The sequence below is a fragment of the Ovis canadensis genome, chromosome 1 (assembly GCF_042477335.2).
Source record: "Ovis canadensis isolate MfBH-ARS-UI-01 breed Bighorn chromosome 1, ARS-UI_OviCan_v2, whole genome shotgun sequence".
Taxonomy (NCBI): Eukaryota; Metazoa; Chordata; class Mammalia; order Artiodactyla; family Bovidae; genus Ovis; species Ovis canadensis.
The window spans coordinates 55,999,739-56,071,827 of record NC_091245.1 but is presented as its reverse complement, the minus strand read 5'-3'; the positions used below and the strand labels follow the sequence as shown (position 1 = coordinate 56,071,827).

Sequence of the window (72,089 nt, the reverse complement as noted above, 5' to 3'; positions counted from 1 at the left end):
CACTTCAGTGTTCTTGCCTGGAGAATCTCAGGGATGGTGGAGCCTGATGGGCTGCAGTCTATGGGGTCGCACAGTCGGACATGACTGAAGCGACTTAGCAGCAGCAGCAGCAGCTGCAGCATGTAACTTTATATCCCTGGTAGCTCAGCTCGTAAAGAATCTGCCTGCAATACAAAAGATCCCGGTTTGATTCCTGGGTCAGGAAGATCCCCTGGAGAAGGGATGGGCCACCCACTCTATCTTGAGCTTCCTTGGTGGCTCAGATGGTAAAAAATCCGCCTGCAATGCTGGAGACCTGGGTTTGAACCCTGGGTTAGGAAGATCCCTGGAGGAGGGCATGGCACCCCACTCCAATATTGATAATTCCTATGGACAGAGGAGACTGGGGGGTTGCAGTCCATGGGGTTGCAAAGAGTCGTACACGACTGAGTGACTCAGCACAGCACATTAGCTTTATAAAAGCAGAAATGAAAATTAAATGAGGGAAAGAAGAATACAGGCAAGATAGCAAATGGTTCCAGTTTCATGTTGAAAGGTCTTTGTCAGTTCCGTTCAGCTCAGCATCTCAGTTATGTCCAACTCTTTGTAACCCCATGGACCTCAGCACACCAGGCCTCCCTGTCTATCACCAACTCCCAGAGTTTACCCAAACTCATGTCCATTGAGTTGGTGATGCCATCCAGCCATCTCATCCTCTGTCATCCCCTTCTCCTCCTGCCTTCAATCTTTCCCAGTATCAGGGTCTTTTCAAATGAGTCACCTCTTCACATCAGGTGGCCAAAGTATTGGAGTTTCAGCTTCAACATCAGTCCTTCCAATGAACAACCAGGACTGATCTCCTTTAGGATGGACTGGTTGGATCTCCTTGCAGTCCAAGGGACTCTCAAGAGTCTTTTCCAACACCACAGTTCAAAAGCATCAATTCTTTGGCGCTCAGCTTTCTTTATAGTCCAACTCTCACTTCCATACATGACTAGAAAAACCATAGCCTTGACTTGATGGACCTTTTTTGGCAAAGTAATTTCTCTGCTTTTGAATATGCTGTCTAGGTTGGTCATAACTTGCCTTCCAAGGAGTAAGCATCCTTTAATTTCATGCATAAGTCTTAAAATCTTGGGAAAATGACAGTACTCACAATCTCGAAAAAAGTGAGACACTCCAGGGAATGAGGTTTTCCACTGAACAGATCTACAGAAGAAATGGTGCTTTCTGGGGATACCAGTTTTCCTTATGGTTCCCAGAAATGATAGTCCTTTAAAAATAACATATAGATCATATGCATAAACTTCTATAATATAACATATTCCATAATATAATATACTATTTGTAGTTCTCAAAATATGGTTTCTAGTCATAGGTAATTAAACATGATAGACCCTGATATAATACTTATTGACTTAGGAGTTAGTATTGAATCATGCTTAATTATACTAACTAAACGTTAATTGCATTAATTTAATCACATTAACGTTTGCCTTTTTTTTATTCCCCTCTCTGTCTAATTGAGACATTTGTTACGTGAACTAATTTTTGATGTAGTATGTTTCTTGACATTAGGCCTTTTCAGACAACTATGCCTCTGTTGTCCATCACATTTTTACATTTGGATTCAAAATGTACATTAGTGTGATAAAATGTTTTCCCTATCATTTTCCCATGAGCTGCTTCTCATTTAGTTAAATACCTCTTCAGGGGGCTGAGACTCCATTGATTTCAAAGCGGGATCAGCATGCAGATGAGATTTTTAGACCATATTGAATAATGAAAAATTGGACCCCTCATCACTCTTCCCCAAGAGGGAAAGGCTGCATTCAGCAGAGCCAAGGAAAGAGAACACAAATGAAAAAATATAGAAACCAAGGGAACAGCAGGTAGAAGAATTAGTCATGGTTGCTCTGGAGTATAAAACTTTACCTCCAATATACTGCCAAAAATACTGAATGATTTCATACAACATGTTATTTGAGCTTTTACAGAAAACAGTTTTCTGAGATTTTCTTTTTTTATGCCCTTGTGTTTTCTTGACTTTTTTTTTTTACCCAGTTTCAGTTTCCTTAGATATGTTCAGAGGATAACATTTTTAGAGCACATTGCCAAAACTACTTACCCACAGGAGTCCTACTGACCTTGATCAAGGCCACAAGGCAAAATCCCCCTTCCCTAACTTTGAAAATTAGCTTGATATTTCCAGTCATATTTTCATCTGGTTTTGCTATTCCACATATGAGAATTATTTCTCTGAGAGATTTGATTTACTTCTATTAATTATTATTCAAAAATATATGCTGTAAAACAATTGCAAGCAAATACCAAATGAATGAAAACAGATGGCAGTGTAATCTGGAGAAAGAATTTTGCTCAGAGGTGGGAGGAGGAATGAGCAGAAAGATATAATATAGATAGAATTTTCTTAAATTGCCCTCAGAAAGTTAGCATTAAAAGTGACTAAAATAAGTTTTGCTGGTATCCCTTTTAGTTTTAAAAATGTTTATATTTCTAAGGTAAAAATCTATAAAAAATAATCCAGAATTTAAAGAGCAAAAATAAATTATTTTCTTTTATGGTCTCAGTTACATTTGAGCCTATGTTAGATCAATGAAAAGATTTACCTAATGAATTTAGAAACTATGACATCTGAATGATAAAAGTAAGCATGAGAATTTAACAACTCTTTGAATAACTCATTAAAAATTTCCCCCAGTCTTTAAGACTCTTGTTCTAGCAGTATTTGTAGACTTTATCCACCCAAGATCAGAACAGTTGGTCAATTTCATCAACTCTTTTAGATAATGTATCTAGAAAGTGAAAAGGAGTCAACTTTTGAGGACAATACCTTTTACCAGATTGCTGCTGCTGCTGCTAAGTCGCTTCAGTCGTGTCCAACTCTGTGCGACCCCATAGATGGCAGCTCACCAGGCTCCTCTGTCCCTGGGATTCTCCAGGCAAGAATACTGGAGTGGATTGCCATTTCCTTCTCCAGATTAGGAGCGGGTATTTTGACCTCATTAACATCCACAACAAGTTGCTGAAGCGAGGACCTACTCTGGGAAAGCAGGCCTCTGGGGCACAAGATGAACATGTAAGGTCAAGTTCACCTGATATTAATCAGTCAAAAATACCTCTGCCTAAAAAGCCTAGTCCGAGATCCCCATGAGGCAATGTAATTAACACTTCCAAACTCTCTTTTGAGTACAGATTACCCACTGTACTTATAGCACCAGATGGAATCTTAAAAAAAGTGTTGCAATGCAATCAGGCATCAAAGTTAAAATGAATTTTACAAACAGTACTAAGACTAACTACATTTCCAAACCACTTTTGGCATATTTCTTTGGTCTCCTCCATTCATTTTGCCAGCAGTCGTTGATTTAAAAGGTTATATGAATGTGTGTATTTTTATTCGAATGTAACATTTACAGAGAAAGCACTTATGTAAATAAACCTTTGGAAAATGAGGCTGTTATGATTAAAGCACAAATGTGGGCATATGCCATGGAAAATACTGTTCTTTTTCTTTAATATTATGTTAAGGAGAAGCTATTTAAATAAATCCCAAGTAAACATTTTATGCATATATTCACTATTATATACACTCAGTTTTCTACAATATTATAGAAATGTGTGTAAGTACTTTTAAACTGGAAATATCTATCATGATTTTCCTAGTACAACGATCATAGGGAGCATAACTCTCATATTCAATACATATATATATAATATATAATGTATATATATATAATATATAATGTATATATATTAAAACACAAGGGCCAACTCCGGCTTCTATTTTTTCTGTATAATTCCACAGGTGACATATGTGAGACCTGTGATGAAGCTACATTTAGCCAACTCTGCATTCACTAGGGAAGAATTGATCTTTAGTTTTCATTAGGTGGTAGAAATAGACCACTAGAATAAAAAATTGTTCTTAAAAATAAATAAGAGAATTTTCTGCCTAGGGACCACTGTTCTCCAGTAACTTGAATTATGGAATGGGCTAAACAAAGGCCATTTCTCTTCTCTGTTTGCCCAGATGAACCACCTGAAATGCAAGTTGATTTTTTTTTAAATTCTTTTATCCCCTCAGCTTGGTAGGATTTATCCTTGAATGTTCTGTTCTGTGCACACTGCATGGAGTGCTGCCATATATTTATCTAGCAATCTCTAAAAAAAATAGAGAGCTTTTAAAAAATAAAGACTATAAAGCCCATAATATTTGCCAAACTATTAACTGTGATATGCAATTGTGAGATTACTTGACAGGGAACTTCACAGAAAGCTGAAACTTCTCATTTCTATAAAGTCTTTTTTAATCAATGGCTTCAAAGTTGTTCTCACTATGTCTGCATGAACACAGGAAAAAGTATGCAGCAATTTTAATCTGATTAAAGTCTACCAGTGTTCGTTAAGTATCTACTATGCGTAGGAACATGGTTTGGTAAGTCTGTGGTCTATACAATTCATTTCTTCACCAGTTAATGAAGTTTAAACACTAAAACCTCAGCTCAGCATCAACAATTCCTAAAGTATTTTCCTATCTCCCACCTCCCCAATCACCAACTTAGATTCAGGTCACTTTTAGTTTTGCAGTGTTTGCTTCTATGTCATTGCACTGACCCTCTTGGATTATAATTGTTTGTTGCAATTATTTCCTACTCTAAAAGGTTTCTCAGAGTTAAGAACTCTGTCTTTTTCTATGTTGTGCAGAGATTAGCACAATGACAGAGAGGTGAGTGAATAAATGAGTAAATCAAGACAAAGTCAAGGAGTGTGTAACCTCATAATGCAGATGAGCGCAAAGTTTCCAGTAGTGTAAGGTGGGATTTAATAAACAGCCAAAAGGAGTTAAACAAACTGGTTATAGAGTAGTTCAGAACAATAAACAACTATGTGTCGTTAATGCTGTTCAGTCACGAAGCCGTGTTCCACTCTTTTCAACCCCATGAACTGCAACATGCCAGGCTTCCCTGTTCTTTGATATCTCCTGGAGTTTGCTTAAACCCATGTTCATTGAGTCAGTGATGCCATCCAAACATCTCATCCTCTGTCACCCCCTTATCCTCCTGCCCTCAATCTTTCTTGACCTCAAGGTGTTTTCCAATGAGTTGGCTCTAAGCATCAGGTGACTAAAGTATTGGAGCTTCAGCTTTGGTATCAGTCCTTCCAATGAATATTCAAGGTTAATTTCCTTTAGAATTGACTGGTTTTATTTCCTTGCAGTCCAAGGGACTCTCAAGAGTCTTCTCCAACACCACAATTCAAAAAAATCAATTCTTCAGCATTCAGCTCTGTTTACGGCCCAACTCTCATAGTCATACATGACTACCAGAATAATGATAGCTTTTACTACACTGTCGGCAAAGCGATGTCTCTGTTTTTGAATAGTCTACCTAGGTTTGTCACAGCTTTTCTTCCAAGGAACAAATGTCTTTTAATTTCATGGCTGCAGTCACTGTCTGCAGTGACTTCGGAACCCAAGAAAATAAAATCTGTCACCGTTTCCACTTTTTCCCCATTTACTTGCCATGAGATGATGGAACCAGATGCCATGATCTTAGGTTTTTGGAGCTACTATGTGTGTAATAAGAAAAGGTGACTTTTGAGATCAACCTTAAAAGATGATTAAGAATCCAATAAGGAGAACAGTTTTGATGATGGAAGGAAGAAGCATCACAGGAACAAGGAGAGAAGGTCAAGAAGACAACTAACACATAGCAAGCAAGAAGGAGGCAAAATATGGTGATTTAAACTTCAGGCTCTGGGACCAGCCAACTGAGGTACCAATCCTCATAGTGGCCCACCTCTAGTACTGTGACCTTGGGCAAGCTGTCTAACATTTTTAAGTCTTGCTTTTTTTTTCTTTTTTCCTAATTATAAAATGAGAATAACAATGGTAACTACCTCACAGAACTATTGGAAAAATTAAATGATTCCAAACATGTATCAATAACCTCAGATATGCAGATGACGCTACCCTTATGGCAGAAAGTGAAGAGGAACTAAAAAGCCTCTTGATGAAAGTGAAAGTGGAGAGTGAAAAAGTTGGCTTAAAGCTCAACATTGAGAAAATGAAGATCATGACATCTGGTCCCATCACTTCATGGGAAATAGATGGGGAAACAGTGGAAACAGGGTCAGACTTTATTTCGGGGGCTCCAAAATCACTGAAGATGGTGATTGCAGCCATGAAATTAAAAGACGCTTACTCCTTGGAAGGAAAGTTATGACCAGCCTAGATAGCATATTCAAAAGCAGAGACATTACTTTGCCAACAAAGGTCCCTCTAGTCAAGGCTATGGTTTTTCCAGTAGTCATGTATGGATGTGAGAGTTGGACTGTGAAGAAGGCTGAGTGCCGAAGAATTGATGCTTTTGAACTGTGGTGTTGGAGAAGACTCTTGAGAGTTCCTTGGACTGCAAGGAGATCCAACCAGTCCATCCTAAAGGAGATCAGTCCTGGGATTTCTTTGGAAGGAATGATGCTAAAGCTGAAACTCCAGTACTTTGGCCACCTCATGAGAAGGGTTGACTCATTGGAAAGGACTCTGATGCTGGGAGGGATTAGGGGCAGGAGGAGAAGGGGACAACAGAGGATGAGATGGCTGGATGGCATCACCGACTCAATGGATGTGAGTCTGAGTGAACTCCTGGAGTTGGTGATGGACAGGGAGGCCTGGCATGCTGCAATTCATGGGGTTGCAAAGAGTTGGACACGACTGAGCGACTGAACTGAACTGAACTGAACTGAAACATGTAAAATGCTTGACACATGACAAAAATTCAACAAATGAACACTACTTGTAACTCATCACAAATATCCCCATCACTATTGTGGAATCTTTGTGCAGGGAACGATGGGCAGTGCATCTTGAAGTGGATGTAGTCATAATATGGAAGGTGTAAACTTCCAGAATTGGGTTTACATATAATTTGTGATACTAGAGGGAGAGACATAGTTTTACTTCATCTCAGTTTAGTGCAGTTCATTGTACATCTGACTTGTTGACCAGGAGCCCGTGTTTTTCAAATAAATGGAAATTCCTGAAGCCACGGACTATGTGGGGCACTACATAGCATAGCACCTAGAATTTATTAAATGTCAGATAGATCATTTGTAATCAATTCCTGGACTCAAGAGATATCTTTAGATCTCCACTCTGGAAAGTCAAATAACTGATTAAATTTTTCTTTCCATCCCTTATTTAGAGGTATTCACCAAAAAACACTCCCAGACTCAAACTTGTTTTTTTGCACTGGAAATTGACTTGGGCACTACTGGAATCAAAAGATAAAATAAACTCTTTCTGTTCAATAATACTTTTTACAGATAAGTTTATTCTGAGTAAAAGGTGTATTTAAAAGAGAGATAACAATCTAAATTAATACAGAAGGAGTGTTATTTAACTGCAAACTAAGTCTTCCACAATCCATGATACTATAAACCCTAACTTAGCAGATAATTTGCCCTAAATTATTTTAGTGTATTCACATATTAGATCATTGAAGCCAGGGAAAAATCATCATAAAATATGGGAAAAATATCAAAAAAGTAATTAAATAAATATATATATATTTGAGATAAGAAATAGACTGAATTTAAATTAATTTCCAAAATACATTAATAAGTTTAGGTAGTGACACATCTGCTTTCATTGGAAACAATGCTCTACTGTTAATATAAACATTAATACTATAAGGCTTAAGAATATTCTTCACCTCAAAATACAGTAATTTCATCATCTACTAACATGAGTAATTGTTGAAATGGGACTGGAATTCAACTTTCTTAAAACAGTCTTCTAATTAAAGGTACATTATTACAAAAAATATTAAAATCAGTATAATGATATATCTTAAATAGTCTTCTAGAAATTAACATAAGGGAATTAACATAATGGGAAATTTAATATTGATAATTTTTGCATATTGATTTTGTTTTATATTTTTTGCTTTGATTTTTGTAAATGAGAGTTTAACTCAAAGTGAGGGAGTCATATTGGGAGATGGCTGGCTTTTACTAAATATAGAGAAAAGTCTACTTTTTTCACTGCGTTTAGTAAAGTGTCCTTCCTCTCTGCTTGAATTATAATATTACCTGAAATAATTAACTGCACATGATTATTTGCATATTCAGCCCACAAAGCCACTTCAGTCATTACACGATTTTTCTGTTTGGTTTCATACAAATTCCCAAGGCATTTTAAAGTCCTTTGGAACTGTTCTTTTCAACATAATTGCAGATTTGTTCATGGAAATGGAAATTATTTTTTTATTCTGCTTGGAAGATGAACTTCTCAGAAACTGAGGATTTATCAGCAGAATGAGTATTTATCATACTTCCTCTTTGAAATATTCCAGGAATTCTTATCAGATCATAGAATGAGCAATTGAAGGCATTGAGTCTTGTTGGGTGTCTATGAGGATCAGTTGAAAATACCAGTTATTTCATCTACTTTTAACCAAACTATTTTCTGGTTTTGGACTCCTGAGTCTATTTTCCAAGGTAGAGATGCGTTTTGGAGTTTATCCTGTTCTTTTGCATGTATTCATCTCTAGTATATCAGTTAAGGTCACAATCCTCTTGAACTAGTTGCTCAAAATGAATTTGGACCCAGACTAGAAAGTGGTCTTCACTTTCCAGTCATTGTTAGGAGAGGATCCAGCAACTCCTCTTCCTCTTATTTGTTTTTATGATCTCAAATATTCCTAATTCAAATGTAGCTAATATACCATATACCAAAAACTATCTCGAATTCTATTTAAATATACAAAAAATGCACACAAACAAGCAAACTTTTTTTTTTAGTTTTTTATTTTTTAAATTTTAATATCTTTAATTCTTACATGCGTTCCCAAACATGAACCCCCCTCCCACCTCCCTCCCCATAACATCTCTCTGGGTCATCCCCATGCACCAGCCCCAAGCATGCTGTATCCTGCGTCAGACATAGACTGGCGATTCAATTCTTACATGATAGTATACATGTTAGAATGTCATTCTCCAAATCATCCCACCCTCTCCCTCTCCCTCTGAGTCCAAAGGTCCGTTATACACATCTGTGTCTCTTTCCCTGTCTTGCATACAGGGTCGTCATTGCCATCTTCCTAAATTCCATATATATGTGTTAGTATACTGTATTGGTGTTTTTCTTTCTGGCTTACTTCACTCTGTATAATCGGCTCCAGTTTCATCCATCTCATCAGAACTGATTCAAATGAATTCTTTTTAACAGCTGAGTAATACTCCATTGTGTATATGTACCACAGCTTTCTTGTCCATTCATCTGCTGATGGACATCTAGGTTGTTTCCATGTCCTGGCTATTATAAACAGTGCTGCGATGAACATTGGGGTACATGTGTCTCTTTCAATTCTGGTTTCCTCGGTGTGTATGCCCAGAAGTGGGATTGCTGGGTCATAAGGTAGTTCTATTTGCAATTTTTTAAGGAATCTCCACACTGTTCTCCATAGTGGTTGTACTAGTTTGCATTCCCACCAACAGTGTAGGAGGGTTCCCTTTTCTCCACACCCTCTCCAGCATTTATTGCTTGCAGATTTTTGGATCGCAGACATTCTGACTGGTGTGAAGTGGTACCTCATTGTGGTTTTGATTTGCATTTCTCTAATAATGAGTGATGCTGAGCATCTTTTCATGTGTTTGTTAGCCATCCATATGTCTTCTTTGGAGAAATGCCTATTTAGTTCTTTGGCCCATTTTTTGATTGGGTCGTTTATTTTTCTGGAATTGAGCTGCATAAGTTGCTTGTATATTTTAGAGATTAGTTGTTTGTCAGTTGCTTCATTTGCTATTATTTTCTCCCATTCAGAAGGCTGTCTTTTCACCTTGCTTATATTTTCCTTTGTTGTGCAGAAGCTTTTAATTTTAATTAGATCCCATTTGTTTATTTTTGCTTTTATTTCCAGAATTCTGGGAGGTGGATCATAGAGGATCCTGCTGTGATTTGTGTCTGAGAGTGTTTTGCCTATGTTCTCTTCTAGGAGTTTTATAGTTTCTGATCTTACATTTAGGTCTTTAATCCATTTTGAGTTTATTTTTGTGTGCGGCGTTAGAAAGTGATCTAGTTTCATTCTTTTACAAGTGGTTGACCAGTTTTCCCAGCACCACTTGTTAAAGAGATTGTCTTTACTCCATTATATATTCTTGCCTCCTTTGTCAAAGATAAGGTGTCCATATGTGTGTGGATTTATCTCTGGGCTTTCTATTTTGTTCCATTGATCTATGTGTCTGTCTTTGTGCCAGTACCATACTGTCTTGATGACTGTGGCTTTGTAGTAGAGCCTGAAGTCAGGCAAGTTGATTCCTCCAGTTCCATTCTTCTTTCTCAAGATTGCTTTGGCTATTCGAGGTTTTTTGTATTTCCATACAAATCTTGAAATTATTTGTTCTAGTTCTGTGAAAAATATGGCTGGTAACTTGATAGGGATTGCATTGAATTTGTAAATTGCTTTGGGTAGTATACTCATTTTCACTATATTGATTCTTCTGATCCATGAACATGGTATATTTCTCCATCTATTAGTGTCCTCTTTGATTTCTTTCATCAGTGTTTTATAGTTTTCTATATATAGGTCTTTAGTTTCTTTAGGTAGATACATTCCTAAGTATTTTATTCTTTTCATTGCAATGGTGAATGGAATTGTTTCCTTAATTTCTTTTTCTACTTTCTCATTATTAGTGTATAGGAATGCAAGGGATTTCTGTGTGTTGATTTTATATCCTGCAACTTTACTATATTCATTGATTAGCTCTAGTAATTTTCTGGTGGAGTCTTTAGGGTTTTCCATGTAGAGGATCATGTCATCTGCAAACAGTGAGAGTTTTACTTCTTCTTTTCCAATTTGGATTCCTTTTATTTCTTTTTCTGCTCTGATTGCTGTGGCCAAAACTTCCAGAACTATGTTGAATAGTAGCGGTGACAGTGGACACCCCAAACTTTGTTTCTAATCCCCCTAGGAAGAAGTTTAACGGATTTAACAAGTGTGTGTGTGTTAGTCGCTCAGTCATGTCCAACTCTTTGCAACCCTGTGGACTGCAGCCCACCAGGCTCCTGCTGCTGCTGCTGCTGCTACTGCTAAGTCGTGTCAGTCGTGTCCGACTCTGTGCGACCCCATAGACGGAAGCCCACCAGGCTCCTCTGTCCCTGGGACTCTCCAGGCAAGAACACTGGAGTGGGCCCACCAGGCTCCTCTGTCCATGGAATTCTCCAGGCAAGAATACTGGAGTGGGTGTTCAATACAAACACCCAGATAAATTTAGATAAACTGAAAACTTGGAAAAATAACATTTGAATAAACAACAAATGTAGGAGTATATGTCCCAAATATTATATCTTGTATTTTTATCTGATAATTCTACACAGGAAAGTCATCCATTTGTCAAAGAAACACAATACCTTTGGAGTTTTTGAGCCCAGTGCTATTTTAGAAAGCAAATGTTTAACACCATAATACTGTGAAGAAAAGAATTAATCAGTTTAAACAACTTCTTAATATTATGAAGTTGGTAGTTTAATTTTTCTTCCAAGTTGTTAAAGTTTTCAGGCCTAATCATCCATATTTATTTGACAATTCTTATGGTCTGATGAAAGCTAGAAATGATAACAATTTAAAGAACCTTACTGCTTAAAAAGATCTCTGATCTTCGGGTCAAGTCACTATTTATAAGACTCTGTGAACCTGAAGGTGTTGATTAGATACAGCAGGCATACATGACAAGAGCCCACATGGCTAGGGTGGAGATCTGGGAACTGATAAACATACACAGAATTTTGCAAAAGAGAAGAAACCAAACAAAACAAAATATCAGATGAAATAGTAGACACTTCACATAATGATTCTGACTTATATGTTCAAATGCTGCATTCCTATAGCACTCAGTTTGCAACACCTTTAGCCCTGCAAAATAATCATTTGTGTATTGTTAATCTATACACATAAGTTAATAGTCCTCTGTGAATTACAAAAGCACAATGGACGTAGTATATGTTGACCAAGTCTTGATTTCATTAGCTTAATCAAGTATTTGTTACCCTGAAATAACCAGTGATCCAGAGATAAAATTTTTAAATTGTGTTAATATGTACAAAATCCACTGAAGTAATGTCTTCAAATACTGTTCACTAGTTTAGTGTGGACAAATTCTGTAGTGGATTTGACAGCCAAAAACTAGAAAATACTGGGATCATTAACTAGAAAAGGATAGTTTTAGCAAGGGAAATTATACCTTTATCTCATTTATGAATATAGAAACAAAAATTCAAACACTAGATATGCAAACTGAATCCAAACCAACATAGAAATGTATACCACGGCCAAGCTGAACTTATCTTAGGAATACAAATAAGCTTTAACATTAAAAACCTATTAAACTCTTCAATAATAAATCTGTTATATTAAGGGGAAAGAGCACAAGGGTACCTAAGAGATTTGGAAATTTTATAAAAGACCCACCCATCTTCATATAAAGAGCAAACAGAAAACTAAAAAGAGAAGGAGCTTCTTAACCTGATAAGACATGTACCAAAAAGTCCCAGGTGGCACAATGTTAGAGAATCTGACTGCAATGCAGGAGACTCGAGAGACATGGATTCAATCTCTGGGTTGGGAAGATCCCTTGAAAGGGAAAAGTGGCAACCCACTCCAAGAATTCTTGCCTGGAAAAGATCTAAAGAGAGATAGCCCATGTTCAAGGATAAAATTATCCAATATTCTAAGTGTATACTCTCCTCAATTTCCACCACCTCCATTTACATCAACCTAGTCCAAACCCCATCCTCTTTCCTCATTTTTCTAATCCTCTCCTTATTGATCTCCATACTTCTACCCATGACCTCAGGACGTGTAAGTCCTGTGCTCAAAATCTTCAGTAGGTTCACATTTCCCCATATACTTGCTAAAATCCCTAAAATCACTGAGAAGATACATGGCGATCTGGGTCCTTCATTCACTCTCCCTTCATTCAGCTTGCTCCTGATGTCCTGGCCTCCGGGTGACGCTTACAGCATCCCAGGATCCTTCCTGCTCTGGCTGTTGCTTCTGCACCACTAGAACCCTCACCTATGTCAAGTCCTTGCTGAAATTCTCTTTCAAAAACATCAATCCTAGTTACCTCACTAAAATTGCAGCTGGCCTTCTACCTCCAGATCGCCCATCTCACTTTATTTTTCTCAATGGTGATTGTTACCCTCTTGTTCAGTTGCTCAGAAGTGTCTGACTCTTTGCAACCCTGTGGACTGCAGCACATCAGGCTTCCCTGTCCTTCAGTATCTCCTGGAGTTTTCTCAAACTCATGTCCATTGAGTCAATGATGCCATCCAACCATCTCATCCTCTGTCACTCCGTTTGTACTGCATAATTCACTCTTTTATTATGTTCATGTTCAGTCTCTGCTCAGTTAAAACAACCTTCATGAGGGCAGGGATGTTTTTCTTCTGTTTTGTTTATTGCCAGATCTACAGCACAGGCAATTGATACCTAGCACATAGGTCAAATATTTGTCCAATTATGCAATGAATGAAATGCAACTTTACCACAGTGAGATAGGGATTATTAATTAATTAATCTAATTATTTGTAATTATTGCCTATACCCATTAGAGTGCCAAAAATTTAAGAAATATGACAGTCAGGAAGGATGTAGATCAGCAGGAACTCAGACAATCTGGTGGATTGCAATTTTGGATTTATTTCAGAAAACATGTTGACATTATCTTGTAAAGTTAAACAAACATCTACACTCCCTACGAAGCAATCATTCGACTCTTATGAACAGATATTAGAGTAAAATCTAAATTTTTTTGTAAAAATTATTACAAAAGTATACAAGAAGACACATGCAAAGTATTCATGACTACAACACTAATAATAATAAAATGCTGGAAGCGACACAAAGGAATAGATTCCTTTGACCAAGGAATAGATAAATAAATGATGTTTTATTTTTACTGAATCAAATATTACAAAGCAGTGCAGATGTATGGAACACAGCTATTTACAAAACTATGAATGTACCTTATAATGCTGAATAGATATGACTACATAAAACAGAGAACTATTTTTATAAATTTCAACACAAGAACAATTGGATCATATATTGCCTCTGGTTTATATGCATATATCAAAATAATGACATCTATAGCTTTATATACTAGTGTATATACTAGTATATATACTACTAGCACTACTAAAATGCTTCAAAGTAGTTTTGTCCAATGGAAAGCATGGAATAATCAAGTGTACACAAATAGACGAAACTCACATTAACATTTAAGTTCTTAGGTTGCATAATGGCTTCATCAATGTTTATTATATTTTTTACTATCATATGGGCTTCTCAGGAGGCACTAGTTTTAAAAAACTGCCTGCCAATGCAGGGAAAATTAGAGACACAGGTTCAGTCCCTGGGTAGGGAAGATCCCCTGGAGGAGAACATGGCAACCCACTCCAGTATTCTTGCCTAAAGAATCCCATGGACAGAGGAGTCTGGCAGGCTACTATCCATAGGGTCGCAAAAGTCAGACATGACTGAAGTGACTTAGCATGCACATGTTACATATAGTTTAAATGTACACATGTGCTTTGAATATGTCAAAAATAGTTTAGGTATATTTTAAATAGTTAAATATTTAATATAAAAGACTAGCAGAAAAAGAAATGCAAAATGCCCAAAGCACTTTTTGCCTTGCTTCAAAAATGAATTTGGATGTTAGTGATTTCAAACGACTGTATATTCAGCTTATGTTTCAAAATTCTCAACAATCCTTTGGTGTTCAGCTTTATGGTCATTGATCAATCTCAAATTCTGCAATTTGGAAGATAGTCCACTCAAAATTTTGATCTTTCAAACTTCTGAAAGAAGTCCCTCAGTTCATATTTGAGATCCAAATTTTCTGCTTTGGTGTTTCATGTTGCTATTTTTACTAGTTGAAATAGCCTTTTTTGATTATCCTGACAGAGACAAAAGAGTTGAAAAAGGGAAAAGCAGTCTAAAAGAGGGGTTTTTCCTAATCAGCTCAGCTGTACCACATTTTTACATATAGTTCAACTGTGTCTATTTTCAGACAAAACCCTTGTGTTATTCCAATAAAGGATAACCTGGTTTTTTTTTCATTTATATCATATTTTCTGACCCATGCCAATTGCTTAGATGGAGCTAAGAATGTGGCCACAGTGATAGGTGGCCATGAAGATTTTGTGAGACACATTATCTTCTGCTAGGCAGATGAAATCCTTGGAATGAAGGTTCCAAAAAAGAAAAGGGAAACTTATTTCCATTGCATTACATATTTTGATATATTCCTAATGTATTCCTTTTCAAAATATCCTTTGCTAAAGTAGAGGCAAAGACAGAATGAACAGCAGTTGCTGCTCTATGCACACCAAGTAACCATTTTTAAAATTCTTAAAAATGCAGCAGAGTAATTTAAAAGAGCAAGTGGCATGGTTACTTTTTTTAAAGCATGGATTCTCTGTAGCTACATTTACCACACTCAAAACATGCAAATTACACAATACATGAATTTAGATATGGCTAGTCTCTATCAAGACTAGCTAATGCAAACATTAAACCCACTGATTTCTGTGCTATATGGAGATTTATTATTACAGAGCCAACATTTCCCTTGCAACCATTCAACAGCATTGCCTTAAACATCAAGACATATTTAAGATGTTGAAAGATTCCACTCAATAATATTCCTTGTATTGCTGCTAAGTCACTTCAGTCGTGTCTGACTCTATGTGACCCCATAGACGGCAGCCCACCAGGCTCCCTCGTTCCTGGGATTCTCCAGGCAAGAACACTGGAGTGGGTTGCCATTTCCTTCTCCAATGCATGAAAGTGAAAAGTGAAAGTGAAGTCACTCAGTCGTGTCTGACTCTTAGCGACCCCATGGACTGCAGCCCACCAGGCTCCTCCATCCATGGGATTTTCCAGGCAAGAGTACTGGAGTGGGGTGCCATTGCCTTCTCCAATTCCTTGTATTAACAGTAGCTTTTTTAGTTTTAATCAGATACATTTTTTCTTCACTTTACGTCTTCTCCTTGACTTCCTGTAAATACCTTAGAAATTTCCAAGTGTGAATTTACCTTGCTTGATGAAGTCAAGTTGTTTTTTTTTGCATTTGAATTGCAAGTTGAATGAGGCTGTGGTTTTGTTAACTCAATATTTATACTCAAATGCAAAAGTTATCGAAATTATTCTATGCCTATAATCTGTGATTGCTCCTTTTGTGTCCCATTCACCTTTCCTTTTGAAATCATTGTTATCTGGATATAAAACTATATATATATATATATATATATATATATATATATATATATATATATATATGTCCTAATAGCAAATCAATAAACTCTTCTTGTATCAAAATAAATCATCTCCAGCAATTTAGTTTCTAAAAGAGTTTGGCTTTTATGCTTATGCAAGTCTGACTTCTTGCTAAGCCTTTACTCCAAGGCATTTCATAATAGAGATCCCTGGTGTTTGCCCTTGTCATTTGGCAAGGATTAATTTGATCCATCGTCATCCAGCTAAACTGCCTTGTGTCTCTTGTTAGTGTGCAGTTCATATCTAAGCCCTAGTATTTGTTCTTTACATTTTATAACATAACTCTCTGTTCACTTTCAGGATATACTACTCATCATACAGCTGATGATTGGAGAAAATGTACTGTCTCTTTATAACATTTTAATGCTCCCAAATATTATTTGTTAAAGGAGGGATTATGAAGGAAGTATTGTCATTCTAGCTTAAATTTTATGGTTTTCCAACACTTAGCATAAAAGGAACACATTAACAATCAAAATTCCTTTAAAGGTAAAGGAATAGAATGTTTAGTCTGAAAGCCTAAAAGGTAAATGAATATAATATTTAGTCTGAAAGCTTAGAGGGAAGATGAGGAACGGCATAAAGACAAAAGAAAAATGGGAAAGCCTAAGCAGTAAGAAAGAAAAAAAAAAGCCTCAAAGATGAATTGTAGTAGAGAGAAGTGCTTATCATTATTCTCAGAATGTATAAATTTCTCTTTTTGTACGAAAATATTAAGTCCTTTGAAATGTTCCAAAAAGATCAAAATATAAAATTGATTCCCACTCTTCTATTCAAAGATTAGCATTTCATGAGCTTCTGCCCCCTCTTGGTGAATCTTTCCTTACTAACATTAGTTATCTAGACACTTGGCATTTTTTCTCAGCAGGCATGAGTCACAACACAGACATCTCTATCCTCAAAATAAATGGATGTTGAACTTTGAATAAAACATGCCTCTTTCATCTTCATCTCAAATGTGTGCGTGTGCACCTCCTCCCTCTTAGTCTGTTGTCAGATTGCCTTCAAATAACACTTCTTTCTCTTATGCAATCCAGGTTGAAAAAGGAGGGCTGAGGATTTACCTTGGGAAGCACCTCTCCAGGAATGGAAAGAATCAAGGAAGGGGTACCACTTCCTTGATATTTTTTGCAGGGCTCCATGTTACTTTTATTAGGCTACATTTCTAAGAGATACTAGGTTCCAAGATTTCAGAAAATATACTTGTTTCTTGATAATACAATTCAATTTTCTAAAATAAAATTATTTTTATTTCACTAAAAATGGTGACAATCAGGTGGGAGGGGGGTTCAGGATGGGGAACACATGTACACCTGTGGCAGATTCATGTCAATGTATGGCAAAACCAATACAATATTGTAAAGTAAAAAAAGAAAAAAAAAGTGACAATCAGAAAGATTGTTCTAAAGGAGAATGTGGAAATATCTTAGTCAAATAAAAATATGCTCCATTTTGGGTTTATTGACTATTGCAATATTCCCGAGTCTTACCTATCTGCTGTCTTGTTTCTATACAAGGAACTGCCCACCTTGTAAGGTGGATATTTTCATCTCATTTTATGGATTCAGAAACTGAAACAGCAAGTCATTTATTGTGTCACACTGGAAGCCACTGGCAGACCAATGGACTCCTAAAATTAGAAGTGTCCTAATTTTTTACCCAGAATTGTTTTTATTTATTCATTCATCCAGTATCATTGATTGAATTTCTGTTATGTACCAGATACTGCTCTGGACTGTAAAAATAACATTATGGTACCTTTTAGCCTATAGCTGCTGCTTCTGCTGCTGCTAAGTTGCTTCAGTCGTGTCCAGCTCTGTGAGACCTCATGGACGACAGCCCACTAGGCTCCCCCTTCCTTGGGATTCTCCAGGCAAGAATACTGGAATGGGTTGCCATTTCCTTCTCCAATGCAGGAAAGTGAAAAGTGAAAGTGAAGTCGCTCAGTCGTGTCCGACTCCTAGCGACCCCATGGACTGCAGCCCACCAGGCCCCTCCGTCCATGGGATTTTCCAGGCAAGAGTACGGGAGTGGGTTGCCATTGCCTTCTCCAAGCCTATAGCTAGATACCGGTAAATATATCAATTTGTAATGTAGAAATATTATACATAAATTTAAACTAAAATATATTACTGGAAGTCAAATTATTTCAAATGAAACTGAAACTATCAAATTATTTACCAAATTTCATTACTATTTATCATTATTATTGATTCAATTTGCCACTATAACTAATTTGATTTTAATTACAATAGACTCTAAACTCCACAAAAACTGAAACTACCATTCTCTTCATTACTCTAGCATCTCACAAAATTTCTAGCAAATAATAGGCACCTAGAAAATATATTTTGAGAGAATTAAGTAACGGCTTTTCTTTATTCATGGATGCTTATTTACTGTATCCCAAATCAGCATCCCCACCCAGAGCTGGCACTTGACATAACTAGAAAATGGATAAAAATCTTCACTGGCATCATCCTCCCTTCTCCCATCTGACTCAGTCCTTTGGATTCTCTCCTTCCTCAAGCTTCTATACCGAGTCGCATGATCACAAGAATCTTTTCCGAGGCTAAATTTTAAATGATACTAGTATTTATAATGTGTGTGTGTTCTTAGTCATGTCTGATTCTTTGTGACCCCATGGACTATAGTCCACCAGGCTCCTCTGTCCATGGAATTTTTCAGGCAAGAATCCTAGAGGGGGTTGCCATTTCCTACACCAAGGGTCTTCCCAACCCAAGGATCAAACCTGGGTCTCTTGCATACCTACATTGGGAGGCTGATTCCCTACCACTGTGCCACCTGGGAAGATCATACTGCACTTGATTTGGCCAAAAGGCCAAGAGGTATAAATACTAGTATTTATAATTCAAGACTATTTTAATTGGCTCCTCTCATAGCTCAGTTGGTAAAGTCTGCCTGCAATGCAGGAGATCCCAGTTTGATTCCTGGGTTGGGAAGATCTGCTGGAGAAGGGATAGGCTACCCACTCCAGTATTCTTGGGCTTCCCTCATGGCTCAGCTGGTAAAGAATCCACCTGGAATGTGGGATCTGGGTCCTATCCCTGGGTTGGGAAGATGCCCTGGAGAAGGGAAAGACTACCCACTTTAGTATTCTGGCCTGGAGAATTACATGGACTGGATAGCCCATGGACTCACAAAGAGTCAACTGACCGACTTTCATTTTCATTTTAATTGTATTTTTTTTGTATGGTTCTTTAAAAGTTTCAAGATCAATGGAATAAATCCCTAAAGGCAATATTTCAAACAAAAGCTGAGAATATATGTCTGAGGAAAAAACACCTATCCCACCCCCATTCAATGGAAATCACAATTTACAAGACACTGTCTCTTGATTCATTCGACTTTGGCCTCCTGCTGAACATTTGTATGAGTAAACCATTTGGAAATCAATGCTTCCCTAATTTTAAAATTAAATACTCTCCTAGAAATAAAAGAAAGACAAAAAGTAAAGACTCTTTCTAAAGTAAAAGAAAAAAAATCCCGAAAGAAAATAAATTCTCACCTGGAAGCTCTCCTTGTCAGATTCTTACACATTTTTTAAAAATTCTTCAAGTTTGATAAGGACCTAACAAATTTGTTTTAAATGAAAAACCGTCACGTCAGCATTTGTCAAGGGTGTTTAAAAGATATAAATCTGAAGGACAATAAAAGGTTTCCTTCCATTGTCCAGAGTTGTTACTGGGACCACCTGCCAAAAAATGAACTGCAGTTTTCAGGCCTCTTTGCTTGTCACTGGAACCCTGGGACTGAGCCTTGCTGATGGTGTCTACAGAAGAAATATGAAACACTTGCCAGCCAAACAGATAAAGAAATGAGCCTTCTTCACCTTCTCCTTACTTATCAAGGAGGAACCCACGGCTCTGGAAGAGGACAGAGCCGCAAAATGCAAGGAGCTTGGAAGTGTGGAAAGCTGTCCAACAATCAAGAACACTTAATCTGGATGTTATGTGAGAAAGGAAGAAACCTCTATTTTATTGATCCATTGAGATTTTGAGCTGATTCACTACAGTAAGCATCATCTTCAGTAACAAAATGCTCCACTATAAAAGCAAAATTGAGACAGATATTGTGGGTTTCCCTGGTGGCTCAGGAGTAAAGAACCCATCTGCAGTAGGAGGATGCAGATGCAATCCCTGGGTCAGGAAGATCCCCTGAAGAAGAAAATGACAATCCAGTACTCTTGTCTGGGAAATCCAATGGATAGAGAAGCCTGGTGGGCTACATTCCATAAGGTTGCAAAGAATCTGACACAGCTTAATGACTAAGCACACACACACACATATACACACACTGACATTCATTTGTTAACTATGTCTTTTAGTCTGTTTGGGTTACCATACTAGAATGCCACAGACTGGGCGACTTATAAACAATAGAAATCTATTTCTCACATTTCTGGAGACTGGGAAATTCAAGATCAAGACACTGGAAATATGATGTCTGGTGAGAGCCCACTTCCTGGCTTACAGAGGTCATCTTTTTGTTGTGTCCTCTCCTAAAGAAGTGAGGGTGTGGGGGGAACTTTTTAGGGTTTCTTTTAGAAAATGAAAGTGAAATTTACTCAGTCATGTCAGACTCTTTGTGACCCCATGGACTATATAGTCCGTGGAATTCTCCAGGCCAGAATACTGGAATGGGTAGTCTTTCCTTTCTCCATGGGACCTTCCCAACTGAGGGATGGAACCCTGGTCTCCTGCTTGCAGGCAAATCCTTTACCAACTGAAAGGGATCCTTCAAAACGACTCTGCCCTCAACCTAATCAACTGTCAAAGGCCCCACCTCTTGGTGTCATCAATTGAGGTTAGGATCTCAAAGTACATGTAGGGGTCACAAATTTTCAGTCTTCAGAACTGTAGAAGCAGATAGAGTATCAGATAGGATCTGTGTATGGCATTTTTTTTTTTTTGTCTGTGTTGTCCTTTCTAACATTAATAATGCTTACTTTGGTCTTTGAACATTTACATAGAAGGAAATATTACAGAGCAAATACATGGATGGAATTCTCCTAGGAATAAAAAGTGTTGCAATCTGTGAAGTTCCTACAGTATTTCAAATATATCACCATAAATTTTGAGGGACTCCTACAGTTAGTTTGTAGTCTGTTAATTTCTATGGGTTTCATGGAGTTAAATGCTGAACTATAGATGGTGTTTTCAGGGATCCTGAGAAGATCTCAAATAGATTGACCACCCTCAAAAATGAAGATATATCTCATTTTAACTGGACCTCCTCCCTTGTGTCTCCAAAGGCAGCTGTGTTTTAAATCTGTCATCTCTATAGAAGATGAAGTAGCATCAGCTTTAGTTGCTAAGAAGATAGTGGCCACAAATGCACAAAATAAAAACAAGGCTTCACCAGCTAGTGCAGACAATGTGGTTTAAAAGATGAAAGTGAAAGTGAAAGCCCCTTAATCATGTCCGACTCTTTGTGACCCCATGAACTGCATAGTCCATGGAATTCTCCAGGTCAGAATACTGGAGTGGGTAGCCTTTCCCCTCTCCAGGGGATCTTCCCAACCCCGGGATGTTTGAACCCAGGTCTCCCACATTGCAGGCAGATTCTTTACCAGCTGAGCCACAAGGGAAGCCCAAGAATACTGGAGTGGGTAGCCTATCCCTTCTCCAGTGGATCTTCCCAACCCAGGAATTGAACTGGGGTCTCCTGCATCTCAGTGGATTCTTTACTAACTGAGCTATGAGGGAAGCTGGGGCTAAAGGGCTATTGAACTTAAAAAGCCCTTAACAAGCTTAAAAAGCTATGAGGGAAGCCCTTGGGCTATTTGAACTTAAAAATTCTTCAAATGGATTCAAGGTGAGTAGGAGAATTTTACATTACCTTTCTAGCTCATTTGCTTTCAGACACTACCAGGGAAATAATTAAAATGTGTTTACTAAATCTCTGAAAATGAATATTTCTTAATTAAAGGGAAAATGCTTTGTATCAAACAATGATACAAATCTCCTGAGAAATTCTGTAATTTTTTAAACTATGATAACAAAGCAATGGTTGTTTACCCCTCCCCATGCTAAGTACATTCTTGTTTGATTACTTCAGTTCATAAACAAAGAATTAAAGAACAGAGAGATATGTCAGCCTTCTCAACCCTTGTAAACAATTCTTTGATAAGTGAAGGGCAAACTCGGTGGTAAGGAAATAACTCTGTCTGATGTAATGACAGGGTTTCTTTTATATTTTTCAAATGAGCTCTTTCCTGTTCTTAAAACTACCTTATCAAAGACCACTTTAAAAGGGAGATGTTTCTTTAGACAATTTGCTTGGAGCATTTCTAATGTTTAGTATACCCAAGGTAAAAAAGAAAAAGCCGGTTAAGACATTATGCTGAAAAAGGAGGAGGTCAACTGCTTTTTGCCTACTATGAACATCAGAAGAGATGTTCTAAATAGGATTTAGAATTCTATCTATTACAATGTCTTAAAGGAATATTTTTTTTTACTTTGATATTACCGAAAAACACACATTCATTAAGAACGGCTAAAATTAAATTAATAAGAAGAATATGCTGCTCTCATTAATTAATTTAAATATCCTTATGTATTCGATATATTTCCATTTTTTTTCCTTTAATTTCTAACCATGGCATATGGTGACATGTCTGGTCTAAATCTTTAATTTTGGAGAGATGTGAAGCTAGGTTTGTTTCGATTACACATGACATTTTGACCTTCACCTCATCTGCTTTGGAAAGTTTCCTCCCTTCTACAATGGTTTTAACTAGAAGTTATAGAGAATTCTTTCCCTCTGTCCGTGATAATTCAAGTTTAGACTTTAGGTAAAACAGTTTTCTGATGTATTGTGAGATTTAAATGTTCACCAACATGATGAGATATCAATCCTTACAATGTGAAACCTCCTTAATGTTTCCTTCCCTTCTTTTATCCCTCTGATGTTAGGATGTCTAGGCATGGTTCTTAGATCTCTTGTCCTCTCTGTCTCCTCTACTATCTGCCTCCCTTGATGACTATATCAGTCACCTGGAGTTGCATGCCATCAAAAGCTAGATGCCTCCTAAATTCATATTTCCAGTCCCAACATTCTTACAGAACTCCAGACTTAAATGGCCAATGTCTATTTGAAATCTCCATTTGAATGTCAAATAAGCTCCTTTAATTTAGCATAGTTGAAGCTAAACTTTTGATGTAGCCTAAGGAGAATACGTGAACTGTGAACTTCCAGATGTTCAAGCTGGTTTTAGAAAAGGCAGAGGAACCAGAGATCAAATTGCCAACATCCACTGGATCATGGAAAAAGCAAGAGAGTTTCAGAAAAATATCTATTTCTGCTCTACTGACTATGCCAAAGCCTTTGACTGTGTGGATCACAATAAACTGTGGAAAATTCTGAAAGAGATGGGAATACCAGACCACCTGACCTGCCTCTTGAGAAACTTATATGCAGGTCAGGAAGCAACAGTTAGAACTGGACATGGAACAGCAGACTGGTTCCAAATAGGAAAAGGAGTACGTCAAGGCTGTATATTGTCACCCTGCTTATTTAACTTATATGCAGAGTACATCATGAGAAACGCTGAGCTGGAAGAAGCACAAGCTGGAAGAAGCACAAGCTGGAATCAAGATCGCAGGGGGAAATATCAATAACTTCAGATATGCAAATGATACCACCCTTATGGCAGAAAGTGAAGAGGAACTAAAAAGCCTCTTGATAAAAGAGGAGAGTGAAAAAGTTGGCTTAAAGCTCAACATTCAGAAAATGAAGATCATGGCATCTGGTCCCATCCTTTCATGGGAAATAGATGGGGAAACAGTGGAAACAGTGTCAGACTTTATTTTTCTGGGCTCCAAAATCACTGCAGATGGTGATTGCAGCCATGAAATTAAAAGACACTTAGTCCTTGGAAGGAAAGTTATGACCTACCTAGATAGCATATTGAAAAGCAGAGACGTTACTTTGCCAATAAAGGTCCGCCTAGTCAAGGCTATGGTTTTTCCAGTGGTCATGTATGGATGTGAGAGTTGGACTGTGAAGAAAGCTGAATGCAGAAAAATTGATGCTTTTGAAGTGTGGTGTTGGAGAAGACTCTTGAGAGTCCCTTGGACTGCAAGGAGATCCAACCAGTCCATTCTAAAAGAGATCAGTCCTGGGCGTTCTTTGGAAGGACTGATGCTAAAACTGAAACTCCAGTACTTTGGCCACCTGATGTGAAGAGCTGACTCATTGGAAAAGACCCTGATGTTGGGAGGGATTGGGGGCAGGAGGAGAAGGGGACGACAGAGGATGAGATGGCTGGATGGCATCACCGACTCGATGGACATGAGTTTGGGTGAACTCCGGGAGCTGGTAATAGGGAGGCCTGGCTTGCTGCAATTCATGGGGTCGCAAAGAGTCAGACACGACTGAGCAACTGAACTGAAGGAGAAACAGAAGGCCTCACTTGTACTTTTTCTTATCTCAGTTAATGAAACCAGAATTACTCTCTCCTCCCGCATCAGCCAGTGCACTCCAGCCATATTTGCCTTTTGCTGGTCCTCAAACACATAAAGTTAGCTCCTTCCTCATACCACCACACTTCTGTCCCCTATGCCTGGAACATTCTTATAGATCTTTGCATGACTGGTTCCTTCATTTTGTTCACAGTTGTCCAAATGGCATCTCTTCAGAGGATTTGTCTTTGAATCATGCCTCCAAATCAGTTATCACTCTCTTTACTCTGCCTTTCAGGTAGGATTTGAAGTTCCATTATTTATTATTTGTGTCCCTCACAAGAATGAAGACACTGTGTCCTTCATGACCCTATCTGCTGTAGCTGTTAATACACAGCAATGTATAACATATTAAAGATATCCACTAGTATTTGTTGAATGAATGAATAAATGATACATAGGCTTCTTTGCTAAGATTTTAGCACCTTCACATGGCCAAGGCAGAAACTGCCCACAGTAGCCTACTCTTGCACTCTGGCACTGTTTGTTTGTCTTGGAAAATTGTGTGTGTGTGTGACATGAGTGAAAACTGAGATAGCTTTGTCTCTAAGGGGCTATGAAAGTCTGGACCAACATTTGTAAAGCCTAACCATGACTGATTTTAATACCAGAGGAAAGAGACTTCTTTCTGCTAAAATCCAAGTTTCCAGAAAAACTGTTGGACCAGCAGTGGTTTTTCAGGCTGCTGTCTTGGATATAGAAACTGGAAGATGCCTCTAAATGCAAGACTACCAGTGATGCTACAGACTTAGAAATTAGTATAGCATGTAAGCAACTAAATTTATCTTTTATATCAAATTTGATTCTAACCCCCACATTCTCAAATCCTTACACTAACCTACTATATCTAAGGATCCATGATAACTAACACCATGGCAGTAATTTACAATTACTGCTTTCAGGTAGGATGAAACCAAAAATTGAAGATAAAATGTCATAAGATTTCTTAGAATTATTTTTTTATTCTAAATAGATACGTTTCTTGTTCCAAACCACAGGTTCCAGGCCAGAGCATTGAATTTCAACTCAATGACACCAGCAGCTGTTAGCAAATATGTGTTGGTTATAGTGGTAGTCACAAGTAGGGAGATTCTGCTAGACCAGTTCTCACCATCCTCATTTGAATAAAGAACTTTGTGCATTCAATATGACATTGTTCTATTGTTGAGATGCTAAATTGGCTATTTGAATCAAAGAAATATGTGTATTTGCATATAACATAAGATTTCAGCTTTGCATACTTGCAAATATAATTCTGTTCACCATGACAAGGAGAAGGAAATGGCACCCCACTCCAGTACTCTTGCCTGGGGAATCCCGTGGAGGGAGGAGCCTGGTAGGCTACAGTCCATGGGGTCACAGAGAGTCGGACATGACTGAGTGACTTCACTTTCACTTTCACCATGACTTTACAGGATTCAGGGGAAGAAAATGGATCTCAGCAAGCATGTATGGTAGGAGTTGCAGGAAAAGTATTAACAACAGTGGCAGCAATATATTAGCTGTGGTAACTTTTTTACACATGAGGTTATTACCTTTTTATTTTTTAATAACAATATAATAGGAACAACCTTGGGAAATGAATTTTCTGGAGCAAACAATGGAAAGGAGCTATTAACCTAACACAACAGGAAACATATTGACCACAGTTAAAAATATATTCTCTTAGAATGCAATACATAGACTTTGCTTACTAGTTCTAGTATCTCTTTGTAAAATTAAAGAGAGAAAAAAACCCAGAAAGAAAAGAAAAAAAAAAACATGCATTGATTGTTGATGTGTATTCTGCAAAAACAACATACTGAAAATGCACAAAAGTATTCAACTGTGACTATGGAGTATGTCTTTACATAAAATGACTCCTAAATATCCTTGTCTGTTTTAGATGTCTCAGATAGATGTCTCAGAGTATGTAAAGGGAGTAAAATATTCAATTACTTTTTAATGTCTAAAAGTCACTCAGCAAAATGAAATCAATGCAATTGCCAAGAGCCCTCTTTAAAGGATCAACTATATTAATTCAAGATATGCCTTCTTCCCTCAGGTAACTTTAGTTGGAACATTGTTATTTACACTTAACCCTAGGTAGGGTTGAATCCCATGCTTTCAAGAATAAATAAGAAATTGATCATTTTAATGATAGGCAGCAGAGACGTATCAAGTTCCGTGAAAAGCTAGATTATGAATTTAACCTGCTAAGAGATATCCACAGTTTCATACCCTCAAATCCTACCTTAATGTACAGGTAAACTGATACAGATCTATAGAAGACCAGTTAGTGCTGATATATTCCAGTAGTCTAATACATCCACCCACAACAGCAGAATAGAAAAGAGCTGTGCTCAATTTTCATAAGATTCATTGTGAATCAATTTCACAAGAGATAAATTAGGCCAAAATATTATCCATGGTTAGACTCGACACAAACAGGCACTGCTATAAAAACTTGCATTCTTGGTATTTTTCCAGATTTAACTAGTGTGACAGGAACTTCCTCACTTCCAGGTATCATAGACATTTTCTCAATATGCTTGTCAGAGGAACTCAAGGTCTGGCTCACTAAGGGTCCTCAGAAGTCCTTACTGCAGAAGATTCAGATTATCACAATTATGCTGCCACAAAGATCAAAATGAATTCTTGGGCTGTATAGTCATTGGAAAAACATATTAATAGTAAAGAAGTTATTTAGATTGCACACATAAAGGCCAGTTTTGCTGTAGCTTTTCACTTCATATGTTGAATATCACCTTGAGGAGAAATTTGCTGTCAGGACCTGATGAGAAACGGAAATAAGCACATTCCCTATTTTTCAGTTGCACAAAAGACCTTCCCAATGAAGTTGGATTCACAATGAGGATGACCTGCCTGTGACAGAGAAAACTCCTTTTTATATGTATATTTTAAGAGGACTCTCTTGAGGAACCACCTAATACTAAATAAAGTATATTCATGTAAAATCAAACAATAATAACTTTCTGATCATTATCAGATTTGTGTACTTATTTGAAGAAAAAGAAAATAATAGTCTTAACTGCTCTATAGCAGTAAGTATTTCAAAAAGTTTTTGGCACTATTTGCAGATTTTGACATAAAGGTTTAATTCAAGGTGAAAATTGCACTGGGACACATCCTGAGAGAAATAGTTATGATTTTGTTCATTCTTTCCCCCTAAACAGGAAATTGCTTTTCTGACTCTACACTATTTTAACAGCAGCATAAATATAGCTCACTCCTCTGAATTCAGACGTAATACTCAATGATGAAATGGGCGTGCAAGGGAGATAGCAGGTCATATGCCAGATTAGGGAGAATAAAATTGATAAACACTAGCAATCCCCAAATACATCCCTAAGTAATACGTTGCTGGGAAAAAAAAAAAATCCAGCAGTTAAAAAAAATTAGACTGTTAGATTTAGAAGGCAAGGAACTGCTTTGCTACATGTCTTTAGGAGGATATATTAAACATGTTACCACACTAGAGATATCTACAAATATTAGTTGTAAACTGGAAAATTAAACAAGTTTAATTGCTTCAATGACATTGTTATATTATTTGCATGAAGCAAATATTTGAACTATTGTCCACACTTCGTTGAATCTCAAAGGTGATAAAAATTACAGTTGGATCTACAGACAGATATATTTATAACTTTACGTTTTGCTTTTTTTTTCTTTTATGGCCAATTTGGCATGATTGGGGCTTTCCTGGTGGCTCAAATGATAAAGAATCTGCCTGCAATGCAGGAGACTGGGTTCCATTGTTGGGTCATGAAGACACACCGGAGAAGGAAATGGCAATCCTCTCCAATATTCTTGCCTGGGAAATCCCATGGACAGATGAACCTGGCAGGCTACTGGGGTTGCAAAGAATTGAACACAACTGAGTGATAAATACTTTGGCATGATTAACTTTTGCTTTAAACTACACATTTCTGGCAAGGAGAATATTTTTAAATTGAAACTAATCTGATCACTAACAGAGGAATATAGGACATGAATGATGTTTATCTTTCTTCCCCAAATAGAAAATTTTCTACATCAAATTAACTCAACAGCAGATTCTCTTCCTGTTGTGGGCATGTTGAAGTTGAAGGACAATGATTTTAGGGTCAGGTCCAAGAGCACACTCTGTCACTTTCAGATAAAATATCTTTAGGTAATTCATTGGACATCTTCACATCTCACTTTCATCAATTACAAAGGAGATATACTAACATATGTACTTAAGGGCATTGGAAGAATTCAGAGATGAGTGTACATAAGCAATTGATTAGTTTGTGGTCTATAATAGATATTCAATAAATGTTAGTTTTTTTGCATTTCTTTTCCATGGGGATGGTCTTGATCCCTGTCTCCTGTACAATGTCATGAACCTCATTCCATAGTTCATCAGGCACTCTATCTATCAGATCTAGGCCCCCAAATCTATTTCTCACTTCCACTATATAATCATAAGGGATTTGATTTAAGTCATACCTGAATGGCCTATCAGTTTTCCCTACTTTCTTCAATTTGAGTCTAAATTTGGTAATAAGGAGTTCATGATCTAAGCCACAGTCAGCTCCTGGTCTTGTTTTTGTTGAGCTTCTCCATCTTTGGCTGCAAAGAATATAATCAATCTGATTTTGGTGTTGACCATCTGGTGATGTCCATGTGTAGAATCTTCTCTTGTGTTGTTTTGGAAGAGGGTGTTTGCTATGACCAGTGCATTTTCTTGGCAAAACTCTATTAGTCTTTGTCCTGCTTCGTTCTACATTCCAAGGCCAAATTTGCCTGTTACTCCAGGTGTTTCTTGACTTCCTACTTTTGCATTCCAGTCCCCTATAATGAAAAGGACATTTTTGGGAGGTGTTAGTTTTAAAAGGTCTTGTAGATCTTCATAAAACCATTCAACTTCAGCTTCTTCAGCGTTACTGGTTGGGGCATAGACTTGGATAACTGTGATATTGAATGGTTTGCCTTGGAGACGAACAGAGATCATTCTGTCATTTTTGAGATTGCATCCAAGTACTGCATTTCAGATTCTTTTGTTGACCATGATGGCTACTCCATTTCTTCTGAGGGATTCCTGCCCGCAGTAGTAGATATAATGGTCATCTGAGTTAAATTCCCCCATTCCAGTCCATTTTAGTTCGCTGATTCCTAGAATGTCGATGTTCACCCTTGCCATCTCTTGTTTGACCACTTCCAATTTGCCTTGATTCATGGACCTGACATTCCAGGTTCCTATGCAATATTGCTCTTTACAGCATTGGACATTGCTTCTATCACCAGTCACATCCACAGCTGGGTATCATTTTTGATTTGGCTTCATTGCTCCATTCTTTCTGGAGTTATTTCTCCACTGATCTCCAGTAGCATATTGGGCACCTACTGACCTGGGGAGTTCCTCTTTCACTATCCTATCATTTTGCCTTTTCCTACTGTTCATGGGGTTCTCAAGGCAAGAATACTGAAGTGGTTTGCCATTCCCTTCTCCAAAAAAAGCAAAATGGCTGTCTGGGGAGGCCTTACAAATAGCTGTGAAAAGAAAAGAGGTGAAAAGCAAAGGAGAAAAGGAAAGATATAAGCATCTGAATGCAGAGTTCCATAGAATAGCAAGAAGAGATAAGAAAGCCTTCTTCAGCGATCAATGCAAAGAAATAGAGGAAAACAACAGAATGGGAAACACTAGAGATCTCTTCAAGAAAATTAGAGATACCAAGGGAACATTTCATGCAAAGATGGGCCCGATAAAGGACAGAAATGGTATGGACCTAATAGAAGCAGAAGATATTAAGAAGAGGTGGCAAGAATACACAGAAGAACTGTACAAAAAAGACCTTCACGACCCAGATAATCATGAGGGTGTGATCACTAATCTAGAGCCAGACATCCTGGAATGTGAAGTCAAGTGGGCCTTGGAAAGCATCACTATGAACAAAGCTAGTGGAGATGATGAAATTCCAGTTGAGCTGTTTCAAATCCTGAAAGATGATGCTGTGAAAGTGCTGCACTCAATATGCCAGCAAATTTGGAAAACTCAGCAGGGGCCACAGGACTGGAAAAGTCAGTTTTCATTCCAGTCCCAAAGAAAGGCAATGTCAAAGACTGCTCAAAGTACCGCACAATTGCACTCATCTCACATGCTAGTAAAGTAATGCTCAAAATTCTCCAAGCCAGGCTTCAGCAATACGTGAACCGTGAACTCCCTGATGTTCAAGCTGGTTTTAGAAAAGGCAGAGGAACCAGAGATCAAATTGCCAACATCCCCTGGATCATGGAAAAAGCAAGAGAGTTCCAGAAAAACATCTATTTCTGCTTTATTGACTATGCCAAAGCCTTTGACTGTGTGGATCACAATAAACTGTGGAAAATTCTGAAAAAGATGGGAATACCAGACCACCTGACCTGCCTCTTGAGAAATCTGTATGCAGGCCAGGAAGCAACAGTTAGAACTGGACATGGAACAGCAGACTGGTTCCAAATAGGAAAAAGAGTACGTCAAGGCTATATATTGTCACCCTGCTTATTTAACTTATATGCAGAGTACATCATGAGAAACGCTGGGCTGAAAGAAACACAGCTGGAATCCAGATTGCCAGGAGAAATATAAATAACCTCAGATATGTAGATGACATCACCCTATGGCAGAAAATGAAGAGGAGCTAAAAAGCCTCTTGATGAAAGTGAAAGTGGAGAGTGAAAATGTTGGCCTAAAACTCAACATTCAGAAAACGAAGACCATGGCATCTGGTCCATCACTTCATGGGAAATAGATGGGGAAACAGTGGAAACAGTGTCAGACTTTATTTTGGGGGGCTCCAAAATCACTGCAGATGGTGATTGCAGCCGTGAAATTAAAAGACGCTTACTCCTTGGAAGGAAAGTTATGACCAACCTAAATAGTATATTCAAAAGCAGAGACATTACTTTGCCGACTAAGGTCCGTCTAGTAAAGGCTATGGTTTTTCCAGTAGTCATGTATGGATGTGAGTTGGACTGTGAAGAAGGATGAGCACTGAAGAATTGATGCTTTTGAACTGTGGTGTTGGAGAAGACTCTTGAGAGTCCCTTGGACTACAAGGAGATCCAACCAGTCCATTCTGAAGGAGATCAGCCCTGGGATTTCTTTGGAAAGAATGATGCTAAAGCTGAAGCTCCAGTACTTTGGCCACTTCATGCGAAGAGTTGACTCATTGGAAAAGACTCTGATGCTGGGAGGGATTGGGGGCAGGAGGAGAAGGGGCGACAGAGGATGAGATGGCTGGATGGCATCACTGACTCGATGGACGTGAGTCTAAGTGAACTCCGGAAGTTGGTGACGGACAGGGAGGCCTGGCGTGCTGCGATTCACGGGGTCACAAAGAGTTGGACACGACTGAGCGACTGAACTGAACTAAAATGTTAGTTCTTTGGAAACACATATGTAGGTTGAGAAGATCCCCTGAAGAAGGGAAAGGCTACCCACTCCAGTATCCTGGCCTGGAGAAAACCATGGTCTGTATAGTCCATGGGGTCACATAGAGTCGGACATGACAGAGCTACTTTCACACACACGTAGGTTTTACGGTCTTGGGTTTATTTTATAGCCAGGAAAACTGCAACTTACAGAGATGAGTTTGTAGTGGCTACTATAACATCAGTGACCTATTTAGAGGCAGAGTGAACCTAGAATCTGATCTTCTGACTTATTGAAAGTGGAAGTGAAGTTGCTCAGTCATGGCTGACTCTTTGTGGACTGCAGCCCACTGGGCTCCTCTGTCCATGGAATTTTCCAGGCAAGAGTATTGGAGTGGGTTGCCATTTCCTCCTCCAGTGGATCTTCCTGGCCCAGGGATCAAGCCCGGGTCTCCCTCATTGCAGACAGACGTTTTACCATCTGAGCCACCAGGGACATCTCCGACTTATTAGTTAACATATATAGAGTGGGTTCAGGGCTTCCCAGGTGGCGCTAGTGGTCTCTGGCTGCCAATGCAGGAGACCTAAGAGACACAGGTTCCATCCCTGGGTCGGAGAGATCTCCTGGAGAAGTGCATGGCAACCCACTCCAATATTCTTGCCTGGAGAATCCCTTGGACAGAGAAGCCTGGTGGGCTACAGTTCATGGGTTTGCAAAAAACTGGACATAACTAAAGCAACTTATCACATACTGGGTAACAGAAGGCTGACTATAACAGGAATAAAACTTTGAAGCAGACCTAAACTCTGACCCAGGGTCTGCAACTAACAAGTCTTTAACCTCTGAGCCTCAGTTTCCTTATCTAGAAAATGGAGAAAATATCTATCTACCTCAAAAAGTCACCATAAGAATTAACTGAAGTATTAGATGTGGATAACGTAGCAGTATCTAGCAGGTAATGTTTACAGCGCAACAGAAGGTAGTCCTTATTATTATTTTTAACCATGATAAAGAGTTTACTAAAAGGATTAAAAAAAGAGAAATGTCCATTTTTATTCTTTGTTTAAGAAATTTGCTCATGTTGTGAGGACATGTCTGAGAATGGCTAATATTGTGTGTTGGCATCACGGAAAGTACTATGAGATAACCCTAAACAACAAATCCCTTGCCCTTGAAGAGCTATTGGGGAAAATAACACAAGAAAAAAATTGTTATTGACGCTAGCAGTGTTTAAATAACAAGGCTGATAAGTTAAAATGATGGAGAAATAGATAAATGGTTTTTTGCTGAAATGACCAGAAAAATTTCACAGAGGAGGTAGAACTGAAATCAAACCCAAGAGCAGATCTATTTAAGGAAACTTTAGTTATGTTTTCTGTTCTTCCTATAGAAATGTTGAAAAATAGCTTCAGATGTCAGAATTATGAAAGAGAATTCAAATTTTCTTTGGGGAGTTGTGAAGAAATACAACTTTTTGGCTGAAGGCTGATGGGCAAATATTCTATATGAATATCATAAAGAGCACAGCTTTAGTTTCCTGTCTGTGTATGTGTGCGTATGATTGTGTGTGGGTACATATGCACAATTTTTCATGAGTTTGCTCACTTACACTCCAGAAACATGCATTGTTTTCTAAACCAATGCAATGCACATTTTAAGTATTCCTTTTTCCAAAGCACAGCAGAATAAGTGTCTCATCAAGTTATTTCTCAACAGCATCTCCGCGGACAATTGATACATCCTTTAAAAATGCTGGCAGTGTGTCTGGTTTGGTTACTGTTTTGATGTGCTTTCTAACGGTGCTGCTTGCCTTTGGCAATAATTGTAATTCAATTTATGCCTCTAAAAAATCATCCAATCCTATTGCCTATGCATTTTCACAAAATATCTTTTCTCTGTAGAGTTAATCAGCCTTACATTGAATGTTTTCTATTACCTAGATTTCACTACATTGCCCAATAACAAGTCTGCATTCCAGAAAGCAAACACTTTAGAAATAAAGTGACCAACCTTGAGTGGATGACAGGAGATGCCACTCATAAAAATAGTGACTTGGCTCTATTATGAAGATTGGAGTGTGTGGGTATGTGCGGGTGTGTATTTTGTTCTGGGTAAAGAGACTATTTTAAATCTTCCATGATATAAACACAATTCTATGGTAACATTTAAAATAATTGTATGCATAACTTAATTTCACTTTCATCTAGACTTTAAAATGTGTTTTTAAAATGTTCTCAAGGCAAATATATATACATAACCACTTTGTCAAGCAGTATAATGCAGTATAAAGCAGTATAATATGGAGAAGTATAAATATGAAATAACTCTTTTCTCTAATCACCATTTTCAGTTATGTTCTATATAATCTTTCTGGGCTTTGATGTTATTTTGGGCCAATTCTTTCACCTTTGATAATGTAGAAGTTTAATTCAAATCTATTAGTGTTTTACATGCTGCTAAAAGAGCAAGAACTGGAACCCTGATTCAGTTTCAGAGCCTTGACCTAGAACCCTGACTCTAACTACAGCAGGCAAAGGTAAGACATGAACTGAGCCATCTCTTTCTAGTCCCCCTTTCAATACCAACTGTCAGGTTTGGGGTAGAAAGAAGGGAGCAGAAAAGAGATGAAAGTCTCTTTCCTTACCTGGACAGCCTTTGTATTTCTTCACTGGTTTTGTTCCTTTAGTGAATCTGCTCATTATCAATGCTTAGAATGTGTTTGAGTCCAAAAGCTGAATCTCCTATGGCACAAAACATCACTTTATAAAATGTGGCCCTTGGACTGGTGGCATTGGTATCACCTGGTAGACCCTCAGCCCCCATACATGCTGAATCGAAATCTGAATTTTAACAAGATACCCAGGTGATTTGTAGACACGTTAAAATTTAAATTATTTTGGTTCAAAGCAGCTCTTTTTACTTCTCTTCTGCTCCAGATTGATATACTTTTAACGTATAATGCAAATAGATTGCTAGAAACACATTTTTTTTAAAAAAAAAGCACCAACCTAAGTTTTATTATTTGATTCAATAGACCAGGATGGAATAAGAAGTACCAAATCGGCTCTCCCACCAGAAACATATATGAAATGAGTTATTTTCAAACATTAGACAACAGGCAACACAGGTCTTTGATTCCTAAGAGAAGGAAAACAAACAAGAGGAGCCTTATTGTCACCTGCTTACCTAGAGATGTGGTACAGGAAGGGGGAACCCATGCAGAGTAGAACAGGCTCACAGAATTGAGGAGTCAAAGCATCACAATTCAGTGAGGTTGGGGTAGCTTGACTTTATGGGCAGAGTCCTGGCAAAGAGGTAGTGAGGAAGAGAAAGTGCACTGGAAATCTCTTTGAGTTTGTTTCTGAATTCTAAGTTAGGCACTAGCTGTACATTATGTTGGAACATCATGAGGCTGGGCAGAAACGGTCAGGGGCCTCTAAGATGAGCAAACCAGTTCATACACAGCTGGGAGATTTTTCAGTTCCAACCAACAAGAGGGGGGAAATCTTTTCTAGATTTTTTCCCCCTCGAACTCAGACATACAATTTCCAGATTAACGTAGCGAAAATTAGGAGAAATGGCTCTTAAAAATTCTAAAGGACAAGTTTCTCTCTTTACAGATCAGCAATAATTTTATCTTAACAAAAATAACACCATAAGAAATCATTATTCAAGTTCGGTTCAAACAAAAGGAGAAAATAATTATCAATCGGGGAGAATGCAATGAAAATTTTATTAGAGGAGCTGAAAGCAGAAAGAGCTTTTGGTGTCTTTTTGGTGTTTTCAGACCATCCTATATTAACTACAATTTTTATCCAGAAATCTGGGAAAGTCTGCTTCTTGGACAGAGTATTATGTGTAGAAGAAGCCTTCCACATTAAGCATAAGTGTTACCTGTTACTATTTGAAGTGATCGTCCCTTGTCTGTTTTTTAGTTCTTTAACTATTCTAGAAGTGATCAGGAACCAGGAAAACCTAGGCAAAAGTAGTCTCTAACCAGCCCTTAGGATGTGGAAAGCCTGGCTAAAATCCAATCTCAGGTATAGTATGCTTTAATCATATGAAATTTTTCTGTAAGTTAAAACTTTAAATATCAGAAAATCCATTTATAAGTCACAAGAAAATTCCAGGAGTAAAGTCAATTCAGCTGTAGATTTGGCAAACGCAAAACAAAACCTCTAAATATGGACCTAGAAAATTTGGATTTGAGTTGCAATGTCAGTTAATAGTTCTTTGATCTAGAAGTAATAAGCTGTATTTTCTTGAAATGTGTCCATTGTAAAATAATGAAATAATTAAATACAGTAGTTAATATGAAAGTAGTATAAAATGCTATGTGTGTTATTTGCATATATGTTTTTTTTTTTCAAATAAGCAAGCTCTTATACACCAGCTAGTATACACTTAGCACTGTTTTATGCATCTTTCTTTTCATAAATATTAACTCATTTAAGTCTCATTTTACAGATAAGGAAACTGAGTTATAGGGAGGTTAAGTAACTTTCCCAATGTAACACACAGTTAATAAGTGGTAGAGCTGGGATTAGAATCCCAAAAGCCTGGTTTCAGAGTCTGAACTAACCCAGGTTTTCTATGGTCTTTGAGAGCAGAAAAATCAGCTTTGTTGGTGAGCTTCTGGATCTTTCTGACTTGCACTCAGGAATGAGTTTCTTGAGTCATTGCTTTGCTTTGGTAGGGTCTATGATTGCCTTCAGTATGCTAGTAAGGGATTAAAGGAAAAAAAAAAACAAACCACACACACACACACACACACATAGAAACCAAATCTTAGGGTCAAATTATTGTGAACTCATGGACTCACTTTTTGCGTGTCTTTTGGTTTTGTTTGTTTTGTTTTGATTGTTTTTGTTTTGTTTTGCTTTGTTTTTTTTTTTTTTTTTGGTTTTGCTTTGTTTTTATGGTGAATAGATGGACGTTTTATACTGGCAAGTGAATCATGCAGACAACTCTCAAGAAAATCCTTTGAAACAAATTATCCAGAGTCCCTGGAAAACAGTCACCGCTTGAGCTAGATAATAATGATTCACAGTTGAAAAGGGGTGGCTCAGAGGTTAAAAAAAAAAAAAAAAAAAAACTGCCTGCTAGTGCAGGAGATGAAGCAGACATAGGTTCAATCCCTGGGTCAGGAAGATTCCCTGGAGGAAGAAATGGCAACCTGCTCCAGGATTCTTGCCTGGAAAATTCCATAGACAGAGCAGCTAGGCAGGATACAGTCCATGGGGTTGCAAAGAGTTAGACACGACTGAGTGATTGAGCATGCACGCATGCATTTATGATCACCACAATCTCACATGGCAGATTTGAAATGATCTTATTTTACAGAGGAGAAAATGAGAACTTGGACTGAATTGCTAGGCAATATATTAGCAGATCAGGCCACACTTCTGTGACCTGAGAACCTCTGAGTGCATGACTATCTTAATGGGGCCCCCATGATCAGGGAACTGACTTCTATATTCATAGAAGTTCACTGTAGCAGATGCTGGTGATACCCCGGGCTGTATCTTCCTGGACCTACATTATTTGCCTGAAGCCACAGGGAACAGTTTCTGGCCCACTGATAGTTTCCCACCTCAGACACAGTTCTCTCTCTTCTACATCTAAGGGATTTCTCAGGCACCATCAAGCAAACCTGATCATGTACAGAGTTTATGCCCATTCTGGGTGTGACCTCTCTCTACCAGTAGGAGATGGGAGACTGGATAACATCTCCCCATTTTCTAATGGAAGAATGAAGGTAACATTTATAAAAGATTGTTTGGCAACCATGCAGACCATCCATGACATAGATTAGTAATTTTCAAAGTTTGTCCTGAGGTGAATAGCTATTGTTTGGCTCTGATGGCCTCCTGTGTAACCACAGATTGATCCAGAAATGTAAGACCTTTCTTTAGTTCTTCATAGTGAAAGACATAAAATTCTAAAGACTTTCTTATTTTCATATTGTTAAAGGAATTTAGTAGTAACTACACAGTTTCTAAATTTAGTGTTCATGATGCTGTGAAAGTGCTGCACTCAATATGCCAGCAAATTTGGAAAATCCAGCAGTGGCCACAGGACTGGAAAAGGTCAGTTTTCATTCCAATCCCAAAGAAAGGCAATGCCAAAGAATGCTCAAACTACTGCACAATTGCACTCATCTCACACACTAGTAAAATAATGCTTAAAATTCTCCAAGCTAGTCTTTAGCAATATGTGAACCGTGAACTTCCAGATACTCAAGCTGGTTTTAGAAAGGGCAGAGAAACCAGAGATCAAATTGCCAACATCCACTGGATCATCGAAAAAACAAGAAATTTCCAGAAAAAAACATTTCTGTTTTATTGACTATGCCAAAGCCTTTGACTGTCTAGATTGCAATAAACTATGGAAAATTCTGAAAGAGATGGGCATACCAGACCACCTGACCTGCTTCTTGAGAAACCTGTATGCAGGTCATAAAGCAACAGTTAGAACTGGACATGGAACAACAGACTGGTTCCAAATAGGAAAAGGAGTATGTCAAGGCTGTATATCCTGCTTATTTAACTTCTATGCAGAGTACATCAAGAGAAATACTGGGCTGGAAGAAGCACAAGCTGGAATCAAGATTGCCGGGAGAAATGTCAATAACCTCAGATGCAGATGACACCACCCTTATGGCAGAAAGTGAAGAAGAACTAAAGAGCCTCTTAATGAAAGTGAAAGAGGAGAGTAAAAAGTTGGCTTAAAGCTCAACATTCAGAAAACTAAAATCATGGCATCTGGTTCCATCACTTCATGGCAAATAGATGGGCAAACAGTGGAAACAGTGTCAGACTTTATTTTTCTGGGTCCCAAAATCACTGCAGATGGTGATTGCAGCTGTGAAATTAAAAGATGCTTAGTCCTTGGAAGGAAAGTTATGACCAACCTAGATAGCATATTAAAAAGCAGAGACATCACTTTGCTGACAAAGGTCCATATAGTTAAATTTATGGCTTTTCCATTAGTTATATACAGATGTGAGTTGGACCATAAAGAAAGCTGAGCACCAAAGAATTGATGCTTTCAAATTGTGGTGCTGGAGAAGATTCTTCAGAGTCCCTTGGACTGCAAGGAGATCAAACTAGTCAATACTAAAGGAAATCAATCCTGAATATTCACTGGAAGAACTGATGCTGAAGTTGAAGCTCCGATCCTTTGGCTACCTGATATGAAGAGCTGACTCATTAGAAAAGAACCTGATGCTAGGAAAGATTGAAGGCAGGAGAAGAAGGGGGTGAGAGAGGATAAGATGGTTGGATGGCATCACTGATTCAATGCACATGAGTTTGAGCAAGCTCCGGAAGACGGTGAAGGACAAGGAAGGTTGGCATGCTGCAGTCCACGGGGTTGCAAAGAGTCAAACACAACTTATCAACTAAACAACTGTGAGAAAAGTGGAATAGAATTAAAAATTCAAGGATAATCAGTGTAAAACAATGTAAAATATTTGTCAAAAGGAACTTATACTGTTTATATATTTCAGCGATACATTTCTCATTACTGAGTTGAATAGTTTCCAGTGAATTCATGTAAAAAGGTAATGAAGATTTATTTTTAAATGTCAACATTCACAGTATACCATAAATTACTAACTTTGTAAGAATTTAACTTTAAGATAGAAAACTCAAATTAACCTAATGACAAGCAAGAAGGGATTTTTTTCCAAAGATCTTCTAGGTTCAAAGACCTCGATATAGGAACCATCTTTTGATCATCCAGAGCTAAAAGAAGGTTGTGAACTCAGATCATGTTATTATAGCCGCTCATAGAATTGCCTTCACTGAATTTCATTTTAGCAATGTCTCCAGCTCTTATTAAAAATAATTACAGGAACAGCCATATGGAACCCATCACTTCAGAGGAATGTTATTAAAGGCAGTGTATACCATGTCACAAAATGCCCTCTAAACAAAGTTCCACATGAAAAATTTCTTTTGGAATTCTCTTCTAGGAAAAAGTTTGCTTCCCTTGAGTAGTTAGTGTGCTTCTTCCTTTCTCATCATAAGTCTTATAATGCTGGCTATATCTTCCTTCTTGCTTTGGCTTCCAGGAAGTTCGCCACTGAATCTGAGGTTAGAACAAAAGAATGATTTCAGTCCTAACAGATTACACAAGTTTTGCTGCAGTCCCATCAATCTACTCTTACATATAACTTCTTCCTCCTAGGTTTTTATTCTTAATTCTCTTTGCCCTGATTTTATGATGCATATTTGTTAACCTGTCCCCAAATCTTTGGGGAGAAAAGGTGGGGAGACAGGACATGAATAAATGTGAATTTGAATAATAAATATTCTTCTCAACAAGATATCCACAGGCAAATGACACGCTTGTTTCTCAGTGTATTCTTATCTGTGTTGGGGAGGAAAAATCACCAAAACAAGGATCCTCAGAGGTAAGAACAGGACAGCATCATTATTCCCAGGTAATGCTTTCTTTTAATCAGTTTCTTAAGTAAGTATACTCTGTGTATTTATTTCTTGGTATGAGCACAGGAATCGATCTAACCCTTGACTTCTGTATCCACTTAACAGGACTTAACAGTTTTCATGAAATAAAATTTCCATCAGATGCAGCAGTGTCTAGGTAGCTACAAAAGGTTGTTGCAGTTGTCCAGTCATGTGTCCAACTCTTTGTGACCCCATGGACTGTAGCACACCAGGTTCCTATGTCCTCTACTATCTCCCAGAGTTTGCTCAAATTCATGTGCATTGAACCAGTGATGTTGTCTAACCATCTCATCCTCTTCTCCTTTTGCTTCAATCTTTCCTAGCATCAGGGTCTTTTCAAATGAGTCGGCTCTTCATGTTGAGGTAGCCAAGTATTGGAGCTTCAGCTTCAGCATCAGTCCTTCCAATAAATATTCAGGGTTGATTTCCTTTAAGATTGGCTGGTTTGAGCTTCTTACCATCCGAGGGACTCTCAAGAGTCTTCTCCAGCACCACAATTCGAAAGCATCAATTCTTTGGTGCTCAGCTTTCCAAAAAAAAAAAAGAAAGAAAGAAAATGTGGGGACATTTAATAGTAGTAGGTCAAACTAAAACTTCTTGCCAAGAAAAAAATATCTAAAATACATCTATTCAGAAGCAATACTTTTATCTCCTTTTAGTGAAATCTGATTTAATGTGATAATCCCTTTCCTTCAGGTTTTGTCTCAAATGCATGACCTCTTCTAATCAATTATTATGGAAGGGGTCACCCCAGCAGCATACTGATGAGTAAGGAGAAATCCCTCTTGCCCACAGATGACACCGCTGGTTCTGCTTTCATCCCTACAGTCTCCTCAGCTCACCTCCACTCAAGATACCTGTTTCTTAGCCTTTCCTCATCCCGTTTCAACTTCTGAGAGACTGGCACTTTGTAACCATCTGACTTTCCCAGCTGAACCATATTTTCTTCAATCATCAATATTCAAACCAAGTTGAAGTACTAGAAATACAGAGATAAATGCCAATTATAAAATTGAATATTTATAATTGAATGCATAATTGAATATTAATTCAATATTTTATAATATTCATTGAATATAATTGAATATTCCAGAGACAAGAAGAAGATCTGTGAACATGGGAGAGCCTTCCCTCAAGAATTTGGTTTGCTCCTGACTTCTTTTCCCATTGAATACGTCTCTAAGCCCTATTTAATAATGTATCACAGGGTCCTCAACCTTTTTGGCACCAGGGACCGGTTTTGGGGAAGACAATTTTTCCATGGGCCAGGGCAGGGGATGGTTTTGGGATGATTGCTTTGCATTTATTGTGCACTTTATTTCTATTGTTATTACACCAGCTCCACCTCAGATCATCAGGCCTTAGAATTGGATGATGGGGACTGCTGCTGTATATCACCAGAGAAGGCAATGGCAACCCACTCCAGTACTCTTGCCTGGAAAATCCCATGGACAGAGGAAGCCTGGTAGGCTGCAGTCCATGGGGTCGCTAAGAGTCAGGCTCGACTGAGCGACTTCACTTTCGCTTTTCACTTTCATGCATTGGAGAAGGAAATGGCAACCCACTCCAGCATTCTTGCCTGGAGAATCCCAGGGACGGGGGAGCCTAGTGGGCTGCCGTCTATGGGGTCGCACAGAGTCGGACACGACTGAAGTGACTTAGCAGCAGCAGCAGCAGCAGCTGTATATCACACCACACTGCATGCCTCACACTTTCACTTCTACTCTATCATTTAAATAAATCCTATCATCACACAAACACATGCATACACAGACATACACACATGCACACACATATCACACAAAAGTTAATAGACTTTATGTATATGATTACACAGACATCTTCTCTAAGGGAGTATTCAATGGGACATTTGTTTGCCACGCAGAAAAATCTAACTTAAACTGGAAAGTTAATTAATTGGGAATAGAAATAAGTGCTTACTGACTCATAGTAATAATTCCTAACTAGGGGAAATTTTAAATCTATGTAAAGATGGATAAGGGGGACACAAATAGGTCCTTGAGATATATGCAGTAATAGGGAAACAAAATGTTATCCACCAAATTGTATTTGTCACTGAATTTTTTAAATAAATATATAAAAATATCACATTAGGGTATGCCTCCAAAGGTATGACTACGTAATAAAAAGAGACAGTTACTACCTCTGAGGAGTGTGGGTCCAGGAAACTGGTGGAATAATGTATTTCACTGACTACTGTGTAGAGGTTTGAGTAGTTACATTTAATCACAGGAGCTAGAAAACAGTGAAAATATTACTCAGTCATGTCCGACTCTTTGCAACTCCATGGACTGTAGCCTACCAGGCTCCTCTATCCATGGAATTCTCCAGACAAGAATACTAGAATGGGTTGCCATTCCCTTCTCCAGGGCATCTTCCCAACCCAGCAATCAAACCCAGGTCCTGTGCATTGCAGGCAGATTCTTTACTGTCTGAGCCACCAGGGAAGCCGGAATTGCTATACAATTTCCAAAGGAAAACAGTGAACTAGATAATACTGAAGTGAGGCATCTGTGAGGCCACAGATGAGGGAAGAGGACTGTAGATTGCCCTTTACTCCCATCATCACCCAATTATTGTCCCCATTAGTCCACAATGAATTTACAAAGAATGATTTTTTAAAATTGTTTGCTTTGTTGTGAGGGATTTAAACTTGCCGTACAGATATTGGAGTTAATTCTCAATAAAAAATTGAAGTTAAATATCCTCAGAATATGTCAATCTTAAAAAAAAAAAAAAAACTCCATCACTTTGTTTATAGCACAATGATTTGTCAAATTAGACAATGAAGTGACAAGATATTAGAATGTTTCTTTTTTAAAAATTTTGTTTATTTTCTTTATTTATTTTCGGCTGTGCTGAGCCTTCACTGCTGCTCAGGCTTTTCTCTAGTTGCAGCGAGTGGTGGTTACTCTGTAGCTGCAGGGAGCAACCTTCTCATTGTGATGACTTCTCTTGATGCTGAGCATGGGCTCTAGGGCACCCAGGCTTCCATAGTTGTGGCTCCTAGGCTCGGGAGCACAGGCTCAGTAGTTGTGGCACATGGGCTTAATTGCTCTGTGGCATGTGGGCTCTTCCTGCATCAGAACTGGAACCCATGTCTCCTGCACTGGCAGGTGGATTCCTGAGCCATTGGCCAGAATGTATTTCTTAAAGCCCATTAATAACACTGTATTCTGTGTGTATAATGTTCTACATTATGAAGATCCAAAAGATGCTGTATTTTACAACTATAATGATCCCTTGCATGTAGACAAAAGTCATTGGATAGGAACACTGATAAGCTTTTCTCTGATTAATCTGTCTTTGGTAGTTTAATTTTTAGACCAAACCAGAGATCCAAGAGGATCAAGAAAACATTTTCCCTCCTTCACAATCCATATGCTTAGACTCTCAGTTGAACTGCCACTCTTCCTTCACTCAGCTCAGTTCAGTTCAGTCGCTCAGTCGTGTCCGACTCTTTGCGACCCCATGAATCACAGCATGCCAGGCCTCCCTGTCCATCACCATCTCCTGGAATTCACCCAAACTCACGTGCATCGAGTCAGTGATGCCATCCAGCCATCTCATCCTCTGTCATCCACTTCTCCTCCTGCCCCCAATCCCTCCCAACATCAGGGTCTTTTCCAATGAGTCAACTCTTCACATGAGGTGGTCAAAGTATTGGAGTTTCAGCCTCAGCATCAGTCCTTCCAATGAACACCCAGGACTGGTCTCCTTTAGGATGGACTGGTTGGATCTCCTTGCAGTGCAAGGAACTCTCAAGAGTCTTCTCCAACACCACAGTTCAAAAGCATCAGTTCTTCGGCACTCAACTTTCTTCACAGCCCAACTCTCACATCCATACATGACCACTGGAAAAACCATAGCCTTGACTAGATGGACCTTTGTTGTCAAAGTAATGTCTCTGCTTTTGAATATGCTATCTAGGTTGGTCATAATTTTCCTTCCATGGAGTAAGTGTCTTTTAATTTCATGGCTGCAGTCACCATCTGCAGTGATTTTGGAGCCCAAGAAAATAAAGTCTGACAGTTTCCACTTAGCCTCATTCTAAAAGTATATATATGGAGAGCACTTTGATTTGACTCAAAATATATCAATTCAATATGGTAACATTGTTCTCTCATACTATTCAGATGGTGGTCTGACCTGCAGGCATCCACATACATGTACCTTTGTCTATGCTGTACCCCTGGCCATGGATCCATCTCCTCCTTGCTCAGATGCCCTTCATCTTGTGACTCCTTAGGTCATGCAAAGCAGTATCTGTTTTTCTCTCCCAGCCAATCCAGTCAATACCAACATGTTCTAGAGGACCCAACTTAAATGTAATCTCCCTGTCAGATCTTTATCCTTCTAAGATAGGGTTGTTAAATATCCCTGTTGGTACATTCTTCTGCAATTATAAAATCTTAAGAGATTTTCAAATGCTCTCATCTACTAGTCCTTTAGTATCCTGAAGGATGAGTACAAAACTTACTTATATCTGTTATCATTAGAACTTGACAGTTTTAGGAAATTATACATTTGCTGAAAGAAAATGAATAAAATAAACAGCAGGTGAACATCAGCTTGGAGAAAGGAATGGAAACCATGCCAGTGCTCTTGCCTGGAGAATCCCATGGAAAGGGGAGCCTGGCAGTCCATACAGTCACTCAGAGTCAGGCACAACTGAAGGGCCTTAGCATGAACAACAACTAGATTTAAAACAGAAGGTCCAAAGTATTCATTTTTATCCATTAAGTATTAAATTAGTTTAATAATGGCTAAAATAAAACCTATCTGTGACCATAAATTTTCATCTATTAACAGAGCTGCAAAATTCCTAATATGAACATAAGCATATGGAGAAATAGAAATGCAAATCAACCACATTGCACCCATCAAAAGCTAGAGAGTCAGTTTTCCATTAATGAATTAAAACCCTTTATTCATTATTTTTCAGAGTTAATGATCATAAGCATTAATTTCAGCTCTATACCATTAAACCTTTAAACCGGACAATTTTCAGACAATTGTATAATACTTTCATCAAGCATATTGATTTTATTCAAAATCCTGGCTGTAAAATTAAGCCCCCTAGCTTAAAGGCATTCATACAATTTTTCTAGATGTTAAAAGTGTAATTGGAACTATTTAATTAGTCAGATATATTAGTCTTTGAACTAAAATTAGTACTTCCTCTCATTCTGGAAAATAAAAATATACTAAAAAATAAATCATATACATCATTAAATCACCATTAACTTTGAATATCATGATGATATTGATAGGCAATTCTGAATATGGCAGTTGATATATTTTAATTATATTTTCTACCATAAAGGAATTTGAAGATAGTTAATTAAACTGAAAGTCATTCAGTCATGTCCAATTCTTTGCGACCCCATGGACTATACAGTCCATGGAGTCCATGGAATTCTCTAGACCAGAATACTGGAGTGGGTAGCCTTTCCCTTCTCCAGCCTTCTCCCTTCCCCTTTCCCTTCCCAACCTAGGAATTGAACCCAGGCCTCCCTCACTGCAGGCAGATTCTTTACCAGCCAAGCCACAAGGGAAGCCCAAGAGCACTGGAGTGGGTAGCCTAACACTTCTGCAGGGGATCTTCTGGACCCAGGAATTAAACCAGGGTTTCCTGCATTGAAGGTGGATTCTTTACCAACTGAGCTATCAGGGAAATCCTATAGTTAATTTAATTATACAGGAACTATAGCTTGTAAGGTAGTAAGAATCTCTTGGAATATTATAGATTTATTTATTTACAAATAATTTTCTCTTCAAAATAAAATTTCACTTCTAAATGCAATAGCTTATTTCCAAGTGAGTTTTCACATAGCCATTCTATAGAGTGCCATAGATAATGCTGCAAAACTCTTAGAATTTTTCTTTCCTTGGGACAAATTATCTCCATGCAGATATGCTAGACTTAATGCACAATAAAAGGACAATGTCTGTCCCTATAAATCTGAATCATAATACAAGATAACAGCCATTTAAAATTTTAACGCAGCTTAAGCTTCTCAGATATATTCTGGCTGGTATTGTCCATCTGTGTTTGTTCATAAATATCAGAAAAGGGAAAATTTTTAAATTTTTATTACACTGATTATTAACCATCTGCTAAATCTAAGAGAAAAAAACAGAAAAACAAGTAGGGATCAGCCATGTGTGTAAGGTGGGAAAAAATATAGTATTCCAGGGGTTCTTAACAAGGGGAGATCATGTGAATATACCAAGACCCTTTTAAAAAAATACAGATGCCTGTATCAACTCCTGGAAATTCAGATAGAGTTTTTCAAATGTGAGCCAACAGTTGAGAATCATTGTTTTAGGCAGAGCTAATGACAAATGCTACCACAGATAGGTGTTAAATAAATAAATAAAAGGAATATTAATATGCAAAAGTAATCAGAAAAACTTCTTTAGATTTTGCTTATAAAATATGAACTATTGAGGTATTGAATGATAGCCTAATACATAATGATTCAAGTTTTATTAAATTTTATCAAATTTTATCAAATTTTATTAAAAACCTTCCTGGTTTTTAATGTTATCCTTATTGATCCTTAATATTTACACAAATGAATTTCATCATTAATTCTTTCACAAATATTTCTTGACTTCAATTGCATACCAAGAATACATCTGGAGATGTAGAGAAAAATAAGATGAGGTGCCCCTTTCACTGAGAGACATATTTTTCCTTGAAAAACATGAACAATCATTTTTCATAGAACAATCATATACTTTCAAGAACAATCATATACTTTCATGATATGTGTGACAATTTGTCCAGAGTCTCTGTCATTTTGAAATTCTTAATATATATTTTTTAACAAATACTCATAGACTTTAGTAATCACCCATTTCAATTATCTCAGATTCCTAATCTCTATCATTCCTTTCCTTGCCTCTCAGCACCACACAATAGCTGGTTTTTCATTCTGGTTTTGTCTTTGATCTTGACATTTCACAAGTTTCACCTTTTATTATGGTTCTGCCCATAATGCCATGATATTTATTTGATCTCACCCTGCATAAACCTTAGTTTGCAAAGAAACAACCCCCTCCTTGTAGTGGTAATGGTGATGGTTTCTGTTATTGTTCCTCCAATTCTTTTTTTCTTTTTTTGTTGGTGGTTTTGGTTTCTAGGAGTTTAAACTGATGACTAAGAATTGAATTATCAAGGGAAACCTGAAGTGATCATGCTGAGCTCTAAGAGAAGTCTTTGTTCATCAACACAGGGTCCCAGTAAACCCAAGACCTGGAACAGGATGAAAGTGAAAGTCTGACTAAATGAGGAAGCAGACATAACTGCTCCAGCGAGTGCCTCTGGAGGATAATAAAGTTCATTAAGTAAGTGTCCAACAGTTACTTATGAAAGGATTACTATTAATGTATGGAAAGTTCTTAAAACAGTACCTGGCACAAAATAAGTGGCCAATAAATGTGAGTAGAAAGGGAAGGGAAAGGGAGGGAGGGAAGGAGGGAGGAAGGGGAAGGTTGGCAGCACTGGGAAAAAAGAGAGTGAAATTTCCTTGAGACAAAGCTTAACATTTTTTCTATTTAAGCCCCCAAATTGAACACATTGAACCCTTCTCATAATCTTCACCCCACAAAACCAAAGCCCTATCATCATAGAATACAATTGTTTCCAGCTCTTGTGAGGTTTCATGCCCCACCAAAGAGGCTTATCAAAGTGCTGTATTTCTTTCATCCACATTCAATTCCTTCCTAAGAAATACTGATAAGTATAATTTTCTTTATTTTTTTTTATTTCCTTAAGGTTCTAGCACCCTGGCCAGTTTTGAAAGTCTTTTACGGATTCAAATTTGTGAGCTTTCTTCCCAAACCGCTTATTGATAATGTTTTGTCTTTTTCACTCAGCCATCTATTACATTTCTCAGTTTGAAGAGCAGGTCTACAGGATGCTAAGTGATTTGCCTGGATGCAGAGTTCGTGGTTTTGTGGGGACTTCAACCTAACTGTCTGTCATCATTTGAGTACCCTTTCCTTTCCATTAATTTTTTTTGCTTAAAATTCAGATTGGAGAATTCACTATATTTCATATTTGGAAATTAAGAGCAATTAAAAATGAATTCTCTAAAAGTGTAAAAACCAATAGAAAATAGATAGGCAGCCTTTAAATTTTCTCCTCTAGTTTTACTGAAACCATTGTCAGTACACTAAGTTAATATAAGTTGCCTTAATTTGTTAAGGAGTGCATTTATTTACAATATGATCTAACAAATGCTATTCTAGTCTCTAACTAATTGTATATAATAGAATTTCCTATAATTATTTATATAATTATATAAATATAATATAATTAATGATTTTTGTTTCTGATCAGAGACACTATGACCTGTGGAGAAGGATTTGATCTATGTAAAGCCCCAGGGTGTAATAAGAAGGCAGACTATCACAATATTATGACATATTTTTAAGAACTGGGTTGGCACGGGGCTAATAATATAGAATAAAATGATTCTGAAGATTGCCATCAAATTTTCACATTCTTCAGATGATACTGTAATTCACAGTCTTCAGATAATAAGAGAGTAGGTTCTGGATGCTTTTATTTCATTTTCTCCACTTTTAAAAACTGGAATTGACCAATATCAAAAGAAAATTTTAAGTCATCAAATGTAAATAATCTTTCATCTTCCTAGAAACAAAGTGAGAAATGCACATTGGCCAGTATTCTAAATGGCCTTGTGAAAATAATATTGTTATTCAGTTAAGCTTTTATTGATTCAGTTAAGCTTTCTTTCATTTCTAGTAAAAAAAAAAGGGGGGGGGGTTCGTAAGTTTTTGATCAAAAATCTTAACTAACTCTCCAAGTAAAATAATAAAACAAGATCAGCCATTGTGACAAATAGTATTTTTCAAAAAATGACTGCACACTTACATAGCTTATTCCATGTACTCATCTTAAAATACAATATTTATGCTCCTTCATGGGGAGGTGAGGTTTGTGTGTCTTCCCCTTTAATCTGAGTGGACCCCTGTAACTGCCTCCACCAAGAGAGTATAGCAGAAATGATGCTATGTGATTTCCTACGCTAAGCTGCATAAGACATTTATTTTGGCCTCTATTTCTTTCTGGAGACTCATACCTTTGAAGTCTCAAATCACTCTACAAGAGACAGCTATAATAAAGATTTAATTCAGCAGAGACCACAATGAGAGAAGGAGAAATGCTCAAGAAGACCCAGCTGTTGTAGCTCTGGGCAATTTGAGTTTTCCCAGCCTAGCCTTCAGATGCATGAGTCAGAAGTCTTCAGCAGATTCTGGCTCCCAAACAGTGGACTGCCTCAGCCATGCTAAGTGGAAAGGAAATTAGGTGTCCTTACCAACCCAGCTTATACTGCTGATTCCTGCTACTTAAGCAAAATAAGATGTTTTAAATCACCAAGCTTCAGGTTTGTTACACAGAGGAATGAAACAGAGATGTCCACTCTACACAAAAACTGTGAATAAAGCAAATATGGCAGAGAACAGTTAAATCATTCATTCATTCGTACATTTTCATACATTTCCATAAATATGGATTAAGTACCTGACATGTGCCAGTCACTATGTCAGCCAGTAGCTGGTAGTAAGTAACAGAGGCAATGTTGGCCCCCCTCCATGAAATTTAAAGCACTGGAAATCTGCCAACAACAGGCAAGTCTATGAACAATCTGATGTCCTATAACAGTGGGCATTATTAGAGGAATCTAGAAAAAAAATAATTTTTACGGAAATGATGATGAAAATAGCTGACAAATTTCCTTTTCAATGGTGACATGTATTCCCCTGCTGACCATAGTCAGAATTTACGCTAAAGAACAATAGGGAAAAAAATTAAGTGAATGAGATAATTAGAATCTTGAAATCAGATCTAGTGTTTTATTGATATCTCTTTCTTTGCATTAAATTGTGAATAACAGACACTATGTTGGGACAATATAACATTTTATGATGTTTTGAAAACTGTGGGTCAGATTAGTCAGGAAAGTATAATTCTAAGATGACTTTACTATTGTTTGATTCAGCAAATAAATGATGCTGAGAGTCCCTTCAAACTTACAGTGTAATTTGTATTGTTTTATATGGTTTTAAATGTTCTTTATATGCAATATATTTCTCATAAATAGCAAAGCCAGGAATAAATTAAGGAAGCTTTGCACATACTAGTTATGCAAACTTAATCCAAATAGAGGCTCTAACACTCATCTCTATATCATGATAAACCTCCAAACAGCTGAGAATTTTTAGTGGGAGGATGAATCATATTATTCCATTTAGATTATTTCAGCATTAAAGGATATGGCTTATTCATGCTGCAGATGATAAAGCTGTGTGGTCAGGTTAATGCGAAAACTGAGCCAGATTTGAGAAACATGGGAAATTTTAATTAGAAGTTTATAAAAGTCTAAAAAATTTCTGAAGGGTTTAAGAATGAAATGAACTTAAAACAAATTTAGAGCTAATATATTAGCTAATATGCAGACAGTGATTAAGGGAAAACAGGTAGCTGGTACATAATTTGTATAATGGTCTCCTTTTTAAGGCTGGCTGTGGAAGCCAACTCTGGTTGCTTGCAGAGGTTGTTTGTTGTCAACAAAGAGCAATCAAAAGTGTGCTTCCCTTTGTCAGAGAACATGACACTCTCAAGCTTTAGGCTACTTTTGTTGGACTGAGACATTTGACTCTACCTCTAGAAACTAAGTTTAGATCTGTTTATTTCTCCTACTATCAGTTTATAATCATCTTATTTTCTTCACAGATTTGCTAGTGAAATTGACTGGAATATTACAAGGGAGAAAAAGCATCGTTCATGGAAAAGGAGGAAATGGGGAGAAAAGAGATGTTGATTATTAATTGCACGTGCCCAAGTGACCTTTTTCCCTTGACTATCACCTTACAAGTTAAGATGTTAAACCACTATTACCATGGAGGATACCTTAGTTATAAAGGGGTTATAATAGATGCAGTAAAATATTTTTAAAATATGCTCTAAAAGAAAGATGAATCCAATGCAATTCACATAAAGCCTAATGCATTATGTACAGTCTGTGCTTAATAAATGCATTCCTCATAAAATATACATCTATATGTCCTCCTTTCTTATCAATAAAGCAATCAAGCTGAGCATAAGATTATCCAGAAATTCTGCTCCATCCAATACAAAAATATAATCATATCCTTCCCTTTTTAAATCATGCTCAGATGAAAAGAAACAAGAAATGGTTACCTTTGCTATTTCATTGTATAAAGTATTTCATATTTAGCCTGCTTAAAATACTACATGCATTTTTTTTCATGTTTCCTGGTATAGAAGAGAAAAAAAAAAAACTGCAGCTTTTTACTTCTAACCCAGGAACTAATCTTGAAGTATAATCCAGGTTAGTAATTGAGATTGGTTGCAGTTACCTTGAAGCATCCAGGGACATTTTGTGCTACAAAGGCCTTATTTTGATTATCAGTAAATGGACATAATGTTAGTTCCTGATCTCTAAAGGAATTTGACTCTATGTTTGTTCTTTTAATATTCTTCTCCATTTGTCAGTTTAAACAGCCCATATCCACTGTATGAGTTGTTAGGCATCCAAATCACATCTCTCCAACAGAGTTTGCCCAAAGCATTTCTTCAGCTAAGATCAAGATTCTATGTTCAAAATGAGTATTAAGCTGGGTGCTGGCAATGTGCTCCCCTCTGATCTCCTATTTTTCATGTGAACAAATGACCCTTTAATTGCTGGATGTCATCATACCCCTGTATATTTAAAGCCACATTCAACTGATAAACAAATATCAGGTTAAGTCAGCCATGGTTCATTTTGGTATATTGTTAGGCAGATTCTACAGAATGCCTGAAATGTTTGTAGCATTCCTGCAGTCAAATTTTTGGATGATTATTATGAGAATAAGGGAGGGGTCTTTAGAAAGACAAGATAATATACAACAGCTTTTACTTCCCCCTACCCCGACTTCACTGCCCCCCAACTTCAGATCTTATATGATTATTTGCTGCACACCAGCAGACCCTATGGTTCTCTCTAATACCTGTTAAGGCATCTTTGTATACTTCACTAGCAAGCGTGTCATTTGGAAAGGCAAGTACCACTTTACACGAGGCAGGACTTTGTATATCTCTCACATTCATTTTTCTCTCTGACGAGCAAAAATCGCAGGTCTCATTTTCCAATCCTTATTAAAATGTGTGATCCTGGTTGTTTGGAAGGCTCATTAGTGCCATTGCTCAGTGATGGACTGCACATCTTTATAAGAAAGACAGATTGTATGGATGCATCAGGATGCTGGCCATAATGAAACCCAAGTGCATCCCACACAAGCCTCAGAATCTAGATCTTCATTTGCTTTTGTAAAAAATGAGAACCCAGATGAGTGTTTGAAAACACAGCTATTCCTAGTTTTCTCAGTAATAAGCATGCCCCACTATTGCATACAAGACCTTCAGGGAAAGTAAAAGAACTATGTAATTCTTTGCAACTAAAGTGCAGAGATCAGGCAAAAAAGCAGAGGGCTGTTAGGGATGGATTAAAAATATACACAGGGAACTTCCCTGGTGGTCCAGTGGCGAAGACTCCAAAGTCCCAATGCAAGGGGACCAGTTTCGATCCCTGGTCAGGGAACTAGACTCCACAAGCCACAACTAAAACCCAGTGCAGCCAAATAAATAAATAAATAATAATTTTTTTAATGTATGCAAGATCAAATTCAGAGACTTGTCTTATCAGTGATAAAGCACTGGTCTCTTGGGTGATGGTGTCAAAGGCATTTAATTTTCTGTACTTTTCAACTTTCTTTCCAAAAAAAAAAAAAAAATGAGTCACAGAGTGGTTTTCTCTAGATCACAAACTGCCAAAAGTTGAGCTAAATGAAACGTTATTTTCTCAAAATAAAAAGAAAACCACAGGTATAACCTTGCAACAATAAAGCAATTATAATATTAATACTTCTGAGTCTTGGGGAAAATGAAGCAAAATTCTGCTACAGAGTGAGTAATCCAGAGTTTTTAAATTAATGTGCTCCTCCATAACTAATGAGCTATGCATATGTGTGGTTTCGGTTCCTGAAGTATTTCACAAAAGAGGACTCCATGGGATAAATATATACTGATCTTTCAGTTCCAAGACCTTATTTTGCCTCAGAGCTGACACTTACTCACTGGGTGGGATGGACGAATCATTTAACCCCAGTGGGCCACATGCCTTACCTGTCTCATGGAGTTGCTATTTAAAATATATATGGGACTTCCCTGGTGGCTCAGAGGTTAAAGCGTCTGTATCCAACGAGGGAGACCTGGGTCCGATCCCTGGGTTAGGAAGATCCCCTGGAGAAGGAAATGGTAACCCACTCCAGTACTCTTGCCTGGAGAATCCCATGGATGGAGAAGCCTGGTAGGCTTCAGTCCATGGGGTCGGAAAGAGTCAGACATGACTAAGCAACTTCACTTCTTCACATATATATATGTGTATATATATATATATATATAGATAGATAGATAGATAGATAGATAAGGAATTTCTGGAGTTATTTGGACCTTTGAGACCATCTGAATCAATCTTTATTCTTATATGAGCAAATTTAAGCAAAAAGAAATTAAGTAACATTACCAAGGTCATCCAGTATTTAAGTGGTGATTAAATTAATACCAAATTATGACCTAATAAAATAATTTTATTAAAAATATATTACTTATATTATTTTATTATTCATAGATATATAAATTAAAACTAAAATGTAGCATTGATCCTAATTAAAGCTCAAATGCATAAATGACTGTATCTAATAAATAACATATGTAATATATATCTCTCTTGAAAGTTACCTTAAAAGATCCCGACTAAACATTGTATTTTCTGGGATGATACTATTAACTTTCTCCAACATTTTATAATTATAAAAGAGAGTTAGGACATTATATACAGAGAAAATACAGTTATATTAATGGGATTTAAAAGCCAAAATATTTTAATTTCTTTTCATTTTTTACCTAATTTATCAAAATTGTGTCATAAAAAATTGATAGAATTTGGTTTAATTTTTTTCTGGGTATTTATATTTTATGAAGATACTTCTTCTCTTAAAAATAGAAGTAACTTAATGCAATGTTATATCTCTCATTGGATCATGTAATAGAAAAATTACTCTTATGGAAAAACAGATAGAATCCAAATAGAGCCTTTAGTTTAGATAATAGTGATTGGCCCACCTGATGCGAAGAAGTGATTCATTGAAAAAGACCCTGATGCTAGGAAAGACTGAAGGCAGGAGGAGAAGGGGACAACAGAGGATGAGATGGTTGGGTGGCATCACCAACTGGATGGACATGAGTTTGAGCAAGCTCCAGGAGTTGGTGATGGACAGGAAAGCGTGGGGTTGCAAAGAGTCGGGCATGACTGAGCGACTGAACGAAACTGAACTGAATGTTAATTTCTTAGTTTTGACAAATGTTCCATAATTAGGTAGTATGTTAACTTTAGGGGAAACTAAGTAAAGGCTTAAAACTCAACATTCCTCAACATCACTCATTATCAGAGAAATGCAAATCAAAATGACAATGAGGTACCATCTCATGCCGGTCAAAATGGCTGCTATCAGAAAGTCTATAAACAATAAATGCTGGAGAGCGTGCAGAAAAAAGGGAACCCTCTTACACTGTTGGTGGGAATGCAAACTAGTACAGCCACTATGGAGAACAGTGCGGAGATTCCTTAAAAAACTGGAAATAGAACTGCCATACAACCCTGCAATCCCACTGCTGGGCATACGCACTGAGGAAACCAGAATTGAAAGAGACACGTGTACCCCAATGTTCATCACAGCACTGTTTATAATGCCAGGATGTGGAAGCAACCTAGATGTCCATCAGCAGACGGATGGATAAGAAAGCTGTGGTACATATAGATAATGGAATATTACACAGCTATTAAAAGGAATACATTTGAATCAGTTCGAATGAGGTGGATGGAACTGAAGCCAATTATACAGAGCAAAGTAGTTAGAAAGAAAAACACCAATACAGTATATTAACGCATATATATGGAATTTAGAAAGATGGTAACGATGACTCTGTATGCGAGACAGCAAAAGAGACACAGATGTAAAGGACAGACTTTTGGACTCTGTGGGAGAAGGCGAGGGTGGGATGATTTGAGAGAATAGCATTGAAACATGTATATTATCATATGTGAAATAGGTCACCAATCCAGGTTCGATGCATGAGACAGGGTGTTCAGGGCTGGTGCACTGGAATGACTGAGGGATGGGATGGGGAGGGAGGTGAGAGGGAGGATCAGGATGGGGAACACACGTACACCCATGGCTGATTCATACGAATGTATGGCAAAAACCAGTACAATATTATAAAATAATTAGCCTCCAATTAAAATTTAAAAAATAAATAAAATAAAGAAATTCCAGGGACCTCCCTGGTGGGTCCAATGGTTAAGAATCCACCTTCCAATGTAGGAGGAATGGGTTCAGTCTTTGGTCAGGGAACTAAGATCCCACATGCCTTGCAATAAAATAAAAACAACAAAAAAAGATAAAACAGAAGTGATATTGTAACAAATTCAATAAAGACTTTAAAAATAGTCCGCATTAAAAAAATTTTTAAGGAATTCTCTTGTAAAATATTTCTGAAAAGCAGTAAAGGGGACCTACTTTATCTCAAAATAAATAAAAATTTAAAAAAAAATAAAATTCAACATTCAAGAAACAAAGATCAGGGCATCCAGTCCTATCACTTCATCACAAATAAATGGGGAAACAATGGAAACAGTGACAAATTTTATTTTCTTGGGCTCCAAAATCACTGTAGATGATGACAACAGCCACAAAATTAAAAGATGCTTGCCCCTTGGAAGAAAAGTTATGACAAACCTAGACAGTACATTAAAAAGCAGAGACATTGCTCTGCCGACAAAGGTCTGTATAGTCAAAGCTATGGTTTTTTCCAGTACTCATGTGCTGATGTGAGAGTTGTACCTTAAAGAAGGCTGAGTGCTGAAGAACTGATGCTTTCAAATTGTGGTGCTGGAGAAGACTCTTGAGAGTCCCTTGGACAGCAAGGAGATCAAACCAGTCAATCCTAAAGGAAATCAACCCTGAATATTCATTAGAAGGACCGATGCTGAAGCTGAAGCTCCAATACTCTGGTCACCTGATGTGAAGAGCTGATTCATTTGAAAAGAGCCTGATGCTGGGAAAGATTGAAGGCAGGAGGAGAAGGGAACGATAAAGGATGAGATGGTTGAATGGTATCACTGATTCGATGAACATGAGTTTGAGCAGGTTCTGGGAGATGGTAAAGGACAGGGATGCAGTCTGTGGGGTTACAAAGAGTCAGACACAACTGAGTGACTGAGCAACAACAACAAAGTAAAAGATATAAGGAAAATTCTCTATATTGTTTTTGCAACTTTTCTATAAATCTAAAATTATTCCAGAATAAAAAGTTTAGCTTTTAGCGTAGAAGTAAAATTGAGAAATATCAGTAAGGGGATATGCTGAGCCAATAAAAGCAATCTTAATTGAACAGGAGAATGATGAAAGATAGTAATTGCAAAGAAATAAAAGAACAAAGTCAGGAGAGAAAGAAGGAAGTGGGGAGGGAGGAAGAAAGAAGGAAGGAAGGGGAAAAGGAAGCAAATTTTTCTAGTTCCTCCTAACCATAGAGATATAGGGACATATTTTCCCTAAAACCACAAACTGTCCAGGTCCTACCGTATGAAATGTTATTGTTCAGTCGTGTCTGACTCTTTGTGATGTCCATGTCCTAAATTTACTCATTTAATCCTAAAAATACAATGAAGTAGTTGTTTTATTACCCCCATTCTAGAGATGATTGAGCTGAGCCACAGAAAATTTAATTACTTGCCTAAGCTCCTAGGATTTAAACTAGGATCTAATAAATACCAGTCTTTGCAGCAAAAGAATGACTGGCTTTCCTTTCTATGAAACTCTGATGGACTTGTGCCCTTTAATGATTTACAAAGTGAAGCAATACTTTTCTTTCAGTTTTTGCTTGCAGCCGTTTTAGTTTCCCTACTTATGCAGGAGGCTGAACCCAGAATGGACTTCCTTTAAAATTATTAAGTTTTACTCACAAGTATAGCTTTGAGTGTTGCCTAAGATAAAGTTAGGTTGCTCCAGGCAGAAACTGAAAGACTACCCCACTCTGCATATTTTACCACTTAGGACTTCAAGTAAAATCTCACAAAACCCTCCCAAGGAAAGATCTCTTAAGTTTTTTCATTACAGCTCTCTTTCTCTAAAGCTCAGATTTAGTCAAAGAGGCAGGACCAGGTGATAGATACACTACTTTGTAATTAATCCTTTCCATCTTACTGCTTGCTTCATCATTTTCCATTTTCCTGTCTCTCCTACTTCTATCTCTGGATTTTTCAGTTTCTTTCCTAGAGGCCACCTGATCCTCCCCACATCAACAAAAGCAAAATGGGAGTTGTGGGAGCCAACATGTCAACTGACCAGCCTCTCCAAATCTAGGAGTCGACTCAGCTGGGACATCCTCCTTTGTAAGCTAATATGTGGGCAAGCATAAGGTAAAGCAGAAAGGGTAATATTCTTGTGAATTTAAATAACTGTGGTTTCCTAAGAGGCTAAATATCTATGAATAGAAGCATCTTTCTGTACACCTGGAAAAAAATTCAATAAATATCCATTGCTATTTAGCAATTTCAAATTTACAAATAAAGAAGAATGATGTTTGAAAAGGGGCAGTATTTTCCCTAGGGGCTTCAGCTACATAGATACCTGTATTTCCTAACCCTGCTAAAGTAACAAACCCAGAAGACATAGCTCATTAAGTGGTGAAATATATTCACACTTCCACAGCTGCACATGAGCTCAACCCCAGAAGGTCACTGTGAGAATTAAATGAGATGATGTGAAAATACTTGAAAACACTGAAAAGTCTTATCATTGTAAACCATTATTGTTGTTAAAGTACATTTTCCTATCTCCTAGGATTAGTGAGATGGGATGCTACAATGAGATATTAATTGGCAAGTTTTTCTCTACCTTCTTTTTTGCCTTGTGTTCATCTTTCCTTAGGGTACTTTATTACCCCAAAGGTCTCCCCCATTGCAGGCAGATTCTTTACCAACTGAACTATCAGGGGAGACCTGGGTTCAATACTCAGGCTGGGAAGATCTCCTGGAGAAGGGAATGGCAATCAACTCCAGTATTCTTGCCTGGAGAATCCCACAGACAGAGGAGCCTGGAGCGCTCCAGTCCATGGGGTCGCAAAGAGTTAGACACGATGGAGCGACTACACTTTCACTTTCAAGGCCCATGAAGTGGTTTGAACAACTTGCTGGATATCAGAATAAGGCAGGACTGCTGTCCACTGACACTGCAGCAGCTGATCACTGCCCCAGGACTGAAAATTATAACCAAGGAGAAGAAAGACAAGGGGGGTGGGGGGGGAACCAACTTTAATTTCCTTTTAGTTTAAACTTGAAATGACCTTCAAATAAATCCCTGAGTTGGACTGAATTTCCCCACAAGCTTAAGGAGGAAAATAAAAACCTTCTCTGCCTTCAGATGGAATGCAGCTTGAAATAGAAATTAAAATCAGTTATAAAAAAAGGTAGGGAATTCGCTGGTGGTCCAGTGGCTAGGATTCTGTGCTCTCATCCCTTATCAGAGAACTAGATCCTGCATGCCTCAATTACCACTAAATTTAAAAACGAAAAAGAAAAAGTAGTTATATTCTGTATGAAAGATATTATGTGAAAATTAATATTTGCTATGTGTTGGATCATAGAAAAAGCAAGAGAATTCCAGAAAAACATCTATTTCTGCTTTAATGACTATGCCAAAGCCTTTGACTGTGTGGATCACAATAAACTGTGGAAAATTCTGAAAGGGAATACCAGACTACTTGACCTGCCTCTTGAGAAACCTATATGCAGGTCTGGAAGCAACAGTTAGAACTGGACATGGAACCACAGACTGGTTCCAAATAGGAAAAGGAGTGTGTCAAGGCTGTATATTGTCACCCTGCTTATTTAACTTATATGCAGAGTACATCATGAGAAACACTGGAGTGGAAGAAACACAAGCTGGAATCAAGATTGCTGGAAGAAATATTAATAACCTCAGATATGCAGATGACACCACCCTTATGGCAGAAAGTGAAGAGGAACTAAAAAGCCTCTTAATGAAAGTGAAAGCGGAGAGTGAAAATGTTGGCTTAAAGCTCAACATTCAGAAAATGAAGATCATGGCATCCGGTCCCATCACTTCATGGCAAATAGATGGGCAAACAGTGGAAACAGTGTCAGACTTTATTTTTCTGGGCTCCAAAATCACTGCAGATGGTGATTGCAGCCATGAAATTAAAAGACACTTAGTTCTTGGAAGAAAAGTTATAATCAACCTAGATAGCATATTCAAAAGCAGAGACATTACTTTGCAGACTAAGGTCCATCTAGTCAAGGCTATGGTTTTTCCAGTGGTCATGTATGGATGTGAGAGTTGGACTGTGAAGAAAGCTGAGTGCCAAAGAATTGATGCTTTTGAACTGTGGTGTTGGAGAAGACTCTTGAGAGTCCCTTGGACTGCAATGAGATCCAACCAGTCCATTCTGAAGGTCAGCCCTGGGATTTCTTTGGAAGGAATGATGCTAAAGCTGAAACTCCAGTACTTTGGCCACCTCATGCAAAGAGTTGACTCATTGGAAAAGACTCTGCTGCTGAGGTATTGGGGGCAGGAGGAAAAGGGGATGACAGAGGATGAGATGGCTGGATGGCATCACCACTCGATGGATGTGAGTCTGGGTGAACTCCGGGAGTTGTTGATGGACAGGGAGGCCTGGTGTGCTGCCGTTCATGGGGTCGCCAAGAGTCAGACACGACTGAGTGACTGAATGGAACTGATGTGCTATTTCTGGTAAGACAATGTTAAAAATGGAATAATAATCTTTCACTCAAAAATTCTGCTTCACATCTCTTGCATGCGTTTCTGTTCTGGACATACTAGCACTACTTTAGCTCATATGGTAAAGAATCTGCCTGCAATACAGGAGACCCGGGTTCAATCCCTGAGTCAGGACGATCTCCTGGAGAAGAGAATGGCAATTCAGTCTAGTATTCTTGCCAGGAGAACTCCACGGACAGACCACAGTGTCCCAAAGAGTTGTATACAACTGAGAGTCTAACACGACTAATGTTTTACCTAGTCTGTAAGTATTATCAAATCAGTAGATGAAATTTTAAAAAGGAACAATAAAACGATTACAGGGAATTTTCCATGATGTTTATTTAACTAATATTTTGAAAGCCTTGTTCTTCATTTAGTCTCAGCACCCCATCTCCATAATTTTAAAAATTCTCCCCTAAATGTATTCTACTGAAGCCCTCCTTTCTGGAGGCACCAATATATAAAATGGAAACATAAATATCTAGAGAAATTTAATTCTGCGTTTAATCTCATTGGTATCAAGTAGTTATTTTTCTTCCCTGCCCCACTTCAGGAAAAGCCACACAGGATGGCTTTGGGCCAACAGGATGTTAGCAAATGTGACACAGAATGAGGCTGGATGGGACCTTGGGAAACTGGTTTTACTCACTTGTGCTTCTGATATCAACACAAGAAGAGCCTCCCCAGAGTACCTACTGCCCCTTCAGCCTGGGCCCAGAATAAACACAAATGGAGCAGATATGGGTTCAACTCTCCAAAAGAGCCAGCTCCAGCTTCATCCACAGCTCAAACTAGAGCCACCCCATTTCTCTCACCCTCATCTGTTCCTTCCCAGGCCACCCATGTGCTCAGTCACTAGTCGTGTCCAACTCTGTGCGACCCCATGAACTATATAGCCCACCAGACTCCTCTATCCTTAGAATTTTCCAAGCAAGACTACTGGAGTGGGTTTCCTCCTCCAGGGGATCTTCCTGATCCAGGGATCAAACCCATGTCTCTTATGTCTTCTGCACTGGTAGGTGGATTCTTTACCACTAGCACCACCTGGGAAGTCCATGGGCAGGAATAAATTGTTTGGCACCTAAATTTTGGATTAGTTTGTTAAATAACAATAACTGATAACATAAGACCTTAGAGTCACTTGATTCTTAACCCTTTTCTTGTAATAATAGTAAATTTGCCCAAAATAGTTGGGTAACTTGTCCATAGTCATTGTTGAGACAGTGGCAGAGTTGAGCTCTATGTACACCTGCACTGCTAATGTTCATAAAGCCACATTTCCCAGAACTGAATGGACAGTTTTATTTTAGAAAATCATAAATAACCAAGGGAGAACTATGTTTCATTTCCCCCAGCACTGTGCATGGGCCTGGAGCCAGCACCACTCCTAAAGGTAAAATCCACATCCAACTCTATTTCCCAGGATCATCTCACATGATGCTCAGTAAGCAATAGAGAGGGGTGCTGCCTCCCACAGTGAAGATTACTCATGCCTTTGCTTTAATTGAAAGGTACAAGTGTACAGTCCTCCCAATAGTGAGAATCAAGTCTTTATCAGGGGGAGAAAGAAAGAAGGAATAGGGAGGAAGAGAGAGACATAAAGAGAGAGGGAGGAAAGAATGAGAATGGGGAAAAAAAGGAAAGGAGAGGGAAAAGGGGGGAGACATAAAGAATACTGACAAGAATATGTTACAGAATTTCCCTGGCAATCCAGTGGTTAAGCAGTGGGTGTGGATTCCAACACAGGGTGTGTGGGTTCAATCCCTGGTTGAGAAGCTAAGATTCACATATGCCTCATGGCCAAAAAAAAAAAGACAGACATAATATAGAAGCAGTACTGCAATAAAATCAATCAAATCCTTAAAAATGGTCCACATCAAGAACATCTTTAAAATATATATATATATTTTAAATATATATATATATACACACAAATATAACGTTATCTTTCTCCAGCTCTACTGCTTTGATGGCAAATAAAATGGATGAAAAGCATGGCAGTCATTATTGTATTTTTGGCAACATACTTGTGGTTGTGCCCATGTAACAGAAGGCACCTAGGTGCAAGAATCTGTGTGTCTCAAGAGGAGCCAGGAGTGGGGCTGCTCTGGAAACATGGCTAGCTGGAATAGTGAGTGAGTAGGTTGAGAAGGAAGGAGAAGGCAATAGCACCCCACTCCAGTACTCTTGCCTGGAAAATCCCATGGATGGAGGAGCTTGGTGGGCTGCAGTCCATGGGGTCGCTGAGAGTTGAACACGACTGAGTGACTTCACTTTCACTTTTCACCTTCATGCATTGGAGAAGGCAATGGCAACCACTCCAGTATTCTTGCCTGGAGAATTCCAGGGACAGGGGAGCCTGGTGGGCTGCCATCTATGGGGTCACGCAGAGTCAGACATGACTGAAGCGACTTAGCAGCAGCAGCAGGTTGAGAAGGAAAAGGGAATTTGCATTCTAACATGTCTCATGTCCCATGTAAACATAACCCTGAAAGTTCACAGACTTCAGACATTATCAACATACACACAGACATATGCACAAATAAAATAACAATAAAACAGGGTGAAACATATCATGAAATTGGGAGATGGGAGTCTGTAGGTTCTGTGAAGATTGTTCTCTTGAACTTAAATCTATCTTTAAACAGATGCAAGCTGTATCACTATTCTCTTAGGAATATGATCCTATACTAACTTTTTTCAAAAATAACAAAGATTCTAAGGTGACTAGTAGCAACCTTATATATATTTTGTAACATAAAATATAAAGAATAGGATGAAAATCTGCCTGATATGGCATCCAATCATACCACAAAAAATGAGTTTTAGAAACATTCAAGGAAATAACAAAGGCCATATTTTCCCTTTGCCATGTGTAAGGGATTCCCATTGAAGTCAATGGGATTTTACATAAAAATCAATGGCAAATTATGGTCCTTAATGAAAGAGGAAATTATAATTATAGAGCTGCTAGTAGCATGACTAGAGTTAAGGCTGAGCAGTCTTTTCCATTATCACTTATCAGGATTTAATAGCTCAGCTGTTTTGAGTTCTACTTGGCTGAAATGTGACATTCAACTCATCAGGCTGGGTGTAATTAGTTAATATTATTGTTATTACACAAACAAATATTTTAGTTAGTAAAGCATTTTTTAAATTGTGAAGCTTAAAAGGAATGTTTTTTTCTAGTGACAGGTGCAAGGGTGGAGAAAGAGAGAGAAAGGAGACATTCTTCAAAGAAGGTAACATGTTGGCATATCCCTCAACTGGAATAACTCACTTTCTTTTGATTGTGGCTTCAGTGTGATCTTCTAGGAAACAGTATCTCCTGGGGGAAGGGGCAGCACTTCCCAGAAGGCTCAGGGAAGACCATTCGCTGGTTTCTTTCCACCCATTTTGCTATTATGTGGATAAGTTCATGTGCAGCTTCCCTGGTGGTCCAGGGGTGAAGAATCTGCCTACAAATGCAGGAAACACAGATTCGATCCCTGGGTCAGGAAGATCCCCTGGAGAAGGAAATGGCCACCCACACCAGTATGCTCGCCTGGGAAATCCCACGGACAGAGGAGCCTGGCAGGCTATAGACCTTGGAGTCGTAAAAGAGTCGGACACAACTTAGTGACTAAACGACGAAGTGCATAAAAGAGCAACACACCACGAGGCGCCTAGAAATTCTCAGATCCCCACTTGACAAGGCCAGTCCTGCTTTGCTGCTTAAAAGTACATCTCCCTTGGCTTATACATGTTCTCCTGTTGCTCACAGGCTATAGGAATGTCCATCTGAGATGTGGACAGACCTTAGACCAGAACCTTTTAATAGATCCCAAGCAGAGTTGTCAGCATATGCGGCCAGTATCCTCTCACTCTCCCAGGTGGGTGGCCTTCAGAGACCAAGTTACAGACTGTAAATCAAGCCCAGTGAGAAAACTAGAGCAGCAAACTCTCTCTTTTTTCTCTTTAAAGTAGTTTTTGTATTCACAACCCCAGAGTTTCTGGGCACTTACAAAGGCCACCTGTGGATCCTTACATGGAAATGTTCACAACCTATAGAAGGGGTGGATCAAGGGAATAGAATGTGAAAGGAAAAAAAAATCTTGTCTATTATATGCATAATGCACTTTCCGTGCATTGTTTAATTGAATCCCATAACTACTGTAGTGTGTAGCCTTTCATCCCCAAATGTGTAGCATTTTATTTACAGAAAAGCAAAATGAAATTCAAAGAAATTAAGTGATTTTTCCCAGATGGTTCAGTTAGTCCATGGCAGGGATGAATGTCAGTCTCAAATCTTAGAAGGCAAATCCAGTACTTATCCTATTTCCTTCCTAACTTCCAAATCCAAACCTCTACTCTCTCTTCAACACGGTCCACTGAGGGTTTCCATCCTGTTCTCTTAGACAAGTGACTCTTATCAGGTCTACTGACCACCTGCATTGCCAAATCCAGTGGTCGGCATCCATCTTCATTCTTCACAACTTCTTGTCCACACAAAGCAGTTGGAAATCCTCTCTGACTCTCTTTTCCAAAATGGCTGCTATCCTGTGGTAAGTTTTCTTCCTGCCTCCCTGAAAGCTTTTTCTCGGTGTCTTTTGATGGCAACTCCTCCCTTGCTCAGTCTATAAATGCCCCCAGCCTCAACCCTCGGCCCTTTTCTTCTCTTTTGTCTTGCTCACTCCTGCCCTAGGGGCTTCCACTCAAACTCTTCTTTTATCTCTGTATAGAAGATAATACCATTCTACACTGAGATGTGGACTTGTATATATAACTCCCTATTCAATAATTCCATGCATTTCTAATAAGCATCTTACATGCAACATTTCCAAAATAAACTCTTACCTCCCGCACCCATTGGAAAAGACTCTATCCCTTCTCTATTTTCCCCATCTGAGTGAATAGCGCTGCCCCTTTTGTTGCTATTGAAACCACAAATAAAAACAGTGTGTCATCCTGTCTTTCTCTTGCCCTCTATTATGACTCTATCAATAAATCTAGATGATTCCGCATCTAAATAATGCCAGAGACTTACCCATGCTTTCCAGCATCGATATTCCAGGTCTGCAATTACCTACTAACTAGGCTCCCAGCTTCCACTCCATTAGGTAGCCAAAGTGATTTTTTCAGCAGAAATCAGATGAAGTTACTTTCAGCCTTTAAAGTGTTCCAAAAAGAAATACAAAGTTAAACACACACACCAAAACTACCCCACAACCTTTAGACTATAATCCAAGTTCCTTTCCAAAATCTAACCAGGACCTCACCCTCCTCATTAGCCTGCCTTATTTCATACATCTCACACTCTTATGACAGACTGTAAGCCAGACACTGGTCCTATTGTTGTCCCTATTCTCTTGTTCCCCCACAAGCAGGATGCCACTTCCACTACCTTGAGGACTTTGCACTTAATGTTTACACTGTCAGGAACACCTTGAGTTTTGCATAATTGGATCCTGCTTGTGATTGATTTCTAAGCCAACTGTCAGCCTCTTAGAAAGGCATTCCAGAATAAGCCTTGTAATGTTGGTCCTGGCACACAAGCCTAAAATATTTATTATCTGCACCTTTGCATTAGTCAGCCCGGGCTGCCATAATAAAACATCATAGACTGAGTGGCTTAAACAACAGAAACATTTTCTCACAGTTCTGGAGGCTGGAAGTCTGAGATCAGGGTACCACTAGGTCACATGCTGGTGAGGGCCCTCCTCCTGGCTTGCAGAAGGCTGACTTCCTGCCAGGTCCTCATGTGGTAGAGAGCACACTCTGGTGTCTCCTCCTATTATGAAAGAGTGCTGGTGCTAGAGAATTGGGATTCTACCTTTATGCCATCATGTAACTTAAATTGCCTCCTTAAATGTCCTATCTCCAACACAGTCACATGGAGAGTTAGGACTTCAACACGAATTTGGAGGAGCACAATTCAATTTGTTGCATCAAAGACATGTAGTATTGCCCATCTATCTGAGAAGGGAAGTTTACCAACACTTCATGCTGCAGAATGCATTTGCATTTTCCATTAAAACATTTTATAGATGTAGAGCAGAGTAAGATTAGGAATAGTCATGATGTTGGTTATATAGCTTGAGCCAGTTATTTTAATTTCCTAAAATTCTCATTTTCATTCTCTTTTTAAAGCACATTGTTTGAACAAGAGAAAACAAACTTAAGAGTAGAATGAACATAAATATCTCCTTGGTTTTTAAACTTGTGCTTGACCAAAAAAAAAAACAAAATGTAAAAAATAGTAATAATGAGAATCAGAAAGCCCTTCTAGAAGGCTTAAAGAAACAGAGCAAAGAACTGAAAATGTTTTTCCTAACAACTGTTTCCTCAGTTTCATTCACTGTTTATCACATTTTTGGAAGCCACTTTACAAAGTGTGTTTTTTCTAAAGTCTGACCATGCCCTAAGAGAAGAAAAGAGAAAAACAGAAGATTACCCCCAAACAACCAAGATCTAGTTTTGTCCATCACTAAAAGAATAACCAAGTAATATATAATAGGTATATACTGTGAAGAAAGTTGAGCACTGAAGAATTGATGCTTTTGAACTGTGGTGTTGAAGAAGACTCCTGAGAGTCCCTTGGACTGCAAGGAGATCCAACCAGTCCATTCTGAAGGAGATCAGCCCTGGGATTTCTTTGGAAGGAATGATGCTAAAGCTGAAACTCCAGTACTTTGGCCACCTCATGCGAAGAGTTGACTCATTGGAAAAGATTCTGATGCTGGGAGGGATTGGGGGCAGGAGGAGAAGGGGACGACAGAGGATGAGATGGCTGGGTGGCATCACTGACTCGATGGATGCGAGTCTGAGTGAACTCCGGGAGCTGGTGATGGACAGGGAGGCCTGATGTGCTGCAATTCATGGGGCCACAAAGAGTCAGACATGACTGAGCGACTGAACTGAACTGATACTATGGCATAATAATAGCTAGCAGTCAGAAGTAATAGCAGCTTGAACATTTCTTAGAAATGGAGTGTTGAGTGAAAACAAGAAACAAAGATCAATGAAATATTACTATTCATAAAAATTAAAAATATATGCACATGCATCAAACACATAGTTTATATGTGTGCATATACTGTCAAGGGTAGGTGTCAACTACGCTCCTTGTATACCTATGGGGAGATCTATCTGGAAGTCCAGGGAAAGAAGGAAAATGAGAAAAAGAGACAGATTTTCATCCTGTGATGATGGTAAGCATAAAGTAATTCACTCAGATATTTACACCTGAAGTTCAGAAGAAGGGATGAAGGGAGAGGAGGAGGGAAGGAGGCAAGAAGGAAGGGGAAGATGAAGGAAGGGAAGGAGGAAGAAAGGGAAATGAGCATAGGGACAGAAGCAGGGAAATTATAATGGTAAATCCGACTCTCTTCTGATCACATCATTTCATTGAGGTCCCAAGTCCCCTGGGATGTGCTCATGGATCCTTCCTGAGTGTGGAATAAAATTGAAGCCATAACTCAGAGGGTCAGATAGGATCAGAGAGGCAAACAGTACAAGCTTAGATCGTGAAAGCAAGGGGTTGCCAAATTACCCTTTTTCTTTCCTTGAGCCTTGAGTCTATCCTGACATATTGATGCCATCTACTGGTCCTTTCAATTAATAGCCTTTGCAAAATTCTTGCTTGACTTGGACATCTTTATATTTATTTGGGAGCCAGTAGTGAGTCTTTTCATTTAAATACTCCATTTCTTGCTAAAGATATCTTCTCTGAAGCAACCTCTTGACCTCATACTGGTATGTTTCATCTTAAGCCTTTTCTCTGTTAAAGAAACTCTGCAGAATTCTTTTGTTAGAAGTACTTTTTCAGGGAAGAAACAGAGTGTAGTTTCAGATAGGGGCAAGAAAATCCATTTCCCAAATTTGCTATAAACATCAGATTTGATTTTCCTTTTCCAAAGCTAGAAACATGTCTTGGAACTTAGATGTCCTTAGGTGTCCTTATAGTCACCTAAAATGTATGTGTAATACTTTCCTGTCTGAATTTAAAAGATTTGCATGAACATTATAATCTTGGGGATGAATTTCTGGGTTTTTTAAATTTAATATAAATTTCTGAACTATAACAATCATACAGTTGAAAGTGTATTATCAAATGTCTTATTATTTTATAGTCATTCCCCCATCTTTCTTTTAATTTATTATTTCAGACCATTCTCTGGTTCAACTCATAGAGCAAGGATAAACGTCAGTTTCTATAATGCTGTTTCAGCCAACCAGCCAGTCACTTACTTCAATACTGATGGTCCCCCTGAACATGTGGAAGAATCTAGTCCAGTCTTAGACTTGTTCATGAATAGAAGTTATTTATTGTTGTTGTTCAGTCGCTAAGTTGTATCTGACTCTTTGCGACCCCATGGACTACAATTGTAAAATTTCAACCAAAAAATCCTGTCTCATTCCACCTTCCCTTCTTAATGGAATAGCGTATCATATTAAATCATTCCTCATTCATGTTTCAGTTCAGCTCAGTTCAGTTCAGTTCAGTTCAGTCACTCAGTCGTGTCTGACTCTTTGCGACCCCATGCATTGCAGCGTGCCAGGCCTCCCAGTCCATCACCAACTCCTGGAGTTCACTCAGACTCACGTCCATTGTGGCAGTGATGCCATCCAGCCATCTCATCCTCTGTCATCCCCTTCTCCTCCTGCCCCCAATCCCTCCCAGCATCAGAGTTTTTTCCAATGAGTCAACTCTTCACATGAGATGGCCAAAGTATTGGAGATTCAGCTTTAGCATCATTCCCTCCAAAGAAATCCCAGGGCTGATCTCCTTCAGAATGGATCTCCTTGCAGTCCAAGGGACTCTCAAGAGTCTTCTCCAACACCACAGTTCAAAAGCATCAATTCTTCAGCACTCAGCTTTCTTCACAGTCCAACTCTCACATCCATACATGACCACTGGAAAAACCATAGCCTTAACTAGACGGATCTTTGTTGGCAAAGTAATGCCTCTGCTTTTGAATATATTATCTAGGTTGGTCATAACTTTCCTTCCAAGGAGTAAGCGTCTTTTAATTTCATGGCTGCAGTCACTATCTGCAGTGATTTTGGAGCCTCCCAAAATAAAGTCTGACACTGTTTCCACTGTTTCCCCATCTATTTCCCATAAAGTGATGGGACCAGATGCCATGATCTTCATTTTCTGAATGTTGAGCTTTAAGCCAACTTTTTCACTCTCCTCTTTCACTTTCATCTAGAGGCTTTTTAGTTCCTCTTCACTTTCTGCCATAAGGGTGGTGTCATCTGCATATCTGAGGTTATTGATATTTTAGAGTCTGCCAATTAAAGAAGGAGAAAAATCAAATGAATTATTTCTGGAGCATACACTGAGAATAACCACAAAACTCACTAGCCTTCATGTCTTCCTTGATGGTGTGGCTATTAAGTGGCTGAAACTGATTCCAGGAACAGATTGTCCTCAGGATATTTCCTTATATGATCCATAATGCTGTTGTTATGGGAAAACAGTACTGAGTCTCCTGAGGATTCAGAATATCAGGAAGGACCTGAAGCCCTAAGATGTTAGCATGTTAACGTTAATGTGTTAGTCACTTAGTCGTGTCTGACTCTATGTGACCCCATTGATTGTATCCCACCAGGCTCCTCTGTCCATGGAATTCTCCAGACAAGAATACTGGAGTGGGTTTCCATGCCTTTCTCAAGGGTATCTTCCCAACCCAGGGATCAAACCCAGATTTCCCATATTGCAGACATATTCTTTGCCATCTGAGCCACCAGGGAAACCCTGAAGCTCTAAGACAAGGATCAGCAAGCAGCAGCCATGGGCCAATTTTGTACAGTTTGCAAGTGAAGAATGTTTCTTACATTTTAAATGGTGGAAGAAAATATCAAAATAAGAATAATATTTCCTGATGCATGAAACTATGTGAAATTTAATTATCAGTGTCCATGAATAAAATGTTACTTGAACATAGCCATCCCCGCTTACTTACCTTCTGTCTTTGGCTGCTTTAACAATACACCAGCAGAGTTCAGTAACTGCAGCAGAGAGAACATCATCCATTAAGCTGCAAATATTTACTAACTGGCCTCTGTGGGAAAAGGTTGCTGACTCCTGCCTGAAGGTCACAACTGGTGAAAGTGAGGTACGGTGCTAAGAAGTCCTAGGTAGTGTCTCCAACCTGAGACATCAGTGAAAGGGTTTTCAGGGAAAACATGAGAACCAATGCAGCCAGCCTCTCACTTTCAAAATCAATTGTTCTTTATTCCTCATACCTTTAGTCCCTTCATCATCAGAAACTGGTCTCAAGCATCTTAAGGGTCCTTTACTGCTGTTCCCTTGGTGTGTTAGTTCATCTTAAACTACAAATATGAAAAAGGAAGGGCTTATATTATGTATTTCCCTTACTAATCTCAACTCTGGTGGTCTGTGGAGGTTAGGTCCAAACAAAGAATTGAAAAGCTCCAGGTGTATACACAGAAAACAAGCTAAGATTCTTCAAAGTAGTGTTGTTCTTCATTGTATAATGATATGAGGGCAAAAGCCAAGCATATAGATGGTTTTACTTCTCCATGGTTCTGTTTTCTGCAGGACTTTTCCCATGAAGTGATGAGTTCCTTGGTATCTCTGAACTCCTCTATTTTACATCACTAGCCCAGTGAGACTAAAACAAGCTTTAAGCCTCTGCTTTTATTTGGCCTTTGATTTTCAAAACTGTTAATTATCAAGGCCCTCCCTCAAGGTGTAAAAGGTGCAGAGAAAGAAGACCTCACCTTGCTGTATTTTTTCTTATTTTTGGCTGACTTGGTTTCTCTCCAATAGCTGTTTTTACCTATTTATTCTTCTCTTATTGTATCCGACTTTTATTACTTTTTGTTCCAAGACAGGAAGCTTGTTCTGATGCAAGATACTCTCTTAAAACCAGAGGTAGAACTATTATTTTCTCTCTTTTTAAAGGAAATAATGGTCTCAAGTCTCTTTCTGCTAGGATTGCCAAATGATAAAGCTGTCTGCTTTGTTCCAACAAAAAAGTGACTTAAGGCTGGAAATCCCAGGAGATGTCTTCCTAGTATAAAGTATATTTTCACTGAATGTTCAAACAGTGCACTTTACAGTAGCAGATATAATTAATTGTGTGCCGCAGAAGAGGCCAAACTATAACCTACGTAAGAACAGAATTTTGTCCCAAGGACATCTTTAGAAAGTAAAATGCCATTGGGAGACTATAAATCTATGACAACTACTCTGTCAGAATTGCCACTGAGAATCAGAATTGCAGTTGAGTACCATCAACTGCCCCATTCTATCAGGTATTTACGCAAATACTGAGCCCCAAACAAAGTACTCAGAACTGAATTACCTCCACCTTTCTCTCTTCATTATTTCCTCCTGCTTTTCAGTAACCATAGCATGTTTATTGCCCAAAAACATGGAAGTAGAAAATGTCAACATGTGATT

At 38.2% G+C, this 72,089-nt stretch overlaps 1 long non-coding RNA gene across 1 annotated transcript; it reads right to left on the bottom strand.

Moving 5' to 3' along the window:
- Positions 1-39,772: 39,772 nt before the first annotated feature.
- Positions 39,773-65,821, bottom strand: LOC138427580 (uncharacterized). Its single transcript, XR_011252082.1, has 2 exons — positions 65,700-65,821; positions 39,773-41,213 (listed from the first exon to the last, which is right to left on the bottom strand). It is a non-coding gene; the product is annotated as an uncharacterized lncRNA (long non-coding RNA).
- Between the last annotated feature and the right edge of the window lie 6,268 nt (positions 65,822-72,089).